At 38.0% G+C, this 72,089-nt stretch overlaps 3 protein-coding genes across 3 annotated transcripts; 1 reads left to right on the forward strand and 2 right to left on the reverse strand.

Moving 5' to 3' along the window:
• Positions 1-8,743: 8,743 nt before the first annotated feature.
• On the reverse strand, positions 8,744-11,328 carry LOC110711255. Its single transcript, XM_021889633.1, has 2 exons — positions 10,693-11,328; positions 8,744-9,354 (listed from the first exon to the last, which is right to left on the reverse strand). The coding sequence occupies exon 2, from the start codon at positions 9,349-9,351 to the stop codon at positions 8,959-8,961; it is 393 nt and encodes a 130-aa protein (XP_021745325.1). The 5' UTR covers positions 9,352-9,354; positions 10,693-11,328; the 3' UTR covers positions 8,744-8,958.
• A 1,500-nt stretch (positions 11,329-12,828) lies between these two features.
• Positions 12,829-14,122, forward strand: LOC110711254 (replication factor A protein 1-like). The gene is made up of 6 exons (XM_021889632.1): positions 12,829-12,972; positions 13,090-13,351; positions 13,439-13,535; positions 13,690-13,816; positions 13,923-14,004; positions 14,088-14,122. The coding sequence occupies exons 1-6, from the start codon at positions 12,829-12,831 to the stop codon at positions 14,120-14,122; spliced, it is 747 nt and encodes a 248-aa protein (XP_021745324.1).
• Positions 14,123-20,465: 6,343 nt separating this feature from the next.
• On the reverse strand, positions 20,466-20,960 carry LOC110711264. Its single transcript, XM_021889642.1, has one exon. It carries the CDS (start codon positions 20,958-20,960, stop codon positions 20,466-20,468), a length of 495 nt encoding a protein of 164 aa, XP_021745334.1.
• Positions 20,961-72,089: the final 51,129 nt, after the last annotated feature.

A 72,089-nucleotide genomic window follows, 5' to 3' on the forward strand; every position in this document is an offset into this window, starting at 1 on the left:
TGTAAAGGACCTGGCTGAAACTTTCGCCACCTTGAGAAAGCATCAAATGAAGCTGAATCCGAAGAAGTGTGTCTTCGGCGTGAAGTCAGGGAAATTCCTGGGTTTCATGGTCAGCAAAAGGGGGATTGATGCCAATCCCTCTAAAGTCAAAGCGGCGCTCGACCTTCCTGAGCCGAAAACGAAGCGGGATGTTCAGCGGCTCACCGGAAGAATGGCAGCCCTCTCGAGGTTCATTTCCAGAGCTTCGGATAAGGGGTTACCCTTCTTCAAAGCCCTGAAACTCCCGAAAACAAAAGAGCTTGTTTGGGAGGAAGAGCAAAAAGACGCCTTTCAACAGCTTCGGGAGCATCTGGCTCAACTCCCAACGCTGGCTAGCCCAATTGAAGGAGAAACTCTATACCTATATGTGGCCGTTAGCCCGGCCACCATCAGCGCAGTATTGCTGAGGGAAGAGAGTAAGAGTCAGCAACCGATTTATTTCGTCAGTCATACACTGACGGATGCCGAGACCCGCTATCCTCTACTCGAGAAAGTTGCTTTCGCGGTAGTAGTAGCTGCTCGGAAGCTGAGGCCCTATTTTGATTGCCATCAGATAGTGGTCTTAACTGATCAGCCATTGGAAAAAGTTCTTGGCAAGGTTGAAAAATCCGGTAGGCTAGCCAAGTGGGCTTTTGAGCTCACCGAATTCAGCATCAGCTACCGTCCGAGGGCTGCCATTAAGGCTCAAGCCCTGGCGGATTTCTTGGCCGAATGCTCATACCAAGAAGTGCTGGACAGTGAAAAGAAAGTCTGGACCGTGTTTACGGATGGGTCTTCCACCGAAAACGGTTCGGGGGCAGGAGTAGTGATAACTTCTCCCGAAGGCAAATCCTTTGAGTATGCACTAAAATTTTCTTTTAAGGCCTCGAACAATGAAGCCGAATATGAGGCAGCAATCGCCGGCCTACAATTATGCATCTCCTTGGAAGCCGATCATGTCTGCTTAAAAACAGACTCTCAGCTAGTTGCATATCAGATCAGTGGCAGCTATGAGGCCAAAGAGCCCTCCATGATAGCTTATCTTGCCAAGATCAAATCAGTCATTGCAGAGCTGAAAACTTTTGAGGTTCAGCTGATCCCAAGGGGTCAGAATACTCAGGCCGATGCACTCTCCAAACTTGCTAGTTCATCTTTTACCGAGCTGAACAGGTCTGTATATGTAGAAGTGCGTCGAGTAAGAAGTGTCGACGAAGCACCTGAAGTGTGCTGCGCCGACCCAGAGCCTAGTTGGATGGAACCCATTTTAGCTTTTAAGCTTCGGGGAGAAACTCCTGAGGACAAAGCTTTGGCCTCCAAAATGAAGAGAACCAGCTCTAGGTTCATTGTCTTCAGGGGGGAACTTCTGAAAAAGTCCTTCTCAGCCCCATTGCTGAAATGCGTGGGACCAACAGATGCAGATTATATCCTGCGGGAGATTCACCTCGGCATCTGTGGGAACCACATTGGGGGAAGAACCTTAGCCCACAAGGCATTGAGGGCTGGATATTACTGGCCCACCATGATCGCAGATGCTAAGGAGCTGGTTCGGAAATGCGAAAAATGTCAAAAATATGCTCCAGTTATCCATCAGCCAGCAAGGGATCTTCAGCCGATCCTTAATCCACTCCCGTTTGCCCAATGGGGACTGGATATACTGGGACCATTTCCAGAGGCTGTGTACCAGAAAAAATGGCTGATAGTTGGTGTCGACTACTTCAGTAAATGGATCGAGGCCGAAGCAGCCTCGAACATTACAGAGCAAACTGTCAGAAAATTTATCTGGCAGAATATCATCACTCGCTTTGGCATCCCGAGAGTATTTGTTTTCGATCATGGGAGGCAATTTGACAACTTACCGCTGAAGCGATATACAGATCAGTTCGGCATAAAACTGGCATTTTCAGCGGTATGCCACCCGCAGAGTAACGGACAAGCCGAAGCAGCAAATAAACAGATCTTAAGTGCCCTCAAGAAGAGGGTGGAAGATCAAAAGTCCAAATGGCTAGAGGAGCTCCCTGGAACCCTTTGGTCCCTTCGGACAACTGAAAAAGAGGCAACGGGCCACTCACCTTTTGAACTGGTGTATGGTGCCGAAGCCGTCCTTCCAGTGGAAATTGGCTCTGAGAGCCTTCGAGTGCACCATTTCTCGGCTGAGAATGAGCGACTGATGAGGGAATCTCTCGACTTCCTCGACGAAGTAAGAGACTCAGCTCGAGATAAAATGGCGGCCTATAAGCAGAGAGTCAGCAAATTTTATAACCGAAGGGTCCATGCAAGGCCTCTCAAAATTGGAGATCTTGTCCTTCGGAATGCTGCTGCAGTTCAGAAAGGCCGAATCCATGGGAAGCTCTCAGCTACATGGGAGGGACCTTATGAAATTTATGATGAGCTTCAGCCAGGGACATACCGACTTCGGCAGTTGGATGGAACTGAGTTGAAGAATCACTGGAATGCTGATGTACTGAAAAAATACCATGTGTAAACCCTTCGGGGCAGAACAATCTTTGTAAGTACATTTTGAACTAATGACAGGCCTTGGAGCCGCCATTTATATAAAATTTACAACTTTTTATCCTTTCAAAATTTTCTTTGTTCTATCTACTCTTTGAGGGTTTTTTATTCAGCCTCGTCTGAAGCCTTCGCCTTCGGGTAACTGGGTTTCAGATTGCTGACAAAACCTGTCTTTTTAAAGAACACCGGTCTTTCAGCTGAAGTCAAACTTCAGTAAGACTTGTTCTCCAAAGACATGAGTCCATGGACAATTCTGGGATATTGCCTTAACTGAGCCTTGTATCCCAGAGAGCCATTATCCGAAACATTGCCTTAAGTTGGCCCTGTGTTTCGGGTATCCATTTTTCAAAGATAGATAGAAAATCAAGGATAACAGCAACAGTTGAAAATTTTTAAATCAGCCTCGTCTGAAACCTTCGCCTTCGGGTAACTGGGTTTCAGATGGCTTACAAAACTCAGTCTTTTTAAAGAACACTGGTCTTTCAGCTGAAGTCAAACTTCAGTAAGACTTGTTCTCCAAAGACATGAGTCCATGGAAAATTCTGGGATATTGCCTTAACTGAGCCTTGTATCCCAGAGAGCCATTATCCGAAACATTGCCTTAAGTTGGCCCTGTGTTTCGGGTATCCATTTTTCAAAGATAGACAGAAAATCAAGGATAACAGCCTTTTTAAATCAGCCTCGTCTGAAACCTTCGCCTTCGGGTAACTGGGTTTCAGATGGCTTACAAAACTCAGTCTTTTTAAAGAACACTGGTCTTTCAGCTGAAATCAAACATCAGTAAGACCTGTTCTCCAAAGACATGAGTCCATGGACAATCCTGGGATATTGCCTTAACTGAGCCTTGTATCCCAGAGAGCCATTATCCGAAACATTGCCTTAAGTTGGCCCTGTGTTTCGGATATGCGTCTTCTTTAAGAACGCTGGTCTTTCAGCTGAAGTCAAATTTCAGTAAGACTTGTTCTAAAGAGGTTAGTCCCAAAAAGCTAATATCCCAAGCATTGCCTTCAGTTGGCCCTGTGTTTCGGATATCCAACTTTCAGACAGTCAATCTTCAGTAAGACTTGTATCCCAGAAGCATTGCCTTCAGTTGGCCCTGTGTTTCGGATATCCATTTTGAAGAAGTTCAGAAATTGCTTATTCAACTAAAGTCATACTTCAATTTCTGTGGGGGCAAGAAGCACGCAGTGCAGCTATGTTCGGCAGAGTTGAAGAAAAGAAACAGTAAAGCATTCAAAAATAAAGCAACTGAAGAAAAAAAATTGAGCTACAAGTTCAATAATTCAGTATCGGCAGCCGCCCACAAGCGGAAAATAACAGCTGCCGAAATACGTACATAAGCAAAAAAATAAAACTGTTGTACGACAAGGCAAGCTGAAGCAAAAAACAAGGCAAAAAACTCAGAAAGCGGCAAGTCTAAAGTTAAGCACATGATGAACCGCAAGATTCTGAAGACGACTGCCCGAGTTCCTATGCTTCAGCCGGGGGATCAGACTGATCAGCGTTGAGTCCCATGGTGGCCTCAGCCCCAGCAGCAGAAGAGGCGGGCTTTGCACTTTGCCGAGCCTCCCTTTCCCTCTGCTCAGCTTCCAACTCCAGTCTTTCAGCTTCCTCTTCGGCTTCCTCAGCCTTAAGAATTTCAGCTTCAGCTGGAGTTGCAAACTTCATGTGAGGGTCTTCGGGATTCTGGACCCACTCAACACATTTAGACCAGTCCAGCTTCGGCTCAGCATGAAGGCAGACTCTTCGGCATACTCGGAATCCGTTTCTGAAACCCATCTCATATTCCTCTTGGGTATAAACACGGACCTTGAGTAAAGCCTCAGCATCAGCCAGCTTCTTCTGGGTCTCCTCCAAGTCTTCCTTGGATTTCTTCAGCTCATCAGCGACTTGGGAGGAGGAGCCTTTCAGCTCATTCAGCTCTTGCTGAATTTGGGAAGCCTTTGTCTGAGCCTGGGCCACTTCAACTTTCTGGATCAGCAGTTGATCCTCAGCCTTTTGGAACTTAGCTCTTTGAGCTTCAGCAGCAGCAGCAGCCTCTGAGAGTTGGACGTCTTTGGCCAGGAGCAACTCTTCAGCAGCCATTCGGCTGGCTTCAAGAGCCTCTAGACGCTGCTGCACTTCAGCTTGTGCAGCAGTTCCTTCTTGAATTCGGCTCTCAACGGCAGCCTTGAATTTGGAGACGTCCACTCCCATATGCTCCTGGAGGAATTTTTCCCCTTCCATCAGTGGGGGAAAAACCTCCATCTCCATAGCATCGCAGAAGGTTTTCAGAGCTTCGGCAGCTTTTTTACCGTACTCCTCAACCTCCTGCTGCTTCTCTTCAGCTGCTGCTTGCTTCAGCTTAGCAAGCTTAACTTCCTCTTCAGCCACCTTCCTTTCGTGCACAGCAGCGTCTACCCTATCTTGTAGGGTATCAATCAGCTCTACAGTGAGAGTCTGATTGTGCACGAACTGAAAACAGGAAGACAAAAAAAAAAAAAAATAAGTAATAAGAAAAAAATAGAGCTGAATTTCGGAGGAAATGAAGGAAAATTACCTGCATCATCAGCAGTTGGTTAGACCTGGCTGGGTCAGGAACTGATCTACTGGATTCGCCCATCCCAGCAGTGGCCTTCAGCGACCAGATCCTTGCCCTGTCTACTTCGGACATGCCAGCAAAACTGCCGAAGTAGGCTTCAGCTCCTTCTCGGTTTTGACCCCATATGAGGTCCCAGATGTGATCTGGCATTGGAATTCGGGGGGCCGAGAAACCCATTTCTCCAGAATGCAGAGTCTGGAAAGAAGGGAAGGACGACGATGGAGCTTGATTAGCTTTGGTTGTCTCAGCATCATCCTTCTCAGAGGAGTCAAGTACTATGACCTCCTCTTCTTCAGGGGTGAGGACGAAAGCCTCAACCTCTCTGGCGATATCTGCCGCGAAGCCCTCAGCACTGGACATCACGGCATCTTTATTTTCGTGCTCAGCAGCACTCTTCTTGATTTCTTCTTGGACCCCTCCCTTAGGTTCGGGAGTTCTCTGATCCACCTCCATCTCAGGAGGTGGCGGAGGGGTCTTTTGAGGAGATTGGGGTGTTGGCTGGGGAACCCTCGGCGATCCATTGCCTTCCTCAGGTTCCCTTATTGCGACGCCGATGGTCATCGGCCTCTGCTGAAAATCATGAGGGCCGATGATGGCCATCCTTCGGCGCCTTTTCAGAAGGGGCTGCTCGTCCATATCTGAGTCTGAAGACTCTTGTATTTGGTCTTCGGGACGAACAGGAGCTTTTCCTTCTCTGTGTCTGTTACTCTCTTCAGACTGTAACAGACAGGGGGGAAGAAGAATGTGAGTAAAAAAAAAAAAAAAAAAAAAAAAAAAAAAAAAAAGAAAAAAGAAGAAAAGAAAAAAGTTGTCTGAAAGCTCACCGAGGTTTTCAGCAAAGCCTCGTCTTCTTCAGCTGCTCTAGCTGCAGCTTCGGCTTCAGCAGCTCTGGAGGACCCTTCTCCTCCTTCGCAAGCCTCAAGTACCCGTGCAACCTCTTCGGCTGTGCGGGCAGCTTCAGCTTCTTCGTTCAGCAGCTGAAACCAAGGGTCTCTCTTCTTCCACCAAGGCTTCTGCCTCTGATACAGAGCAACAGCCTCAATTTGGAAGTGGGAAGAGTCCAGATGAACTTCCCTATGCCTCGGCTCAGTGATAGACGGGGCCCGTTCAGTTACAACTCGCTCTCGGTTAACACCAAGACGAGTGTAGTTAATACCAACGTTGGTCTCGTCCCGCTCTGAAAAAAGGAAAGGGAAAAAGTTTAGCTCAGATATGTTGGCACAGCATAAAAAAGCAAAGCGAGAGAAGAAAAAGAGGTAGTTAAAAGCCTCGGCCCCAGCCGAAGAAGCTTACCATCCTTAAACTTTCGGCTGAGGCCAACAGCTGCTAGCATATTCTCTTGGAAAACGTAATGCGTATCGGGGAGCCAAGTCTCCGGGATATGCTGCATTCGACCACTCCCCCCCGGGTTCGGCAGCTTGCCGAAGATATGTTGCTGATCCAGGTTCGGATCCGCCCCGTTATCTGCGGGGGGACCTAGACTTCCCATTTCGGGATCAGGCTCAGCTAAGTACCGGGGAGCGCTGAAGACGCAAGGGTGGCCCGGATCTATGGGTGCCCTAACCCAAATCCATTGACCTCTCCAGTCCTTGTCTGAAGAGTCATTTGGCCACATGGTCAAGTATTGGGGCCGGGACTCAATCCGATACCACCCAGAACCATGGCTTCCGTGCCCACTCTGAATATTTGGCACTAGCCGATGGAGCTTTCTGAAGCAGTGCAGGTTCGGCACGTATTTGAAGAACTTGCAGACCCATAAGTATGTCATCACCCTTCGGATGCTGGTGGGGGTTAGCTGACATAGGGAAATGTTGTAATGGATCAGCAAGTCTCGGACGAAAACGTCCAAAGGGAACCTCAGCCCATACTGAAGCTGTCTCGTGTACACCCCCACATACCCCGGGGGTGGGCGATGGATTCTATCGGATGCTGAGGGCATTCGGCACCAATATCCATCAGCTTCAAAAATGCCGTAGTGCAACTCAATTTGCTCAGCAAATCGATATTGATCGGCGTTCTCTACCCACCATGAGTAGGGGCGGTTCTTTATCATGGCCGAAGCGACTTCGGCATTCTCCCACTCTGAAAACCCAGGGAGGATATCCCAAAGGACAGCGGGAATTTCATCGTCCCGTCCAGAAGCACTCGGCTCATCCGTTCTTTGAGGAGGAGCCGAGGAAAGGGGAGTCGCCCTAATCCCTTCAGCAGGGTCAGACTCCGGCCTTTGACCATTCCAGGTCCCAATCCTATTCCTAGGATCGGGAATCGGCCTTGCTCTTCTTGGAGCACGGGCTCTACCTCTAACTCCTCTTGCCATGGATTATTTCGAAGAGAAAAGTCGAAAGAAAAGGGGAAGGAGTTCGAATTCGAAGAAAAATAAACTGAAATCAAAGGAATTTACCTTAATCTGAAGCGAAAGTTGCCGATTTACGAGTTCGTAGTGGCAAGTCTCAGTTTCTAAGCTCAATGCTCGGGGGAATTTGCGAAGTTTTGATGCGGGTTCTTGGTTTCTCTCTCGAAGAATTCTGGGTTTGTGTTGGTGAATAAGTGAGGAGAATGACGCGCCTCTGTTTATATCTCCAGGTACGGGATACGAAGAGTCTGTGCTTTAATTTCTCTTAAGTACCCACTAAGTAACCATTAAACACATGTCTTGTGATTAAACCGCCCATTATCCGTCCAACTTCCGCAAATCATTAACCGTTGTTATCTCATTAATTACGGTTTAAATTCAAATTTTTGGATCAATTAAATCATTTACTTCCCTCCTTTTCTGAGTTAAATCAAACCCGACCCGTCATTCTTCCAAATCGGGTCTGGGGGGCAAGTTGTTTGGGTCCAATTTAGTCAAAATTGGGCCTGAGCACTAAATGATCCAATTAAAAGCCCAAGGTCAAGGTTCAACTCTCCAATTGCTCAAAAGTCAAAAGTCAGCCCACAAAGTAAGCCAATTGGGCTAAAGCCCAACCTCTCCAAGTATGATGAGGTATAAAAGCCCTCATATTAACACATTCAAGGGGAGATCACATACATTATCTCATACACAGATTATTCCAATTCATATGCTCATTCTTGCATTCAGAAATATTCCACAAAAGCCTCAAGCTACAAACTCTCTTGCATAGTGTCTTCCTTTTTACACATTGTACTGACTTTAGCATCGGAGGGGCCTTCCTCGGAAACACCCCCGAGGCTAGTTTACGTGTGTTCACTGTGCAGGAAACCTTCGGCCCAACACAGCTTGGATCGAATCCAGTCTTCTCCATTTCAGTGGACCTTCGGCAAGGTCCCATTGTTTTCAACCGAAACACTATCTTCCACAATTCACATGACTACATTAGCCAAAATAGTGGATGGGTCATCCACTTAACATAAAAGTTCACCTCCCGAGCTCTCCCCCTTGCCAATAAATACGAGAGCCTTATTTTTAAGTTTTTTTCACCAATAAGATTCACCTGCAAGAACTAGTCTCTCGTTTACAACTAAATATCTCATGAGGGAGTTGAGGTGTACATCTAAAAAGACTTTAATGCCATTCTTGCTGTAAAAGTTAAAACCATCAAAGTTTGCATTAAAATCTAATCGTATCATATAAACAAGAGGCAGCCAAAAAGCTTAATATAAACCATAAGCTTCAAACATTTAATTTCCTACCTCCATTACTTTTAAGTTTTAAAGACCAAAAGAGCCAATTCTAGTTTCACTTCAAAGTTAAAACTGCATAATAACATCAAATATCCAAATCAACCATTGCTAGACGATAGTATTTGGATCAGCTACATTAGAGCATCAAATTCCTAAATTGATTTATTTTCCTGACGAGGAACCTACGAGCCTAGAGAGCGCCATTAGTAAAGATACTTGTTGCCACCACCACCATAGTTGTAGTTGCCCTTGCTACCTCCAGAGTTGCTGCCACTGTCATAGTTCACCCTAGTGACCTTCTCCTGCTTGTAGTACTCAGTGTAACCTCCTTTGTCGCCAACCTTCACAGTTGAGCTAGTCTTGTACTCAGCCTTGTATCCGGTTTTCCCCCTGTTAGAGTAATCCCCACTTGAGTACGACTCCTTAGCAGTCTGGCGCAAGTAGCTGCCACTCTGCTTGTCGTAGTTGTTGCTCCTGGTGGTCATCTCATAGTTTCCAGTACTAGCTCCGCTCTGTTTTGTGCTGACAGTGGTATTGTCATTCGGTGAATATATCAACCCAATTGTCCCCACGTAGTGAGTATTCTGGTTCGACATTTCCTGCAAGAGCGTAACAGGATTATTAGAATAAGTGAAATTTAAAAATCAAAGAAAGCATCACACAAGGAAATCATTGAAGCATTAAGCATTAGCAGTTTAGCACAGATAGAGGTGGCTTCAAACTCATACTCAAGTATTCAAATTAACTTCCCTAATTACTTTTCACTCGTAAACAACCATCTGCAATCATGTAATTCAAGTTACTCGTTGTATGTACTAAATTTTTTATTGACAAGCTCTCCAATTCTGTGAAAACCAAACAGGGTACGGAATAATAAGATAAAAACCCTTGCGCCTAACATTCAACAAGAAGTCGAGTTAACGATTAAACCATGTAGCAAACAGGAAGATTTGTTAACAATGATCAAATTTGACAATTGGAGTGTATCACGCTCTATGAATCTATGATCTGAGTACGTACTATTGGTCTTATGGAACATGTTGTAGGCCAACCAAACATAATATACAAATACAATGAGTGACAAATGGAGTATAACACGCTCTACGAGTACTATGACTAACAATATCAAACAAAAATAAGATCAATTCTACACGGAGTACATACTTATTTCATCAAACATTTACCAACATTGCTTCAAAAACTCAATGTGACAATTTATTCCGGGCGAGTAACACGCAACATCAAATCGACTCATTAAATAAGAAAGCACAAAATATGAAATATTCAGATCCTTATTTTCACAGACTAATTCATACATTTCAAAAACAAACAATTACTGAGTACCAGATAAAGCAACACTAGTCACCCACAGTTACGTCAATACAACCAAATGTAAACTGAGTAATGTGACATCTATATAACAACAAAGATCATAAAAATTAACATCCAAAAATACGCTAAATAAATGGAGAATAAATAGACAAGTAGTTAATCGCAACAGCAAATCGGATAAAATCATAGTTATATTTTTCTGTTGAATAACATGCATTACATCAAAAGAATTTGAGGCAGAATCTCATAATAGCATCATTGTACAAATCCTTAACCATTGGATTCATCGATTTTAAACAGAATCCACATAATTTAATATTAAAAAAAAAAAGGTGATCACACATTCACACAAATGCATGATAAACATACTTCAAAACAGACGAAAATGATTATATAGAGAAAAAAAAGTAGAATAATATAACACTCAGAAAAACATCATAAACAAGCATCAAAACAAAAGAAAATTATCAAACAATTCGGCAATAACTTACAACAACATTTACGTAATCGTAGAAAAAAGACGCAAATTATTAATAAAACAGTATTTTACATGAATTCTTAAGCAAAATATCCTAAAAGATGAAGAGAGAGAAAATGAAGGGAACCTGAATCGGCTAAGGTTGGAGAGAGAGTAGCTATGCACAGCTAGGGTTTGTAAATGAAATGGTGGAGCGAGGTTGAAGAGAAGGAGACTGAAAGTTGCTTTATATAGACGGTTAATTGACTACAGAGTGAGTTATTCAGTGTGAACGGTCTACTTACTTAAGATAGACCGTAGTAAATGGTATGGATTTATGGCCGTCGATATTGATGTGATGAAAGGTTAACGGTTAATGTGTGGGGAGAAATATTTTTTTTTTTTTTGAAAGCATAAATATTGTGTTAGTTGAAATTGGAAAAGATTTTAGGCTTTTTGGACTTATCTAATCCGTACAGTCTACGTACTGCTGAATTGATGATGCTCTGCTGTAAACCTGTAGTATGTAGTCTGTAATCTGCAGCCTGCAGGGTGCACCAACACGCCACTCCAACCTTTGAATTTAAAAAAAAAAAACAAAAAAATCCTTTGAATTTCATGTTTTTTACTCCGTAAGTTGGAGTATAGAAAGAAACCAAAACCCCTCAGTTTAATAATAATATTCGTTTGTTAAAACCATCATCACTCATGGTATAAAAATTTATATCATTCCTCTCTCTCTACCACTTTCTCACTTCTCCACGCTATATATACCACAATATAATATACTTTCTTCAAAAATTATCCCACCCATGTGTAAAAAAAAGTTTACCATCACACTCTCTCTCTCCTATTTATCTATCTATCTATCTATCTATCTATCTATCTATCTATCTCAACGTGAGATTGACAAATGTCTCATTATGATTCGCTGTCTTTTATTAATTTTTAAAAAATTCTATACATCTTATTCTAAATAAATACATAAATTGTTTCAATAAATAAATAAATAAATACATAAATTAACAAAAAATCTCATGGAATCAATTTTTTAATATCATACTCCCTCCATTTTTAAATACTTGTTCCATTTCTATTTTTTGCACTATTCATTTGTCCTACTTTGACTAATATTTGTGATTTATACATATAATACTATAATAAAAGACAAGCGCCTCAACGTGAAATTGACAAATGTCTCATTATGATTCGCTTTCTTTTATTAATTTTTTAAAAATTCTATACATCTTATTCTAAATAAATACATAAATTGTTTCAAAAAAAAAATTAAATAAATACATAAATCAACAAAAAATCTCATGGAATCAATTTTTTAATATCATACTCCCTCCGTTTTTAAATATTTGCTCCATTTCTATTTTTTGCCCTATTCATTTGTCCTACTTTGACTAATGTTTGTGATTTATACATAAGAAAAAATATAGTCTTGTGGGTATTGTCGGAATCATCTCAATGAATAGATTATTAATTTTCAATTGTTAGAATTTATACTTATTGATAATTAAAGATATTAGTGATCAAAGATTAGCATCGATATGCGTGTCCAAGATAAATGGAGCAAGTATTTAAAAACGGAGGGAAACTATATAAAAAAAACACACACACACATAACATCTAGCATGTAAGTGACTATGGTATGATAGTACCTGTCAAAAGAAATAAAATAGTACAGAGTATACTAAGATATTTTGTAGAATATTATCTTATGTCTTAAGTTACACTAGATTTTTTTATAAATTTTTTAATTTATTTCCCAATTTTATGTATCGAAGATTTCTTATTTCTAAGGATATTATATATATAATCAATTGCAAATTACCATAAGTAAATTTCCTATATATAATATTAGAATAATATACTTTGAATATCCTCAAATTTCTTAAAGAAGATAATTCCTCAAATATTAACAAGTTTATCAAATGCATTATATACACTGTAAGCTACATATGGTAAGCTATAAAGTAGGCTTAATTTCCTACAATTAATGGAAGACAAATATACACTAAGCATAAATAACTATAACTAATTTACAATAAAAATACATTTATACTAATTATTATATTCTGTTACATATTTGGATTGAAAAACGGCAAAAATAAAATATAGTTAACATATTAAAATCAAATCATATATATTCAAATAATAAAATCGGATGCAATATTATTTGTATTATCAACTATATAAATAATAGTCATAATATTAGTCATATAAATCGTAACAATTTTTATTTCAAGGTCATATTATCGTGGTTAATATATTGTTAATGGCGTTCACTATGATATCTGACCTTACCCCTCTTAAAGAATCATGGAGAATAAAAGCTCGTATTGTGAGGCTATGGTACCAACCTGACTATTCCAATATAAAAAAAATTAACTCACTTGAGTTAATTTTAGTTGATGAGAAGGTATACTATTATAGGTTCATAAAATTTTCGTCTTTTAGATGTGTTTACTTTTTGTAATATGTTTACTCATAAATTATAGTGCGAAATTGATTTTGATATGATAATTTTTAAACACAGGGATCTAATTTACAAGCAACTATCGAAGAATCACTCATTCGACGATTTGAAGGTCTTGTGAAAAAGGGCACTTCCCGTATTATCTCTAGCTTCGGAATGATTACTAATGCTGGCAAACATTTGGCCCATGCCTATAAAGTGAACTTCTATTATAGGACTATTGTTAGGGATTGTGAAGATGCACAACTTCCTCAATACAGATTTGATTTTGTGTCATTCGACAAAATCCTTAAACAACATATCAATGAGGTGATTTTAGTAGGTACGATACATTATATCAATTTATTAACCATTTTTTATTTCGTATTTTATAAAATTATCAACTAATAATTTTTATAAATAATTATAGATGTTATTGGAGAGCTTACCGGCATGGATGATCTTATCAATATTTCAAAAACTGATACCCCAAATAACAAATTGACAATTGAGCTAGAAGACCTGCAGTAAGAAATTCATCAATTCGAATTAGCCTATATACTTGACATTATTGATTTTTGTTATTATACATATAAGGCACTAACTTATATAATGGAATTTTAAATATTAAAACTCTTTTTTATGTGTTGACTTCAATTACAATTATCTTGTATTTTGTAGCAAAAACAAGTTGACTGGTACATTGTATGGAAAATATGCTGAACAACCTTCGGACTCACCTACTAAAGATGACATCCAAGGACCCATAGTTGTAGTACTACAATTTGCTAGATTAAGAGTTTTAGAGGTGATATTTTATCATACATATTTATATATTTAAATTATGATAAGTAATTCTTCGTCTAAAATTAATAATTGTATTAATCAAATTACCATGATCATAACTTTTCTAGATGAAGTTTCTATATCAAATTCATTATGGGCGACAACATTATTCATCAATAATGTGGATATACCTGAGGTGCAAGAACAAAGGTATTAGACATTGTTTATCATTTTGTACATTATAATTATTTTCTAATTTAATTGAAACTAATACATTTTTTATATTTTTTTAGTGTTCAAGGTGAAAAAAATTCACAATCTCATGTAATAAGTCACTTGTTAAGTCAAAATTCATATTTAAATTAGCTTACATAGCCTAAGAGTCACCACCATTTGACTCTTTTCAATATTTTCTCCACACACTTAGCTCTTGTGGCCTAGCTTTAGAATCACTATCACACACTGCACACATACATGACCAAATATACTTCCCTTAGGAACCCTTTGTCATGGAATCTTAACACAATGCTGAAGCATGCCTTATCATATCAAAACCACTCGTCAGTCATAATTGTCATTGCATCACGAAGTATGAAGTGCTTAGCCTCCGTGCCTAAGTTACCCAAATACTTTCCTCATGGAGTCAACAGTTGAGATAGCCTAGGATGGATTAATCCTTGCACCTTGAGAGATAGTATCAAACGACATTTGGCTAAGCTCATTCAACATGCATCTTCAAAAACTTTCGATTCTTTTTTCACGTCTTTCTTTTTTGGGAGAAAGTCGGTACCCTCCACAAAAATGACGGAAAATTTTTGCTTTCTGCATTTTTGAGTCGCACGATCACATTACAATGCACACACGGGTCACGAGTCACACGTGTCATTTCACTTCGAGTCGAGTCAACCTCGAGTCAATCACAGAGAGTCAAGTTTATACCTCGAGTCGTATCAAAGTCAATGAGTCAAGCAACGCTAAACCTTAGGTCAACCCTAAGATAATTAAAGAGATTGGCAAAGTTCTATAGTAAAAAATAAATACAGGTGCAGTAGAATAGGGAAGACCCTACTCCAATTCTTGGCGCTAAAGATATCTCAGCAACGACAGAGCTCGAGGCCTCATACAACAATTTTGGGTTCCTTGGTACGCCAGTTAGCCCCTATAAGCAATTTGACATGATTAAGTAGTCAGTTTGATTACAATCACAATAAGTGGTCGACCTGATGAAAGATCGTCTTACTTAGCTTAAAGTGCCTAAGAATAGGCTCATCACGAAAACACCGACATACTGGTTTTAGAGGAAGCAAAGTTCAGGCGAGCTTTAGAGATCCACAAACGTTGGTCTTCGAAAATTTCTTCTTCAGAATATTATCGCAACAAACGTTCAAGTATTGAATCTCTTTTGTTCAGAGACGCGTGAACATTTCCATCAAAAGCTCTATTGTTCAGAGACGCATGGACATAACAAAAAAAGCGAAGCTCTTTGTTCAGAGACGAGTGAACATCGAAATAGCAAGATGACATTCACTAAGATTGTGGAAGTTGTCACCAAAGATTTGAGGAGATAGCACAAGATGGGCGGTCTTCGACGGCACTCGCTAAGATTGTGGAGGTTGTCACCCAAGATTTGAGGAGATAGCCAAGATGGGCAGTCTTCGATGACATTCGCTAAGATTGTGGAGGTTGTCACCCAAGATTTGAGAAGATAGCACGAGATGGGCGGTCTTCGACGGCGTTCGCTAAGATTGTGGAGGTTGTCACCAAGATATGAGAAGAGCGGTTCATGATGAGGCGGTCTTCGACGACTTTTTCTATGATTGGAAAGGTTGTCACTATGATTCAAGAAGGATAAGGATTGTTTTGAGAGAAGCAATCTTCGATGGTATTCCCTTGGATGTGGAATATTATCAAAGCGGAAGAGGATCGTTTCAGGTGAAGCAATCTTCTAATTTGGAAGCAGTTACAGGCGTAGCGGTTTTCCAGCGGGATGGCATTATCTAGCTTGCAGGAGGTCATCAAAACAATAGTAAAGCAGCAGCAAATCGGTTACTTTTAGAGACGTGTGCTCGACGGTGCAAGATACGCGTTTCTTAACTCTTTTATCTGTTTAACTAACGCTAGTTTGCAGGTATCGACATTACAAGAGTGATTTAGGATCGCAGAACGTTCTGAATCATTCTCCGTCCCTATCGCTACTTTGACTTTCGTTTTCGAAACTTGCGTTTCTCCAAACTCAGTCAAAGTGGGGGGCTTCTGTAGACACCCATTTATGTCTCCCCAAAACCAAACCCGGTGATGAGTACCTTTCGCATCGAATCATAATCGAATGAAGCGAAAGTGTGGAAAGTTTAGTGTTGCGGATAGTTTTAATTTCTTTTCTCTTCTCTCTGTTTTTGAAAACTTATTTTAAGAAAACAGCCAATCTAGTTTGGTTGGTCCACGATATGGGTCCAATAGTAGTGTAGTTGGATGGGGCTTGACAAGACCTTTCCAGCGATATATTATAAGCCCAATTCCGATGAATATTGAGGAAGTTATGGCCAATTTACTAAACTAGGCCCGGTTTGAGCTTTATATGCGGCCCAATGATCTAGGGGAGGGCCCAATAAGATTTATCATTCCTAATGCAATTAGGAATGGTTTTTGTCTTCTAGATTCTTCTAGAAGGTTCTTTTCATTCCTAATTCAATTAGCATTGATAAATTGACTTTTGTTGACTTTTCAGAGTTTTAATTAAAATCAAAGAGCATTTTCGAGGAAAATATACGATTTTATCCTCCTGAACGGCAAAACTTATCTGATTTTCGAAAACGCGTCAAAAACAAGCCTGGCGCCTGACTCCAAGCATTGGCGCCAGGAGCTAGGCTTGGCGCCTGGCGCTAGCCATTGGCGCCTGGCGCCAATAGCCAATGGCTGGCGCCGATCTCGTTTTGCGTGCGCCAGACTCTGTTTTGTTTATTTTATCTTTTTTGGCTGATTTCTCTATAAATAATGTCGTAAAACTCCGTTTTTGAGAACCAGATTTCATCAATTCTTATTTCAATTCACCGATTCTCATCTACATTCACCTACAATCAGTTTTCATTAATTCTCTCATTCTCTTCCTTAATCATTCACCATCTCTCTTTTTTTTTTTTTTTGTTTTTTTTTTTCTGAACTAGTCTTTTACATACAAAATTCCGCATTCGCAAGATCTAGAAACACCTAGCAATGTTCGAAGTTGCCTTCGCCCTAGACGTGAAAGGTTTTAATTTCTGAGGGTTTGGTCCCAAATCTCTATTTCAATTATTTAATTTAATTGTTTTGATTATTATTTTCCTTGAAGTTACTAACGTGTGTATTTTGTTATTAGAAAGAGGTACGAAGCATCAAAATAAGTGCTTTATGGTTTTTATTGATATTATGATGTAGATATCATGTTGATATTGTTATTATGATATTCCTAGTATCATGTCTAGGGTAATTTTAAATATGATTGTTACGATGCCTCCTATGTTCTTCCTAATATTTATTCATGTTAGTATCATGTTAGGGCTAAAGATTTGATTTTTAATGCTTAGTGACATGCTAGAATTTGCAATTAATCTTGTTAGTATCATGCCTAAGATCTTGCTATTTTTATTATGCTTTAACATGAACATGATTATGATTATAATGATTATAATTTATGATGATTATGAATATTATTATTATTATTATTATTTTGATGATTATTATTTTATTTATGACGATTATTATTATGATTATTATTTTTATGATTATTATTATGATGATTATAATTTTATTGTCATGATATTTATTATTATTGTGTTGCTTGATATTATTTATTTTTATTGCTTGATCACACCTTTTATGCATGTTTAAAGGGAATTTATACTTGTAATCACGCTTAATAAGATAATTAATAATCTTGTTAGGGTTAATATGATTATAATTCAAGTGATCGCCAATAATAGTTTTATTTGTGCATTAATATTCAATTAACATAGACTAAACAGGTTTAGGGTTAGACCTATTGATTGCATGTTTGTCAGAAAGCGCACATGAATACGATCAGAATAAAGTAGAGGCCTATTATTAGGGCAGGTTCAATCTCTTTTAGGTTGGATTTGTACCTTCATCCCCGAACCCTTATTTGGTTCTAGACCTTATGGAGTTGACGATCTCTTGGATCGTTAAGGGGTGTAACCTTCACCCTGTGAATGGTTTACAAGTTCCTAAAACTTGTTGGCGACTCTTTTGCTCTATCTTCTTCCCTTTTGGACGCCACCGTACTTTAGTGTATGATCACAGTGGGGTTCAAGCTAAGGGGTTAACGCTTTAAATCTATCCCCTACAAGTAGTATCCCATTCTGAGTGCTCTGTTGGCTAAGTTTCTCCCTCCTGAATAATTTCCGCACTCACCGCTGTGTAGGGACTGTAGGACCTGTTGTGCTTCCTCCTTTTCTAAGCATCGTAAGAAGGGACCTGCTACAGACTTCTTGAAGAGTACGTTGCTGATTAGGCAATACTTTGAGGCTTTTAGAGCGAGTGCTTGAGCTGCCACTTTCCTTTCCTTGTTGGTACTGTTTTGTCTAAGAGGTACTCTTTCAGTGGTTTTGTCCAGCTACTGTCTTCCTTCCTTGCAAAGTCTGATTGAACTTCGTAGACGTTCATAGTTGATTCTTTCTCTATGGCTGGAGAGAGTACGTGTACTAGGGGGATAGCTCCAAATTCTTCTGGGTTAATATTTGACCCCAAGTTTGCCAGGACGTCTGCTTCAGTGTTCAAATTTCTGGGTACCTGGTCTATCTTAAATTCCTTAAACTCCTTAATGAGCTTCCTTGTGACTTCTAGGTAAGCTATCATCCTGGTGTCCTTTGCTGCGTATTCCCCATTGATTTGATTTACCATGAGTAAGGAATTTGAGATTACCTCTAGGTGTTGTATCTTCATATCACTTGCGACAATTAACCCTGTGATTAGTGCTTCGTACTCGGCTTCATTGTTGGTGGCCTTGAAGTTGCACCTTACTACCTGTGCTATTTTGACTCCTTGCGGTGATGTCAGTACTACTCCTAGGCCTACACCGCGTATGTTTGCTGCGCCATCTGTATGGAGTGTCCACTTCTGTGTAGCCTTTGGTTCCTGTAATGCCAATACTTCTTTTTGTGCTTCTTCCTCAAGGGCTGGGCTGAAGTCTGCTACAAAGTCTTCCTGTGATTTGATTGCAGTTATGGGCTCGTATTGTATATCGTACCTGCTCAGATGTAGGGCCCATTTCTCCATCCTTCTTGACATTTCTGGCTTTCTCATGATGGCTTTGATGGGATAGTTGGTTCGTACTCGTATATAATGGCTTTCAAAGTATGGGCGTAGTTTTATTGAGGTAGTAACTAAAGCTAAAATAATTTTCTCCAAGGATGCGTACCTCGTTTCCGCACTGAGTAAGGTTTTGCTTATGTAGTAGATTGGAAATTGCTCTTTGTCTTCTTCTCTTGTGAGGACTGCACTGATCGTCCCTTCAGATACTGCGAGGTACAATTAGAGGGGCTCCCCTTCTTTAGGTTTAGAGAGAATCAACGGGTTGGCCAAGTATTCCTTTAGCTTATGAGATGCTTCATCGTGCTCTTGTTCCCATTTGAATTCCTTGTTCTTCTTCAGGACTTCATAGAAGGCTCTGTTGTTGTTTGAAGATTTCCAGATGAACCTGTTTAGTGCTTCAATTTTCCCTGTTAAGCTCTGTAAATGGTTCTTTGACTTTGGTCGTACTAGGTCCAGGATGGCTTTGACTTGGTCTGGGCTGGCTTCTATTCCTCTTTGTGTAACCATGTACCCTAGGAACTTTCCTGACTGTACTCCGAATTTGCACTTTGTGGGGTTTAGCTTCATGTTGTACTGCTTCAGGATGGCAAAGGCTTCTCTAAGGTCTCTGACGTGATCATCCGCCTTCTTGGATTTAACTACCATGTCGTCTATGTAGACCTCTATTGTGTTTCCGATTTGTTCCTCAAACATCTTGTTCACCAACTTTGATATGTCGCTCTTGCGTTCTTCAATCCAAAGGGAATTACCTTATAGCAATAGATTCCTTGACTAGTGATGAAGGCGGTTTTCTCTTGGTCATCCTTGTGCATGAGGATTTGATTATACCCACTGTATGCGTCCATGAAGGATAACAGCTCGTGCCCTGCTGTTGCGTCTACCATGGCATCAGTGTGAGGTAAAGGGAACAGATCCTTTGGACATGCCTTGTTGATATCGGTGAAGTCAATACAGATTCGCCATTTTATGTTCTTCTTTCTGACTACTACCACGTTAGCAAGCCATTCTAGGTACTTTACCTCTCTGATCTTTCCTATCTTCAACAGGTTTTGAATTTCCTCATTGATGATCTTGTTCCTTTCTGGCGCAAATTTCCTTCTCTTTTATTTTACTGGCGTGTGCATTGGGTCTACGTTCAGTCTGTGAGTGATCACATCTGGGGGGATGCCTTTCATGTCTTCGTGGGTCCAAGCAAACGCATCCTTTTCTTCTTCTAAGAAATCATAGATTTGCTAACGAAGACCTGGATTCAATTCTGATCCTATTCTGACCTTTTGATATGGATGGTTGGGGTTCAACTAGACTTCTGTGGCTTCTTGTTCTTCTGCTATGCTCAATTTCTCTTGGCCCAGCTGACCCTCTGATTGCTATGCTGAACTCTTTTTTGCAGATGTTTCTTTTAGTGCGATCTTGTAACATTCTTTGGCTTCTTTAGGATCTCCTCTGATTTCCTGAATACCCCACCTGGTAGGGAATTTAATAACTTGATGGTACGTGGAAGGGATGGCCTTCATCTCATGTATCCATGGTCTGCCTAGAATCATATTGTATGATGACAAAGTGCCGATCACCAGGAACTTGACTTGTAAGTTGATTCCTTTTGAGTAGGTGGCTAATGTCATCTCTCCACTTGTTTTCTTGGTTTCCCCACTGAATCCTACCAGCATTGTTGACTTGTTGATGATGTTCTTCTCGTCGATGGTCATATGTTTCACGGTATCAAGCATGATGATGTTTGCAGAGCTTCCGTTGTCAACTAGGATTCGCTTGATCATACAGTTTCCAACTGGGAGTGAAATTACTAGACCGTCATGATGGCCTTCTACTACATCGCTTTCTTCAAACATGATGGGAATATCCATTTTTTACTTTTCCTTTTTATCAGGCTGATCCTTATTACTTTCCTTTGCATGTCGCTTCACTGCTGAGTATGTTAAACCGCACACTTCTGACCCTCTTGATATGAAACAGATGGTTTTGACAATTGAAGGAGGAGGTGGGGGGCCTCCTTGATTTGATTCTCTTTACTTCCTGGAACTTTGGATCTATCTGACATAAGCTCTTTGAGATACCCCTTCTTCAACAGGTAAGCAACCTCCTTTCTGAGTGCGACACATTCATCGGTTGTATGGCCAATATCTGAATGGAAGTCACACCATCTTGACGGATCTTTCTTCTCTCCAGGCCTATCGCTCTTTCTAGGCCATTGTATGGTATCTCCCATCTTATTCAGGGTCCTAATTACTCCTCCAGGGTTAACATTGAAACAATATTCATGTAATTTAGGTGGGAGTTCAGGATCTTCCCTCCAGTCGGAGAATTCTCCTTCGACAACATTGACTGATCCTTCATCAAAGCGAGAACGCTGATACGGCTTGAATCGATGGTCTCTTCTGGGAAAGATGTTGCTCCTTCTTGATTGGCGATCCGGATCGGGGGTCTTTCTTGCATAGGCATCCTCTTCAAACCTGACTTGAGCCATAGCTTTGGCTTGCACATCCTCGAAGGTCGTACATGGATATTTGGTCAACTCTTTGTAGAGCTCACTATGGTCTAGCAACCCTCTTCTGAATTGCTTCGATAGTTGTAGGAGCATAACATTTGTGTATCCCAATCTTCTCCCTGTTGAACCTGTTAAGATAGTCCCTCAAGGATTCATCGTGTCTTTGCACAACACAGTACAAATCTGAAGACTGCTTCTCGATTTTTCTACTACTAGCAAACTGGATCTTGAATAGATTCACCATTCTTGCAAAAGATCGAATTGTCCCATTATCTAAATTAATGAACCAAGTTAGGGCTGGACCTGACAATGTGGCTCCAAAGCCTTTGCACATGATTGCCTCTGTGATGTCTCTAGGGATTGAGCTTGTCATCATCTTCTGCTTGTAGAGGGACACGTGTTCATCAGGATCTGTTGTTCCGTCATACATAGCCGTGTTGGGCGTGCTGAACCTCTTTGGCACTTCCACCATGGCGATCTCTTCTGAGAAGGGAGATTCTATATAGCCATCTGCTGCTTCTTTTCCATGGGTTTTGGCATTCCAGGAATCTTGGCGATCTTGGCCTCAAATGCTTCGAGGTACTCCTTAACCACCTTTTCTATTTTTCCCTCTTCGGTTCCTTCCTGCCTGTTCTTCTTGAGGGTTCCTGCATCTAAAAAATCTAGGTCCAGGGGCTTTTCCCTGCTGTTAGATCCTTTTTCCCCTTTAGGGGTGTGAAAGGTTCCGGACATGTCAAGCTGCATGGCTATACTTTTGGTACTCTTTCTGGTGTTAACGGTCTTGGATGCAACTAATTGTATTTGGCTGCGGAGGGCTTCATTTTGTTTGGTGAGACTGGTGTGTTTGGCTTCGGTTTGAACTTTTTGGGCCAACAATGTTTCGATTTGGCTTTTCTGCTGGTCTAAGGTTTGACGGAATGCGTTCATTCCTTTATTGATTTCGGCAATGGTAAAGGGTGTTGTTTGTCCAGTCATGGTGTTTGTTTTGATTTTTTTGGCGAATTGGTAGGTTAATTGATTATCAGCCCCACGGTGGGCGCCAAATTGTTTAGGCAAATAGGCAAATCTCAACTAGAACATCTAAGAATTTGCTAGGTTTTGAGGGGAAATAACAATCATTCCACCAATAATATGTAAAGCAACTAAGAACGATAATAAAGAAATAAATAACTAGTAGGCAAGCAATAAGTATTCAATAAGATCAAAGAGATAAGTTTAGAGATATAATACTGAGTAAGGACAAGCCTCCTTGTTCAGCAGGGACACAGATCCGTAGACAAAAGTAGAACAATTAGCTTATATTGAATTATGTGTGAGCGTACATGAGTGTTATAATGTCTAACTTTTCCTATTTATACCTAGGAACTCCTAGGGTTACATAGATATCCAGGATATATTCAAAATGTAGAAGATCTTCTTGATTTATTCCATTCCCTGTTTTGTAGGTGTATTTTTGGCAAGTATCCTCTTGATTGATATTCTTGATCTTGCTTTCCTTGTTTATTCCAATCAAGCTGCTTTGCTTGTCTTGCTAAATTCCTTGAACATGGAATGGTGCCCTAAGAATACTGGGTCATATATTAATACGGGCCCAACAAATATCAGATGAGTTCTTAAATTTGAATGAACGAAAGCAACTAGACGAGATTTGTTAGACTAATGAGGTAAACCATATAAGTTTTATAATTCAAAATTTTCTGATGGAAATTATATTGACATTATAATAAATTATTAAAAAATTTTAATATTTTTTTTACATAGGAATGTTTTTGTGTGACTTATGCTACTATTATTGCTATCGAATATGATAACAAGTGGTATTAAAACTCATGCAAGAATTGTAACAAAAAAGGTTGACTATGAAGGTGGTGGAAAATATTGGTGCAAAAAATGTGACTCACACGTCAAATCTGCACCACCAAGGTAATTAGTGTTATATTATTGAATTACAATTGATATTAAATTTTTATTAGGATTTATTATAAAAAAACACAACTTATGTCATGTTCCAATAACATTTTCTACAGGTATAAACTTACAATAATAGTAGAGGTTGATAGTGGAACTGCCAGTTTTGTTATGTTTGATCGGAAAGTTTATCAAATTTTGCAAATATTTGCAGTGGATTTGAAAGAGAAGTTATCAAAGGTGTATAATTTTAATCACATATAATGTTGGCTTTGTATATACTTGTAGACACCCATTTGTGTCTCCCCAAAACCAAACCCGGTGATGAGTACCTTTTACGTCGAATCATAATCGAATGAAGTGAAAGTGTGGAAAGTTTAGTGTTGCGAATAGTTTTAATTTCTTTTCTCTTCTCTCTGTTTTTTGAAAACCTATTTTAAGAAAACAGTCAATCCAGTTTGGTTGGTCCATGATATGGGTCCAATAGTAGTGTAGTTGGATGGGGCTTGAAAAGAGCTTTCCAACGATATATTATAAGCCCAATTCCGAAGAATGTTGAGGAAGTTATGGCCAAATTACTGAACTGGGCCTGGTTTGAGCCTTATATGCGGCCCAATGATCTAGAGGAGGGCCTAATATAGATTTATCATTCCTAATGCAATTAGGAATGGTTTTAGTCTTCTAGATTCTTCTAGAAAGTTCTTTTCATTCCTAATTCAATTAGCATTGATAAATTGAGGTTAGGAATTTGATTAATACTCATAATATTAAAGTAATTGCTTTATTTGAAACTAGAATAAAACCTCATAACTGTAGTAAATATATTAAGAAGTTTGGGAGGCATTGGCAATGGGAAATGAATTATACTTGTTGTGATAGGGGTATAATCTGGTTAGGCTGGCAACCTAACTTTGTGACTGTCTCTGTTTGCTCTGTTTCTACTCAAGTGGCTCATTGTGAGATCACTGATCATGATGCTGCGCATTCTTTTTTCTTTTTTGCTATTTATGGCTTGCATTCTATTGATACTAGGAAGAGTTTGTGGTCTGATTTGGGCAGCATCTCTGACTCCGTGGGCACCCATGCTTGGTTGATTTCTGGTGATTTCAATACCATGTTGAACCTTACTGATAGAATAAATGGTTCTGCTGTCTCTTTTCATGAAATTCTGGATTTCTCTGATTTTGTTGCTGTTTATGGTCTTACTGTTCTTAACAGTATTGGTCATTATTTCTCTTGACATTAGGGTGGTGGAAACCATAATACTGCTAGCAGGATTGATTGGTGTTTAGGGAATTCTGATTGGATGATGACAAAAACTGATGTTGTTGCTGAATATTTGAATCCTTCTACTTCTGATCACAGTCCAATCTTACTGTCTTGTATTGAGAATGCTACTGGAGGTGGGAGACCTTTCAAATTCTTTGACTTTTTAGCTGATCATCAGAGCTTTATGCCTTTTTATTGAGGACTGTTGGAATGCTGAAATCAAGGGTACTCTTATGTTTTCTGTCTGGTCAAGATTGAAAATGATAAAAGGAAGCTCAAAGTCTTACATAATGAGGAATTCAAGGGTATTCATGAGAAAATTGATCTTGCTAGAAATGATTTGCATGATATTCAAACCCAATTACAGTTTAACTATTCTGATGCCTCTCTTCTGCTGCAAGAAAGTGCTAAAGTTGCGGTGCTGAAAAAATGGTTGAATATTAATGAGTCTGCTTTGAGACAAAAGTCTAGAATTTAGAGGTTGCAGATTGGAGATTCTAATCATCAATTTTTTTATTCTTCTGTCAAAGAAAGAAATAGAATTAACAGAATCTCTATTCTTTATAATGATCAGAATATGAAGCTTACAAGTCATGATGATATTCAACATGAAGCTATCAGACTTTATGGTGGTCTTCTTGGGTCTGCTGCTCCCTCCCTTCCTATGATCAACCTTCCTATTATGAGATCCGGTCCATCCTAGGCTTTCTTCTAATCAAAGAGCTTTTCTCTGCAGTCCTATTACTGATGCTGAAATTGAGAATGCCTTGATGGGTATTGATGGAAAGAAAGCTCATGGCCTTGATGGTCTAAATGCTTTCTTCTTTAAGAAAACTTGGGGTGTTATGAAACATGACATTTGTTTGGCTATCAAGGATTTCTTTGCTAAGAAGCAAATCTCAAGCAAGTTAATTGTACTTCTGTTACTTTGGTTCCTAAAGTCCCTAATCCCACTAAGATTAAAGACTTTAGGCCCATTGCTTGTTTCTTAGTTATATATAAAATCATTGCAAAGATTTTAACAGCTAGGCTTTAATTGGTGATTGGTTGTATTGTAAGTGATTGCCAAACTGGTTTCATTCCTGACAGGCATATCTCTGATAATACTAGGAAGCATGTTTCTCCTAGATGTATGATCAAGGTGGATTTAAAAAAGGCTTATGATTCCATTGAGTGGAGTTTTTTGAGGAGTGTAATGCAAGAGCTTGGATTTCTTGACCTCTTCTTAGAATGGATTTTTGCTTGCCTGTCTTCTGTCTTTTACAGTATTCTTATTAATGGAAAACCTAGCCCTCCCTTCCCTGCTAAGAAAGGTTTGAGACAGGGAGATCCCCTTTCTCCCTTTCTCTTTGCCATTGGAATGGAATACTTGTCAAGGAATATGGCTCAGTTAAAGCATGATTCTAATTTCAACTTTCATCCTAAGTGTGAAAAATTGAATCTTACTCAATTATTGTTTGCAGATGACCTTTTGATGTTCTGCAGAGCTGATATCATTTATGCTAAAATGCCTTTTCAAGCTTTTAAGCAATTTTCTGCTGCTTCTGGTCTAGAAGCCAACTTGGAGAAAAGTAACATTTATATAGGTTGAACTGGTTCTAATACTCAGCAGCAAATTCTAAGTGAATTACAAATTCCTGCAGGCACCTTCCCTTTCAGATACTTAGGTGTTCCCCTGGCCACTAAAAAGCTTTCTTATGATGAGTGTAAACCTTTGATAGAAAAGGTGGTTGCTAGAGCTAAAGTTTGGACTACTAAGACTCTTGCTTATTCAGGGAGATTACAACTAGTCAAAGTTATTCTCCTGAGTTTACAGTCTTATTGGTGCCAGATTTTTATTATGCCTAAGAAGGTGATAAAGAGATTCAGAAGATTTGTAGACTGTTTCTTTGGACTGGCAGCACTATCTCCTCAAAGAAAGCTCCTGTCTCTTGGAGCACTCTTTGTCTTCTTAGAGTTGCCGGAGGCTGGAATATCAAAGATATGGTGTTGTGGAACAAAGATGCCATCTGCAAGCTTCTTTGGGCTATTTCTTGTAAGAAAGATAGGCTTGGGTGAAATGGATTGATGCATATTACACTAAGAACAGAGATATCCTTAATTTTAAGGATAATTTGCAGATTACCACCCAAAAATAGTATCAATTTCTAAATAACCACCCAATTAAAATTTTACTTTAAATTACCACCCATTAAATTAAAAAAACGCTCAGATTACCACCCATTTTGTTTTTCCGGTGGAATTTCCGTCAGTGGGCCCCACTTTTTTTTTTTTTTTTTCCTTTTTTTCTTCTATTTTTTGGCTTTCTCACTCTCTCTCCCCGATTTTTCACTCTTCTTCTTCCTACCTTCTTTCTTTCTTCTTCCCAACCACCACCACCGAAAATTTTGGTATTGTCATCATTGTCACCATTATCAGAGGTTAGAAAGTTATGGAAGGAAAACAAAGGAGGAGTTTGGAATGCTGCAAACTGCAATTAGTTTCATCTTCGTATGACAAATTTTCAACTTTGTTTTTCCAATTATCAGCATTTTCGTCAATTAGCAACTCATGGTGGGTGTAAGCATGTTAATCTCAATTCCATAATTCAAATAGTTACTGTTTTTGTAAATTAAAAATTTAAGTATCCTGTAAGATATATCAATCTACCGTTAGATATTATGGCATTCTAATCAATAGTTTGAAAAGGTGAAACCTGGGTTACTTAATGCCAATTACTGATGATTTTGTTGAGGAATTCCATAAGGTGAAACAACAATTTCTAACTCCACAAACCGCAAGAACATCTTCAATTCGATTTAGGGTTCATGCTTCAATTGAATTGGGGGTTTTCTTAAATTAGGTTCCTATTTTAAGAAAACCCCCAATTCAATTGAAGAAAACCCCAATTCAATTGAAGAAAACCTACAAACCGCAAGGTGCTAGTGCTGGTCGCGGTGACAGCGATTGTGGGTGGCTGGAGAAGTGGAGGAGTTGCGGTGGTGAGATGCTCTTGCGGTTTGTGGAGTTAGGAAGGTGAAAGTGGAGCAGGTGAGGTGGCGAAGGTGGTCAAGTGTGTGCGAAATTGCAGAAGGTTGGAGGTACAAGGGGTGCTGTTGGTGTTGTGGGAGCTCCAAATATAAGAAGAAAGAATTGGGGAAGAAGAAATGGTGGTGGTGGTGGTTGGGAAGAAGAAAGAAAGAAGGTAGGAAGAAGAAGAGTGAAAAATCGGGGAAGGAGATGAGAAAGCCAGAAAATAGAAGGAAAAAAAAGAAAAAAAATAAAAAAAAGTGGGGCCCACTGATGGAAATTCCACCGGAAAATCTAAATGGGTGGTAATCTGCACGTTTTTTAATTTAATGGGTGGTAATTTAAAATAAAATATTGTTTGGGTGGTTATATCAAAAGTGGACTTTTTTTTGGGTGGTAATTTACAAAAAATCCTAATTTTAATTGCCCTGCTAACTGCTCTTGGGCTCTCAGGAAGATCTTTGATTGCTCTCAAATTATTGTTTCTGCTGGTGGTTAGGACAGATTTGTCAAAAAGGGATCATTCTCTATCAAGGAAATGTATAAGTTCCTGCAAGGTGATTTTGTTAAAGTTCCTTGGAGTAGAGTTCTATGTCAAAAAACAAGGCTTCTCCTAGAAGCTTATTTATTTCATGGCTTGCTATTAACAATAGGCTTCCTACCAGAGACAGATTAGTTGCTTGGGGAATTGTGGATAATGATGTTTGTTGTCTCTGTAATGCTGCTTCTGAAACTGTGGAGCATCTCTTTTTTCATTGCGGTTTCTTTGCTCAGATTTGGGGTATGGTTCTTAATCATCTGCAGTTTCACAGAGCTCCTGGCTCCTTTACTGATGAACTTCCTTGGATTATGAAGAGTGCTAAGAAGATAAATGCTAGGCATAAAGTTTTCTTGATTTTTTTGCTGAATGCTTATATGCTATCTGGCTGTATAGGAATGATCAAATCTTCAATCAGAACAACAAGACTATTTCTGCTGCCCAGATTTTCAAAGAAATCAGATTCAAGGTTGCTTGCAGATTCAGTGATGCTATGAGGTCTTTTTGTTAATGTTGTGTTAGAGGTTTTTTTTGTTGTTTTTTGCCCTTTTTTGTTCTTTTGGATGTTCTGGTGCTTGTACCAGATTTTAGGTGTTTTGGTGTATTCTTTAACTGTTTCTCTTGGTAATTAATAAAATCTTTTAATTGCCAAAAAAAAGCATTGATAAATTGACTTTTGTTGACTTTTTAGAGTTTTTATCAGAATAAAAGAACGTTTTTGAGGAAAATATGATTTTATCCTCCTGTACGACAATTTCTATCTGATTTTAAGAAAACGCGTCAAAAACTTAGTCAGCGCCAAACGCCAGCAGTAGCGCCTGACGCTACGCTTGGCGCTAACCTGGTTTTGCGCGTCAGAACTCTGTTTTGGTTTTTTTTTTTTTTTTTTTTTTTTTTTTTTTTTTTATCTTTTTGGCTGATTTTCTCTATAAATAGCTTCCTAAAAACTCCGTTTTCATTCATCAACTCTCATCAAGATTCTCTTGATTACTCTTTCTCTCTCTTTTCTAAACTAGCCTTCTCTCAAATACAAAATTCCGCATTCGCAAGACTTAGATACACCTAACCAAGTTCGAAGTTGCCTTCGCCCTAGATGTGAAAGGTTTAATTTCTGAGGGTTTGGTCCCAAATCTCTCTTTCAATTATTTAATTTAATTGTTTGCTTTATTATTTTCCTTGAAGTTACTAACGTGTGTATTTTGTTATTAGAAAGAGGTACGAGGCATCCAAGTAAGTGCTTTAATTGATTTATTGATATTATGATATAGAAATCATGCTTAGATTGTTATTTTGATTCGTAGTATCATGTTAGGATGTTTTCTTTAATTTCATGTCTAGGGTAATTTTAATATTAAGTATGATTAAAAGTATGACGCCTTTTATTCTCTTCCTAATATTTATGATTGTTAGTATTATGTTAGGGCTAAATATTTGATCTTTATTGCTTAGTGACATGCTAGGGTTTGTTATTAATCTTGTTAGTATCATGCCTAGGATCTTGCTATTATTATGCTTTAACATGATTATTATTTTTAATTATGATTATAATTTTATGATTATTATTATTATGATTTATTATGTTGCTTGATATTCATTGTTATTGCTTGATCACGCCTTTTATGCATGCTTAAAGGGAATTAGTACTTGTAATCACGCTTAATAAGATAATTTGATAATCTTGTTTAGGGTTAATTTGATTATAATTCAAGTGATCGCCAATAATAGATTTATTTGTGGATTTAATTCAACCAACATAGATAAACAGGTTTAGGGTAATCCTATTGATTGCATGTTAGTCAGAAAGCGCACATGAATACAATCAGAATAAAGTAGAGGCCTATTATTAGGGCAGGTTCAATCTCTTTTAGGTTGGATTTGTACCTTCATCCTCGAACCCTATTTGGTTCAAGACCTTATGGAGTTGACGATCTCTTGGATCGTTAAGGGGTGTAACCTTCACCTCGTGAACGGTTTACATGTTCCTAAAAAAACTTGTTGGCGACTCTTTTGATCTATTTTTTTCCCTTTGGACGCCACCGTACTTTAGTGTATGATAACAGTGGGGTTCAAGCTAGGGGATTAACGCTTGAAATATTCCCTTCAGTTTTTGGCGACTCCACTAGGGAGGATTTCTATTTTAATTCCCGAAATTTATTTCGGTAATGATTTAGAATGAGTGGATGAGACTCGAAACGTTCTAAGTATTTCATGTGCGTAATTTTGATTAACATTATTGTCTTATGCATAAAAAAGATCTCATTGGAAAGACCATCCGTAATGAGTTAAAACATAGGATTTTTACACGTAGGAAATTTGAGGAATATCTTTCACAACTAGGACCGAAATAACACTGCGCGAAACTGGAAAATTTTATCGAGCACAGAAAGCTGCTGAGGCATGTAGGAATTAGCGTCAGCGATCAGAAAATTAGCGCCAGAATTTTGACTGTAGCGCTAAACGACAGTTCTGTCGCCAGGTGCTATAGCCAAAATCCGGCGCCAATCTCTGTTTGCTGGCACCAAATTCTTCTAACACCGAGCCATAAATATGCGTTCTAATTTCGACCAGTTTTTCGCATTGTTTGCTCGATCCTACTTCCTGATTGAGTTTTTCTCACTTTTCTGAAACCCATATGTGTTCTAAATATGGACATAACCCTTTGGGAATTCATGCTCCATCTACCTGATTGAACGCTCTGAGCAACAAAGGGTACATCCAAGATTGTTGAATTCACCAAACCATGGAAGCGAGTTTTTTCTAAAACTCGCAGTGTCCCATCCACTCGTGCCAACCCTTCACGGTTAGGCTTCCGCGCGGTGCATCCGGATAATTAACCATGGACCCTCTATTGACTAACCCATATCCCGAACTTTAGAGAACTAGAGCCATAATTAGGTTGCAAACTCATTGCATCATATCGTGCCTACTTGACTAATTGTGCATTATTTGTTGTGCATATACTATGTTCTCTTAACCGTTTGTTTGACTTGTGCTAAAATTAAATAAATTAATGACTAAAAGAACTTTGACTAATTAATTAATTAATTAATTAATTTGAGTAAATAAAGTCTTATATTTTAGCCAAAATTGACCTAGTACGACTTTAGGCATACCCCTGTTGATTAATAACACCGAAAACAGTTTTAGATTGAAGCTCCAGCAATGGCGCCAAAGTCTGAACTGTAGCGCCACTCTGTGGAGTGTGGCGCCTGATGACGGTTCTGTCGTCTGGTGCTACACTGCAAAGAGAGGCGCCAGTCTTGTCGTTTTGACGACAGTTCGGATTGTTGATCGAGTCATCACCTTGTGTCTAATTAACCAGTTTTCTGAGTAATTCGGTTAAATTTTACTGTCAATAATACTTTGTTAAGTCATTAATTGAGTCTAGGCACTAAGTCCCATCGTCTTACACAAGAGTCCAAGCATGTCACTTACACTCAACACACACACCAACACACATACTTTGACCATGTTTAAGAGAGTCTTGTATGCGCGTTTTTTTCCGTCATTTTTTTTAGAGGGGTAAGTCGGATATTAGTCCTCCAATTTAAATACCATAACTGGTTCCTAAAAATATATACATTATATTTGCCAAATTATGCACCTAGTTTTTTTTTTTTTTTTTTTTTTTTTTCATTTTTCCTCTTTAAAACCGTAAAGTCAAGGTCGATTTGAGTCAAGTAATTAAAACGCAAAATGGTTTAAATTACAGTGCGTGGTCAAGAAAGGAAGGGTGGTTAATCAAAGACAACCTTTTCGTACAAGTCCAACTTTTCGGCAAACCCATAGCTCGTAAGAGGACTAGGACAGTCTTGGCAACACAAGAAGAAGTCAATGAGCGCAGGAACCAACTGGTTACCGTGACTGAGGCACTGAAGCTCCTAACACTTAAGATCGTTGATCCCGTGAAACAACAATAGATGGACCTTATGCAAGAGAGTCTAAGCAAGCTATCTAGAGACTACAAGTTTCAAGGGATTAGCTTACAAGGGGTCTCGGTGGACAAAGATCTTCTTCCGCAGAAGTTCAATGCCAACGACATCCCGAAATTCAAAGCAACCGATAACCCTTATTTTAATTTAAGAGCCTTCGAAACAATAATGAGTATTAAGGGTATCGACAAGAAGGTTTTCCCCTCTCTATTCTCACTATCTCTCGAGACCGTTTGCCAGCAATGGTTCTTTTCTCTCGAGAAAGAAAAAACCTCCACCTGGAAGTCCATAGCAAACGCTTTCGTTGATAGATATAAATGCAACATTCAAGTTGAGACTGACCATAGGGAACTTGAAATCCTCAAGCAGAAGGAGAACGAAGGCTTCACCTCCTTCTTTAACAAGTGGAGAGAAACCTCAACTAAGATGATTGAGGTGCCGAGTGAAAAAGAGTCTGTAAGGTTATTCATAAAAAACCTTCAAGAAAAATACTCCAAGCATCTCAACTATCAAAATAATCTCCATACCTTCAAGGTCGTCTACGACATTGGAATCAATAGTGAAGACGACCTGGCTAAGTTGAAAGCTGCCAACAATAACTCCAACAGTGGCTGGAAAGGAAAGAAGAACGACAATCCTTCTTCTACCAAAACCACCTACTCAAACAATGTTAGCACTTTTAATCTAGGCAAAGTCCTTGCTATGAATAATCAAGGACAAAAGAAACCATTTAGGAGGAACTTTACTCCTATTGGCATGAATTATGACACCGCATTTGATCGATTAAATGCAAAAGGTCTTATAACTCCCATTGGACCATTTGGGGCCCCACCAGTCAAAAAGAGGTCGGCTAACTGGAACCCCAATGCACACTGCAAGTATCACCAAGGTAGGGGCCATCTCACCGAGAACTGTTGGAAGCTTAAAGAAGCTATCCAAGACTTAATCGATAACAACAAGCTACCATTGTCCCCTGCCAGTAAGAAACCAAGTATTAATAATGCGCCTCTCGCTCATTCCTTGGCTATCTTTGATGAGGAAAACGAGGTTGACCCCTCGTCTCTCATCAAACCTATTAAAGAAATCCATGCCATCGAAGAAGAGGAGGAGATCTTTTTTTACGCCATGGATAACCTTCCAGAACCAGAAAGTAAAGAGGACATACAATCTTTGATGGAAGGATCGTATTTAATACGGAGACTCTCAAGGCTATAAAGGAACTTCAGAAGAAATATGACGAGGTTCCACTCCCGAAAGATGAACTTAAGAGAGAATTCACACCCATGGGAATGACTTATGAGGCAAAACGTTTTCCTTTACAAGTCACCGAAAAACCCAAGAAGAGTAATAGACTCTACACTCCAATTGGGATCCCATATATACAAATGTTCGAAATGCTCTTCGAGAGTGGCGAGATCAAACCTCTCGAACCGAGACCATTCGAATCATTGAAAAGGACAGATAGATATTACTGTCAATATCATCAATCAGGGGGTCACACTATCGAAAACTGTTTTAAATTCAAGAATTTAATTCAGAAAATGATTGATGAAAAGAAGCTTGTCCAAGTTCCACAAGAAGAGGATGCAAGTATTAATGGAGTCTGGGACAGTGATGACGAAGACGTCTACTTTAAAGACATGGTAGGACCTCCACCTTCAGTGTCATACGCCATGGATGACTTTTGGGTTGAAGATGATTCATCGATAGACGTCCTCACAAGATCCGGGAGAATGCAACCTCCCGTTTCAACACAACCCATGCCAACCACACAGCAAGTTCCCATACCTATCATTGAAGATAATGATATCGTCAAGCAGCTCAAGAAGACAAAAGTTGAAATGAACGTATGGAAACTTTTGGCGACATCCCAAGAACATAGGTTGGCTGTAATGAATGCCTTGGACAAAATAGGGATAGATTCTGACACCACTCATGAGGGGTTGGCTAACTTCCTCACGAGTGATCTACCTAGTCCCATTAATTTGATCACCTTTTCTGACAAGGATTTACCCCCGGAAGGTGACAAACACTATAAGGCATTAAACTTCACAGTAGTTTTCAAGAGAATGAACGTCCCTATGACTCTTGTAGACAATGGATCAACCATTAACGTCTGGCCACTTAGAACTCCGAGGATGCTAGGTATAAGGGATGAAGATTTAACCCTGTCAACACAAGGAATAAGGGCCTACGACAACACTCGTCGTCAAGCTCTCGGTAAAATTACCATGAATGTAACGGCGGGAGCAATAGAACATGCTACTACTTTCCAAGTAGTAGACACTAAAGCTTCATTGAATCTACTGTTGGGACGCCCTTGGCTTCATGAACTAAAGGTCGTCCCTTCATCTCTCCACCAACAAGTAAAAGCCATAGTTGGGGGAATTCCTATCACCATCGATGCTTCACCTATGAGAATCAAGTGTATAGAAAATCCAATAATAAAAGTGGAGCACGATGAGGATGATGAAGATTTATGGGGCTTCAACGAAGAGGTCTCCTTAATCCAGGAGGATGAAAGGACCCCTCTCTGCCACGACCCCCATTCTAACATGATCGTAAATGCTATTATGAAGAGACAAGGACATTTTCAAGGGATGACCCTAGGAAAGATAAAGGGAATAACAAAACCGCTGGAGTCACCTGGCCTCCCTAAATTATAGGGGAGACCTACCTCTGTTCTCTTTCAAGCTACGGAATGGACATGATCCCATGAGGGTCAGTTCATCCATCCATTGAATTGGTTAACGCAAAAACCCGTGTCGGAAGATTGAACCTGTCCCCGGGCTAGCAAAAGCGATTTGAACAGCAGTTTGAAAAGACTAATGCTGCACAAAAGAATATGTTTCAAAAGAAGAATAAGCACAAAGTGAGTGCAGAAGGACCTGAAAAGAGTGTTGATCTTGCAAGAAGAAAGGTCACTTGAGTTTTGAGTTCCCATAAAAGAGGGACAAAGGGAAAAAGCCATGATGATCAGGAAAAGATAGTGTTGGTCACTACTATAGACCCCGTTTGCCCAGGAAAAATCAAAGGCACGTAGGGACGCTTGCATTCAAAAGAAAGCAATCCCAATGGATCAGTACCCTCTCACACTTAATGGTCAATTCATAAAAGAAGGATAGGACTATCCATGCCACGAATTTCCCGAACCATTTGTCGTAAACGGCATAAGGCAACCGGGATTTGAGATTTTCTTGGATTTCTATTTCACGAATGAAATCCCAACTCCTGTTCATAAGGAGAAAGCACCCCCATGCTTTGACTTTAACGTCATAGGATTATTATTTGGGCGAGAAAAGGATGAGCCAACTTACAAAGAGGATAACTCCTCGCTCAAAAAAAACAGTCCTACAAAGCGAAAGCTTCGATCCCTCGAAGCTAATCACTCCAGCGGAAGGATCACTACAAGGGTGGCGCAAGACCGTTAAGGTGACTACTCCAAGTGGAAGAAATATATCCATCACGACAGGGCAAGGACCGATGTTCGAAGAGTCGTCTAAGTCAGAGTCAGAGTTAGAGTCTCTCCCTATAGAGTCATCTAGGTCTTTAGTATTAGCACCTTCCCCTTCTATCTCTTCTCCTAGAATAGTTAGTGATCAAGTCCCTGAGGACATATCACTATTCGATGTAATGATCTAAGAATACAATAATATAACTTCTTCTCCGTACTTCTTGTGTTCTTCTCTAACCCAAGATGACGAGCATTGCTTAACTAACAATGAAAAAGATAAAGAAATTATTAAAGCAATGGAAACACTCGAAAAGAAAACACCGATAATTGAAGAAACTGAGACGGTTGATATCTCAAATGATTCAACCAATAAAAGAGAAGTTAAAATCGGACTAACACTTAATGAACAAGAAAGAACCGATTAAATTAACTTACTTAAAGAATTTATTGATGTATTTGCTTGGTCATACGAAGATATGCCAGGCATTAATAGAGAAATAGCTCAACATACTATACCACTAATTCCGGGAATGAAACCTGTAAAACAAAAGTTACGTTGAATGAAACCCGATGTAGCTCTTAAAATAAAAGAAGAAGTCCAAAAAAAAATAACTGCAGGTTTCATCAAGGTATCTAAATACCCTGAATGGGTCGCCAACGTCGTCCTAGTTCCGAAAAAAGATGGAAGGGTAAGAATGTGTGTCGACTATCGAGATCTAAATAAGGCAAGTCCAAAGGACGACTTCCCTTTACCAGACATCGATATTCTGGTTGATAACACGACAAATCACACACTTCTCTTGCTCATGGTTGGATACGCAGGTTATAATCAGATTCTCATGGCAGAAGAAGATATGGAGAAAACAACCTTCATAACACCATGGGGCACTTACTGCTACACGGTAATGCCATTCGGGTTGAAAAACGCGGGTGCCACTTACCAACGTGCAGCGACTGCCTTACTCCATGACATGATGCATAAAGAAGTCGAAGTTTATGTCGACGACATGATTGTAAAATTAAAAGACCGACAAGGCCATCAAGTAGCCTTAAGAAAAATTTTCGAAAGGCTAAGAAAATACAATATGAGGTTGAACCCATCTAAGTGTGCTTTTGGAGTCACCTCAGGCAAGCTTTTGGATTATGTCATAAGCTCTAGAGGAATAGAGATAGGCCCAACCAAGATCAAAGCAATCATGTCAATGCCACCGCCCAAAACTGAGAAGCAGATTCGAGGATTTATTGGACGGTTGCAATACATAAGTAGGTTCATATCAAAATTGACGACGATATGTGAACCGATCTTTAAAAAGCTTAAGAAGAATGTACCAGTAATATGGGATGACGAGTGTCAAAAAGCCTTTGAAAAGATCAAAGCCTATCTCGCAAATCCTCCCGTATTAGCACCAGCACTTCCTGGAATACCTCTTAGGTTGTACTTAACAGTTACCAAAGAGACAATGGGAGCTATGCTAGCACAAGAAGTAGAAGCCAAAGAAAATGCGATCTACTATCTAAGCATGAAAATGCTCGAATATGAAGCATGTTACACGCCACTTGAGAAATTGTGCCTCGCCTTGGTGTGGGCCACAACCAAGTTAAGACATTACATGTTAGTGCATACCGTCTTTGTAGTCTCCCGATTAGATCCACTCAAGTATCTATTTGAGAAATCTACACTCAATGGACGCATATCGAGATGGATAGTCAATTTAGCCCAGTTTGATGTAAGGTTTATGCCGCAAAAAGCTATCAAAGGATCTGTGGTGTCAGACTTTCTAGCGGACTTTCCAATAGAAGACTCGACGCCGATACAAGACAATGAATTTCCAGATGAAGACTTAATGGTCACTGAAGATGATACTTGGACCTTATACTTCGACGGAGCCTCAAACCAAAAGGGATGTGGCGTTGGAGTATTACTAGTATCACCTAAAGAAGAGCATGTCCCAATCTCCATAAAGCTTGACTTCGACATTACCAACAACGCTGCTGAATACGAAGCATGCGTGGTAGGCCTTGAAACAGCTTTGGCATTGGGATTAAAAAGTTAATAATATTCGGAGACTCTTCATTAATCATCAATTAAATATCCTAAAGGTGGAAAGTAAGGAGCGAAAGTCTAGCCCCTTACCAAACCTATCTGGAAACTCTTACTAATCAGTTAGAGAAGGTAGAATACACATATCTACCTAGCGAAGAAAATCAATTTGCTGATGCCTTGGCAAGACTAGCCTCGATGGTTAGGATTCCCACGGAAATCGAGCAAATGCCTCTAACTATAGAAAAAAGGCACAAGCCAGCATACATCCAGGCTATAGAAGATGATGAAGTAGTCCAAGAAGAAAAAGAAGAAGAACCGTGGTACACGAATATACTCAATTATTCACCAAAGGAGAATACCCTCCCCATGCTGACAAAAGAGAAAAACGAGCTTAAAGACTCTTGGCTTCCCAATATGTACTCATAGACAACGAGCTACATAAAAGGGTACCTAAGGGTCGAGCTCTCTTATGTGTAGGAAAAAAGGATGCACAAAGAGCAATGAGGATAGTCCACGAAGGAATTTGTGGCACTCACATAAATGAAAAAATGTTTGTCCAAAATATAATGCGAGAAGGATATTATTGGACTACAATGAATAGGGATTGCCATCAATACGTAAAAAGATGCCCTAAGTGCCAAATCTATGCCAATTTACAACATGTTCCTCCATCCTTGCTATACACCTACATGTCGCCATGGCCATTCTCTACATGGGGAATTGACATCATCGGCAAAATCACTCCCCCAGGAACAGGAGGCCAAGAATATATCCTAGTAGCAATTGATTACTTCACAAAGTGGGTCGAAGCGCAATCATACGCTAAACTCACTGAAAAACATGTAGCACTCTTTATCGAGAGAAATACTATTTGTCGATACGGAGTCCCACATGAAATGATAAGTTACAATGGAACTCACTTTCAAGCCGAGTGTGAAGAATTGTTACAAAAATATGGCATTCAACATCATCATTCTTCCCCTTATAGGCCTCAAGCAAATGGAGCAGTCGAGGCAGCTAATAAAAATCTAAAGACTATCATCGAGGAAATGACGGAAAATTATAAGGATTGGCCTGACAAACTTCACTTCGCATTGTGGGGTTACCGCACGTCAATTCGCACATCAACAGGAAATACGCCATTTTCCTTGGTTTATGGAATGGATGCCGTACAACCTGTTGAACTAGAGATTTCATCTCTACACATCGCGTTAGAGAGCAAACTCGATGAAGTTGAATGGACTAAGTTAAGATATGAAGAGTTAATTCTACTCGATGAAAAACGACTAGAAGCTCTACATCACACTCAGTGTTACCAAACTCGTATGGCTAGGCATTTTAATAAGAAGGTCAAGACAAGAAACATCAAAGTAGGAGACTTGGTGTTAAAAGAATTAAGGAAAAATGTTTTAGATCCAAGAGGAAAATTTAGACCTAATTGGTCTGGACCCTACATTGTCAAAACACTCCTGTTAGGAGGTGCAGCAAAATTAACTAATATGGATGGCAATGAGTTCTCGAACATGAAAAATCTTGACCAACTTAAGAAATACTACCCATAATTACTTGAGTAGGATACTCAAGAGAGCTACGTTTGGCCTGGTTCCTTAAGAAAGGATACGTAGGCAACCCTTTACGGGTGCAGCCACTTTATTTGTTTAAAAATCTCGCATCCCAGAATTAATTAAAAATTCGACAGAAGATCGACGAACATCGGCGTCACAGAAAAAATTATGGCGCCAGCCGATGATCGTTAGCGCCAGACGACGGCGTCCGTCGCCAGACGCCAGACTGCCGCAATCGGCGCCTGTCAAAGATCTGTGGCGCCAATTAACAGTTAAAATTCTGGGAACATTTCGGTGTTTTTCGGAAAATTTTCGACTTCCGTACTCGAAAAAATTTCTGGAAAATTAATTTTTTTCGGTTTTCATTGCTTTAATAAAATAAATTTAAAGTAAATAATTTAATTAAAAGCTGGAATTTCATTAATAAAATAAATTACATTATTGATGGAATTTAATTAAAGCTTAAATGAATTAACTTTAAATAAAAAAATAAACTAAGTCTAATAATTGGAAATTAAGCAATGCTCTTAATCTTCTTTCTCTTTTTTTTAGCCCTTTTCCAATTTTTGTCTGCTTCTTCCTCCTCATCCATAACCTTAGCTAGTAGGCATCCTTTAGAGGATCTACATTCAATCTTGGAGTAAATAGTTTCCCCCTCAGCTAGGACTCCATTCTTCTTTTCTACCCAAACTTTCTTTTCTGTGGTGTCAGCTTTCCTTTTTCCCTTATCTTTTGCAGTAGTCTTCTTCCTAGGAATTATAGGTGTTTTGAACTCAATTCTTTCACCTAAGCGTTCCTTAACAAGAACCACTTTGTCACCAAGACGACTTTTCACATCAGTTTTACTCTGATTTTTCTTCATGTCCTTCGTGGGTTTCTTCAGAAGCCACCTTTTCACATCATTGGGCAAGGAAGGAGGAACCTTTTGGGTAATTACTTCCAATAAAGGTCTAACGCTCCAATAAGAATAAAACTTGTCTACTTCCTGGAAGATAGGGAACTCGTAGGGACGACGAAGATCTCCGGAAGGAATAGTCTGAAGTAGGCCGTATTGTCTTTTTATTCTGCAGGGATAATAAAAAGTCATACGGGACAAGCTTGGAAGACGGCAGAATGGTTGCTTGTTGACACCAACCCTCTTTTCTATTTTCCACCAAGGGATGACCCACTTGATGGCAAAATTGCAAGATTCGAAGACCTTCTTCCATTCATGGCGCCCCATCTTAGAGAAGCGTTTCTTCCTCCTCACGAAGCAATTTGGAGTGTACTTCTCAATGTTGTCTGGAGGGCTAATTAACTCCAGTCTTTCCATTAGCCACATCTGTAAAAAAAAAAAAAAATTGCAACGTAAATAAATTATTATTACTTTACAAAAATATATTTTTGATTTCTGTAATTAAAAATATTATTTTTCTACCTGTAATAAAATTGGAGATCCCCGAAAATGTGTTTTTGGATTCCTCTTTAATTCATCAAGACTAAGCATAGTTTCTCCAACTATTAAAGGCATTGGATTTCTCCCTGATTTAATTTGTTCTAATACAGTGGATATAATTGATTGACCCTCATTATTTTTACCACTAGTAAGAAAAAATTGATTAAGCATACAAAACAAGAAATAAAGCCCTTAGTCTATAAACATGGAAAGATTCAGAATAAGGTCTATCAAAATAATGGCGAGCAAATTCTTTCAAATTAACTATATTACCATCTACTATTTTTGATAGATCTATGTCCTTTAAATTGAAGAAGCATTCAAAATCCTTATAATAATATTCATTTATTCTAGGGATTACTACAAGATCTATTGCAGGGAAACCTAAAATAGCACCAAATTCTTCCGGCAAAGGGATAATTTCATCATACCCTATTCTAAAGCAATGAGTATCTACATCCCAATATTCGAGAGCGGTATGAATAAAATCTGAATCAAGATCTACTCCTTTGATACCATAAATACCCCCTAAGTGAAACACATCTAATTCTTTTCTTTCTTTGGCATTAAGAGACCGACACCATTCATGGGTGTAGTTGGTGAAACTCTTGGTGACTAGAGACATGATGTTATTTTTCTAAAAGCTACGAAATATTTTATTTGCTGAAATTACGAAGAGAATCGGCTGGGCAGGGGGCTATTTATGCACAAAATCGGAGCAGTTTCAATCTGGGAAAGATTCGGAGTCAGCGCTCTTTAGCGCCAGACGCCAACTATTGGCGCCTGACGCCAGAGCCTGACGCCAAACACTAAGTGTAGCAAATGACTTTACGGTTTCCTTATCTTTTTTTTTAAAAAATTATTCAATTAATATAGCTATTATATTAATTATATTATTTTTTGGATTTTATTTAGACTAACTTTCAAGTTTTTTATAAATCCAATATTTGACTTTTCCATTTTTCATTTTTTTTCTTTTTTAGGGGAGAAAGTCGGATATCCTCCATCAATAATAAAAATGACAGAATTTTTTGCGCAAAAACATGATAGTATACCCATCACATTTCCTTGCACACACAAACATGCACATAATAATAATAATAATAAAAAAAAATGAAAAAAACATGATAAATAAGGAATAAACTCATAATAGTATGTATATACAAATGTGTCTAAAAAATGAGTCTAAGGCAAAGTTCTATACAAAGTCAGAATAAATAATAAAAAGCACAGGAATAAGCTACGGCGCCGGGGGACGTATACCCATCATCGCATAAAACTCCGCCGTACGAGGAGTAACCTCTCCACCAGCTCCAGCTCTAGCACCAGCTCCAGTCTCCGCAGGAGGAGGAAAGCTCAACACAGGACCAGTCCACCCAAGATCAACCTAAGGCTGAGGCTGCGGAGGCTGCTGCGATGATGAGCCGATCTCGTACATCCCACCACCTTTAAGAGCTGAGGTAGCCTCTCCCTGACCTACTGGCGCAACATGTGCACCCTCAGAGGAAGAACCTGAGCCCTCTACCGCCTCGGTACGAGCAGCCTCAGAACGACCACTCTGACCTCTCGAAGTAGTGCGGCGACGTCTCGAGCTAGACCTCGCCGGATCCCTCCGCACCTCAGGTCTCGTGCGGGTACGAGAAGGAAAGGGCTGACCCTGCAAAAGAAATTAAAATCAGAAATAGGCAAAATAGAAGCGGTAATGCAAAGCATAAGAAGAGAAGCTACCTCCTGAATGGCGTCGTCTCGACGGGAGGTAGCCACGTTCCTCATCCGGACAAGCTGGCTCCGGAAGGCATCTATGCATCGTGCCATCGCCGAAACCACCTCGCGTGAGAACTGTCAAAGAAATAAGTCACTAAACATGCATAACGTATATGGACAAAAGTTGCAAATAAACAAGCTTACCTGAGTCTGGTGGCGAGGAATCGACCGCTCCACGAAGCGCTCGTCCTCAGGAGCCGGAGGAATCATATCCTCAATCGGCCCATATGTCCCCTGATAATGGATAGACATACGGGGTAGCACGAACTCAGCATCATCATCCTGACAAGGCAAAACAAAATCAGTAAAGCATTACTTGGGGGCTACTTAACTTAAGGTAAAAGCTGAAAAATCGTACCGCCACATCCTCAGCAGGTACAGGAACTGGAGCTAACAACGACAGTAGCTCCTCCTCATAGCATCGCCCAGGGATCGTGTAAGATCGCCAAAGCGTACCAGCTCCCTCTGACATGCTCACCAACCTCGTGGCGTTAAACATGTGACGTGGTGGAGGAGCAGGAACGACAAAGGTATCGGAGGAATGCTGAATAGCAACCCTCTCTCCAAGGTACGCAGCCGCTCTGTAGGTCCCTAGGAAATAGTGACGCTCAGCAGAATACTGCGCGGCTAACCCAGGGACTGCCAGGTCGACCCACGGTCGGTATAGCACCTCAGGCTCCTGCAAAGAGCATCAATCAGGAAAAAATCTATCTAAGGCATCACAAAATGTAAAATAAGAAAAGAATCATACCGAGATAATCCAATCTCGGACATATGCAGTGGACATCCCCACACGGCGGCTGCCCCAGGAAGCGCTAACTAGAAGCCTGCGCGGCGACGGTCTCGCTGGCGCAGCTGAAGGGAAGTACTCGTAGAACCAGATGTACAAGAAACTAAAGTTATCAGCAAATGCTAACTAAAGTGTAGAGCTAAACTTTATAGGGAATAAGGTTTACCTCTACGACCCTTTAAAAGCCGGACAAAGCAACATTCAACCCAAAGGATCGATGTCGACACGAATCCCGCAGCGCTCGGATGAAATCAGCATAGGCCAAGCTGGCCCAGTCATAAGTCCCGATCCGGTGTAGATCGCGGACGGCCGTAAAGTAGTAAAGCAGCGCCCTACTACCCTTGTTAGGGGAGAACGTCCCTGACAGCAAGATAAGTGCAAAGATGCGCACCCGCTGCTCTCAGGTAGTCGCACCATCGTCGAAAGCCGCTGCTAGAGTCGAGCGGCGAATCCCTCTAGCGCTAAACTGAGTCGACTCTACCTCAGCTCGGGCCCGAATAGCAATCAGACCCAACATTTTCTCAACCTCAGGAGAAAAGACGTCAATCCCGCTGTCGAACGGCAGTGGCACGGAGCTAAAATCCAGTCCTGTGATGTGACTGAAGTCGGTAGGAGTGACCATCATCTCACCCTAGGGAAAGTGGAAAGTGTTGGTGGTGTCCCAAAAGAACTCCACCAGAGCACGAACTACATGGTGACCCCTGCTAGAGGCAACCATTGCCTCGGAGGTCTCGAACAGCGCAGCAAGACCGCAAGACTCCCATAGAAGTCTCGTCTGATCGTCTCTGGCGATGTACATCTTGTACAGATCGCCCAAGCCGTCACAACCGGAACTATGACTGCGCGTCCTCCCAACAATGATGCCCCGTCTCACCCTCTCAGAAATGTGATGGACGGGAGAAAAGTACAAGGTCCGCTCATCCCACTCGGGGAGTCGACCAAGCGAAGTGGACGACTCGGCATCGTCCTCTACGGGCTCATGCTCCCGTTGAACGTCTCGGGACCGTGAAACGGAACCTCGCTGTCTAGCCATGCTACATTGTGCAGAATTATCATAAATTAAGGTTCTATAGTATCTAAGGTTTGCCTAGCGGGAAGATACTATGTTCGCAAAAAAACAGAGCACGTAGTACTAAAACAGAGCACAAATTCAAATTGAGCATAACGACATTTTTCAAGCAATCAAACATTTTCTTGCAATACTATAGTAATTATTGTGACAAATTGGACAAGAATAGCTAGCAAAAACATCAAGAACAAGCCACACTGTATTCCCGACCTTAAGAGGTTCAACAATGGCAATTTATTCATTTCTTCACCAAATTGAGTCAAACAAGTCTCAAATTACTCCCAAGGCAATACATAAACATTATCAAGCAATTTCATGGCATAAAATTTGATAAACAAAGAGAATTAAGCATTCGAAATTTTGAATTTTCAAGAAATTCAAGAATAAACACATGCAAAATTCATTAAAAATGGTGTGAGTTTGAAGGAGATTACATAGATTGGGAAAATGGATGGAATAAGCTTTGATTTGCAACAAATTTGAGCGAATTCGGTTGAAAAACGAGCAAGAACGGATCAAATGAAGTTCTGGAAATTTTCGAGCAAGAAACGCAACGAGCAGAAGCGAAAATGAAGAAGAGAAGGGTATTTAAGGAAAACCCGACTCTACCGCCAAGTGTCAGACCTTGGCGTCAGTTGATAGGCTTTAGCACTTGGCGCTAGCTCCAGCGTCTGGCGCTACAGCCAGATAAGTGGCGCTGACGTTATTTCAGCGGCGCTATAATGTTCAGCCACTCAGTACGGTTGTTCTAACCCTTTGCAATATGTTTTGGGTTCCTTGGTACGCCAGTTAGCCCCTTTAAGCAATTTGACACAATTTTTTGTAATCGGCTTGATTACATAAAGTGATCAACCTGATGAAAGATCGTCTCATTTAGCTTAAAGCGCCTAAGCATTGGCTCATCGCAAAAGGCACCGACATACTGGTTCATTCGCAAAAGGCACCGACATATTGTTCATTCATTTAGAAAAAGGCACCGACATACAAGTTCAAAGCAGCAAAAGCGCCGACGTACAGGCATAGCGGAAGCAAAGTTCAAGCGAGCTTTTAAAGATCGACAAGCGGAGATCTTCGGTAATTTCCTTTGGAAAATTATCGTAACAAATGAGGATAGCTTCAAGCGAGGATATCTTCGGCAGCGTTCCCTAGATTGTAAAAAGTTGTCACAAACAACTGAAGGTGATTTCAAGCTAAGTTGTCTTCGATCGTGTTCCCTAAGATGTGGAAGATGGTCATAAAGCGGAAGAGGATTGTTTCAAGCGAAGCAATCTTCGATAGTGTTCCATGGTTTGTGGAATATTATCAAGGCGGAAATTAAAGGCAGTTACAAGCGTAGCGGTATTCAAGCGGGATGGCATTCTCTAGCTTGCAGGAGATCATCAAAACAGTAAAGCGGCAACAAATCGTTTACTTTCAGAGACGTGTGCTCGACGGTGCAAAATACGCGTTTCTTAACTCTTTTATCTGTTTAACTTACGCTAGTTTGCAGGTATCGGCGTTATAAGAGTGATTTAGGATCGCAGAACGTTCTGAATCATTCTCCGTCCCTATCGATACTTTGACTTTTGTTTTCGAAACTTACGTTTCTCCAAATTCAGTCAAAGTGGGGGCTTCTGTAGACACCCATTTGTGTCTCCCCAAAACCAAACCCGGTGATGAGTACCTTTCACGTCGAATCATAATCGAATGAAGTGAAAGTGTGGAAAGTTTAGTGTTGCGGATAGTTTTAATTTCTTTTCTCTTCTCTCTGTTTTTTTAAAACCTATTTTAAGAAAACAGTCGATCCAGTTTGGTTCATCCATGATATGGGTCCAATAGTAGTGTAGTTGGATGGGGCTTGAAAAGAGCTTTCGAACGATATATTATAAGCCAATTCCGATGAATGTTGAGGAAGTTATGGCCAAATTACTGAACTGGGCCTGGTTTGAGCCTTATATGCGGCCCAATGATCTAGAGGAGGGCCTAATATAGATTTATCATTCCTAATGCAATTAGGAATGGTTGTAGTCTTCTAGATTCTTCTAGAAGAATCTTTTTATTCCTAATTCAATTAGCATTGATAAATTGTCTTTTGTTGACTTTTTAGAGTTTTTATCAGAATAAAAGAACGTTTTTGAGGAAAATACGATTTTATCCTCCTGTACAACAATTTTTATCTGATATTAAGAAAACGCGTCAAAAACTTAGTCAGCACCAAACGCCAGCAGTAGCGCCTGACGCTACGCTTGGCGCTAGCCTTAGCGCCTGGCGCTAACGTCAGCGTTAGGCGCTAACCTGGTTTTGCGCGTCAGAACTCTGTTTTGGTTTTTTTTTTTTTTTTATCTTTTTGGCTGATTTTCTCTATAAATAGCTTCCTAAAAACCCCGTTTTCATTTATAAACTCTCATCGAGATTCTCTTGATTACTCTTTCTCTCTCTTTTCTAAACTAGCCTTCTCTCAAATACAAAATTTTGCATTCGCAAGACTTAGATACACCTAACCAAGTTCGAAGTTGCCTTCGCCCTAGACGTGAAAGGTTTAATTTCTGAGGGTTTGGTCCCAAATCTCTCTTTCAATTATTTAATTTAATTGTTTGTTTTATTATTTTCCTTGAAGTTACTAACGTGTTGTAGACACCCATTTGTGTCTCCCCAAAACCAAACCCGGTGATGAGTACCTTTCACATCGAATCATAATCGAAAGAAGCGAAAGTGTGGAAAGTCTAGAGTTGCGGATAGTTTTATTTCTTTTCTCTTCTCTCTGTTTTTGAAAACTTATTTTAAGAAAACAGCCAATCTTGTTTGGTTTGTCCATGATATGGGTCCAATAATAGTGTAGTTTGATGGGGCTTGCAAAGACCTTTCCAACAATATATTATAAGCCCGATTCCGATGATTATTGAGGAAGTTATGGCCAATTTACCAAACTGGCCCGGTTTGAGCCTTATATACAACCCAATGATCTAAAGGAGGGCCTAATATAATTTATCATTCCCAATGTAATTAGGAATGGTTTTAGTCTTCTAGATTCTTCTAGAAGGTTCTTTTCATTCCTAATTCAATTAGCATTGATAAATTGACTTTTGATGACTTTTCAGAGTTTTAATTAAAATCAAAAAAGCATTTTCGAGGAAAAGATACGATTTTATCCTCCAGTACGACAAATTTCTCTAATTTACGAAAACGCATCAACAACAGGACTAGCGCCTGACGCCAGGCATTGGCGCCTAGAGCTTGGCCTGGCGCCTGGCGCCAGGCATTGGCGCCTGGCGCTAGTGTTGGCGCCTGGCGCTAGTGTTGGCGCCTGGCGCTAGTGTTGGCGCCTGGCGCCAATTAGCCAGGGTTGGCGCCAACTCTGTTTTCTGTGCGCCAATGCTCTGTTTTCTTTAATTTATCTTTTTGGCTGATTTTCTCTATAAATAACGACGTAAAAACTCCGTTTTCATTCACCCAATTCTCATCAACAATCAATTCTTATTCATTCACTTACAATCAGTTTTCATTCGCTAATTCTCATCAAGATTTCCTTAATCAATTCATCTTTCTTTCTTTCTCTCTACAACTTGCTTTTATATTCAAAATTCCGCATTCACAAGATCTAGATACACCTAGCCATATTCGAAGTTGTCTGCGCCTTAGACGTGAAAGGTTTAATTTCTGAGGGTTTGGTCCCAAATCTCTCTTTCAATTATTTAATTTAATTGTTTTGTTTATTATTCTCCTTGAAGTTACTAGCGTGTGTATTTTGTTATTAGAAAGAGGTACAAGGCATCAAAGCAAGTACTTTAATGGTTTTAATTGATGTTATGATGTAGAAATCATGTTTATATTGTTATTATGATATTCCTCGTATCATGTCTAGGGTAATTTTAATATCAAATATGATTTGTACGATGCCTTTTATGTTCTTCCTAATATTTATGATTGTTAGTATCATGTTAGGGCTAAAGATTTGATTTTTATTGCTTAGTGACATGCTAGGGTTTGTTATTAATCTTGTTAGTATCATGCCTAGGATCTTGCTATTTTTATAATTCTTTAACATGATTTATGATTATTTTTATAATTGTTTTGATTATGATTATGATTATAATTTAATTATTGCTATAATTATTATTATTATGATTAATATGATTGTTATTTTGATGATTATTATTATTTTGATGATTATAATTTTATCGTCATGTTATTTATTATTTATTATGTTGATTGATATTAGTTTTTTATTGCTTGATCACGCCTTTTTATGCATGTTTAAAGGGAAATGGTACTTGTAATCACACTTAATAAGATAATTAATAATCTTGTTTAGGGTTAATTTGATTATAATTCAAGTGATCGCCAATAAAAGTTTTATTTGTGCATTAATATTCGACCAACATAAATAAACAGGTTTAGGGTTAATCCTATTGGTTGCATGTTAATTAAAAAGCGCACATGAATACGATCTGAATAAAGTAGAGGCCTATTATTAGGGCAGGTTCAGTCTCTTTTAGGTTGGATTTGTACCTTCATCTTGGAACCCTTATTTGGTTCTAGACCTTATGGAGTTGACGATCTCTTGGATCGTTAAGGGGTGTAACCTTCACCCTGTGAACGGTTTACAAGTTCCTAAAACTTGTTGGCGACTCTTTTGCTCTATCTTCTCCCCTTTTGGACGCCATCGTACTTTAGTGTATGATCACAGTGGGGTTCAAGCTAGGGGTTAACGCTTGAAAATTTATTCCCTATAGTTTTTTGGCGACTTCACTGGGGAGGATTTCTATTTTTAATTCCTGAATTTGTTTCGGCAATGATTTAGAATGAGTGGATGAGACTCGAAACGTTCTAAGTATTTCTTGTGCGTAATTTTGATTAACATTATTGTCATATGCATAAAAAAGATCTCATTGGAAAGACCATCCGTAATGAGTTAAAAACATAGGATTTTACACGTAGGGAATTTGAGAAATATCTTTCACAACTAAGACCGAAATAACACCGCGCGAAACTGGAAAATTTTATCGAGCACAGAAAGCTGCTGAGGCATGTGGGAAGTAGCGCCAGGGGCCAGAGCATTGGCGCCACAATTTTAACTTTAGCGCCAGCATTGGCGCCAGGCGCTACAGATAAAATGTGGCGCCAGTCTCTGATTGCTGGCGCCAATTTCCCCCAATACCGAGCCAGAAATATGCGCTCTAATTTCGACCGGTTTTTCGTATTGTTTGCTCGATCCTACTTCCTGATTGAATTTTTTCTCACTTTTCTGAAACCCATATGTGTTTTACATATGGACATAACCCTCTGGGAATTCATGCTCCATCTACCTGATTGAACGCTCTGTGCAACAAAGGGTACATCCGAGATGTTGAATTCACCAAACCATGGAAGCGAGTTTTTTTCGAAACTCGCGGTGTCCCATCCACTCGCGCCAACCCTTCACGGTTAGGCTTTCGCGCGGTGCATCCGGACAAATAACCATGGACCCTCTATTGACTAAACCATATCCCGAACTTTAGAGAACTAGAGCCATGGTTAGGTTGCAAACTCATTGCATCATATTGTGCCTACTTGACTAATTGTGCATTATTTGTTGTGCATATATTTCTCTTAACCGTTTTTTGACTTGTGTTGAGATTAAATAAATTAATGACTTAAAGAATTTTGCCTAATTAATTAATTTGAGTAATTAAAGTCTAATGTTTTAATCGGAATTGACCTAGTACGACTTTAGTCGTACCCCATTTGATTAATAACACCGAAAACAGTCTCAGATTGAAGCTCCACCATTGGCGCCAAAATCTGAGCTGTAGCGCCACACTGTGGAGTGTAGCGCCTGACAACAACTTTGTCGTCTGGCGCCAAGCTACACATTGTGACGCCTGTCCTGTCGCTTGGCCGACAGTTCGGATTATTGGTCGAGTCATCACCTAGTGTCTAATTAACAAGTTTACTAATTAATTCGTTTAATTTTCGCTGTCAATAATACCTTGTCGAGTCGTTAAATGAGTCTAGTCACATAGTATAGCCACATGGTCATGACACGAGTCTTAACATATCACCTACATTCACTAGTCTTGGCACACACTTTGAGTCTATGTCACCATGACCATGTCTTAGGTTCATGCATGAGTCGGTTTTTTCTGTCATTCGAGTTGGGGGGTACATTCTATTCCTAATTCTCCATATCCCTCCATCTACATCATTTTCCTTCACATTTTATTCCAATCTTTCTTCACTTCCTCCTTCCATTGCATGTTGAATAAAGTTTGAGTCAAATAATTAACAATAAGTATCCCCAAATTTCTTTTCCACAGTACTTGGTCGAGGAGAAAAGAGCGATTAATCAAGGACAACCTCTTTATTCAGGTCTCACTTTTTGATAAACCGATTTGTCAAAAGAGGAAGGCTAAAAGGATAATGGAAACTTAAGATGAAGTCAATGAGCTTAGGAACCAATTGGTTACCGTGACTGAGACACTGAAGCTACTTACACTCAAGATCGATGATCCCGTGAAGCAACAACAAATTAACCTCATGCAAGAGATTCTAAGCAAGCTATCTAGTGACTATAAATTTCAGGGCATGAGTTCATAAGGGGTCTCGCTGGACAAGGAACTTCTTCCACATAAGTTCAATGCCACTGACATCCCTAACTTCAAGGCAACAGATAACCCTCACTTTCATCTAAGAGCTTTTGAAACTATAATGAACATTAAGAGTATCGATAAGAGGTTTTTCCCTCTCTGTTCTCACTATCTCTTGAAACCGTTTGCCAACAATGGTACTTCTCCCTTGACAAAGAGAAAACCTCTACCTGGGAATCAATAGTAAACGCTTTCGTTGATAGGTACAAGTGCAATATCCAATTTGAAACCGACCATAGACAACTTGAGATGCTAAGACAAAAAAAGAATGAAGGCTTTACTTCTTTCTTTAATAAATGGAAGGAAACTTCCGCTAAGATGATTGAGGTCCCCACCGAAAAGGAGTCTGTGAGGATGTTTATCAAGAATCTCCAGGAAAAGTATTCGAAGCATTTAAAATATCAACACAATCTGAATACTTTCAAAGCCGTTTATGACATCGGAATTGAAATCGAAGATGACCTCGCAAAGCAAAAAGCTACTTCTAATAGTAACCACGGTGGCTGGAAAGGAAAGAAGAGCGACAATCCTTCTTCTTCCGAAAACGCCCACTCTAGTAACAATGTTAGTACCTTGGATCTCAGTGAAGTTTTAGCCATAGATAACCAAGGATCTAAGAAGCAACTAAGGAAAAACTTCACCCCCAGTGGGATGAGCTACGATACTGCCTTCGATCGACTCCATGCCAAAGGACTCATTACTCCCATTGGACCTATTCAAGATCCCGCACCTGAAAAGAGATTGCCTAGTTGGAATCCAGACGAACACTGCAAGTACCATCAAGGTAGGGGTCATACTACTGAGAGCTGTTGGAAGCTAAAGGAGGCTATCCAACATTTGATTGATAATAACAAGCTTCCCATGCCTCCAGTTAACAAGAAGAGCGAATGATGATAAAGGAAACAACACAAGACAAGAGGAGAGCTTCAACGACAAGATTTCCTGACCTCTTTTTTCTATTTCTTTATATTTTTACCCTTTCCCCAATAAGTCTAGCATAGGCACCTTTTTATTCTCCTTAGATTTATTTTGTAGGATCATTATATATTTTCTTTTAATAAAACGAGCATTTATTTCCTTGCATATGATCATTTCATTACATTGCATAAAAAAAAAATCCACGTCGAATTGAGCACAAGGTATACCAATGATTTGAGGCACCCCTTGTAGCCACATTATATCTCCTTTCACCTTTCAAATTTACAATCCTTTCTTCATAAACCACTTTGAGCCTCGTCTAACGATAGACCTTTCATTTTTTCAACCTACATCTACCTAACCATGGGATGGGATGGTGTGTAACTTGTGCAATTCTAAAAAAGAACAAAAGCTTGAGTGATTCAAAAGACTAAAATAGCAAAGATAAGCAAAAGCAAAAAAAATAAATAAAAGTGTACAAAAGGGCAAGTATTCCAATGTCTTTGATATGAAAATATCTTTGATATGAACACGTCTCAGATTGCGTCTCTTATCGAGTGCTCGGTACCGTGCCTGAGAAACATGAATGCCAAGTGAGTGATAGACCGCATGATCGGGATTGCCCACACTTATAAAAATAAAATAGATGCTAAAGCTAAATATAAAAGTGAGCTAAAAAAGAGTAGAAACTCAAGCATCAAGATATAAAGACTCAAAAGCAAGGTTGCACATCTTGGGGGCTTATCTAGGGTCTTGAGCCTTTATCTCCTTCTTCTTACCTTTAGCCTAACCACGTTACAACCCTTAAAAGTCCTTTTTGAGGTATACACACTTGTGCGAGGTTCAGCTAGAGCTACGTTCGGCCTGATTCCTAACGGATACGTAGGCAACCTCACATCGAGGTGCGACCGTAATAAACATGCATTCATATTCATATTCACATTCACACTCTCACACCATGATCATATCAAGGGATCTCCTATGCTCATCCCTATTCATATAGAGCTAGACTTGGGGGCTTGATCCCTACATCATTAGCTTACCTAGCCTAAGAGTCACCACCAGTTGACTCTTTTCAATATATCTTTCCAAACACTTAGCCCTTGTGGCCTAACTTTAGTGTCACTTTCACACACATCACAGATACATGACCAAATATACTTCCCTTAGGAACCCTTTGTCATGAAATCATAACGATGAAGCATGCCTTGTGATATCAAAATCACTTATCAATCATTACCATCATTACATCGAAGTATGAAGTGCTTAGCCTCCGTGCCTAAGTTACCCAAATACTTTCATCATTGAGTCAACAATTGAGATATCCTAGGGTGGAATAATCCTTGCACCCTGAGAGATAGTATCAAACAACATTTGACTAAGCTCATTCAACACGCATCTCAAACTTCACTTCGATATTTTTTTTCTCGCGTCTTTCTTTTTCGGGAGAAAGTCGGTACCCTCCACAAAAATGACGGAAATTTTTGTTTTTATGCATTTCGAGTCATATACATATCGAGTTTCATGAGTCAACACTACGCACACACAAATCACATCGAGTCGAGTCAACCTCGAGTCAGTCAATCACAGTGAATCAAGTTTATACCTTGAGTCGTGTCAAGTTAGTAAGTCAAGCAACGTTAAACCTTAGGTCAACCCTAAGATAATTAAAGAGATTGGCAAAGTTCTATAGTCAAAATAAATACAGGTGCAGCAGAACAGGGAAGACCCTACTCCAGCGCTTGGCGCCAGAGATATCTCAGCAACGACAGAGCTCGAAGCCTCTCAAAAGGTGATTTCGACCTCATGCAGCAATTTCGGGTTCCTTGGTACACTAGTTAGCCCATATAAGCAATTTGACATGATTAGTAGTCGGCTCAATTACAATCGTAGTAAGTGATTGACCTGACACAAAATCGTCTCACTTAGCTTAAGCACCTAAAACACTGGCTCATTACAATCGGTTTAAAAGCAAGCACTTAAAAAAAAATATTTATAAATATGGATTTTCGCGCATTCTTATTAAACGACAAAGTTTTCCAAAAATTGGATTGTCATCCCCAACTGACAATATTTCCAAAAATGGATTGTCGTGCATCTTCTTCAACGACAATTTTTCCAAGATTGGATTGTCATCTCTGGCAAAGTTTCCAAGCATGGATTGTCGTGCTCCTTCTTTGTTTGGCAAGTTTTTCCAAGTTCGGATTGTCATCGCTGGCAAGTTTTTCGAGATTGGATTGTCATACACCCATTTCCCTATGGAAAAATTTCCCAAAGGATTGTTATAGGACTCTATTCATCATAAATTTTGGCAAAGGTTCCTCAATGTGGATTGTCATTCATTTCAGCAAGTGGAAAATTTTCCCGAAGTGGATTGTCGGTCGACTCTTTTTTGCAAATGTTCCAAGACGCGGATTGTCAAGTGTGGCAATATTTTCCTACAAGGATTGTCGCATAGCGTTGGCAAATTTCCAAGGTGGATTGCTTTCAAGAGTTATATTCCAAGATGTGGATTGTCGATTGTAGCAAAGTTCTTATGAAAGATTGTTATGAAGCATTGGCAACTTTTCCAAAGATTGGATTTTGGCAAATTTTCCGAGGTACGGATTGTCGCTTCATCGTGGCAACATTTACAAGGATAGATTGTTACGTGGCATTGACAATTTTCCCTAAATTGGATTGTCATACATCATACAAGAGTTGTGTTGGAAACTATTCCCAAATAAAAGAGGATTGCCGACATACTGGTTCACAAGAAGCAAAGCGCCGACGTACTGACGTAGCAGCATTAAGGATTAAAAAGCAGTGATCTTTTCGAAGACTATCACAGCGAAAATTGGAGTCATATAAAAAAGAAGCTCTTTTTTCAGAGACGAGTGAACATCGAAACAACAAGATGGCGTTCCCTAGATTGTGGAGAGTTGTCACAAACAACCGAGGATTGTTTCAAGAGAAGGAATCTTCGATAGTATTCCCTTGGACGTGGAATATTATCAAAGCGGAGGAGGATCGTTTCAGGCAAAGCAATCTTCTACATTGGAAGCAGTTACGGGCGTAGCGGTTTTCAAGCGGGATGGCATTCTCTAGCTTGTAGGAGGTCATCAAAACAACGGTAAAGCGGCATCAATCCGTTACTTTCAGAGACGTGTGCGCGACGGTGCAAGATACGCATTTCTTAACTCTTTTATCTGTTTAACTAACGCTAGTTTGTAGGTATCGGCGTTAGAGGAATGATTTAGGATCGCAGAACGTTCTAAATCATTCCCCGTCCCTATCGATAATTTGACTTTTGTTTTCGAAACTTGCGTTTCTCCAAACTCAGTCAAAGTTGGGGCTTCTGTAGACACCCATTTGTGTCTCCCCAAAACCAAACCCGGTGATGAGTACCTTTCACATCGAATCATAATCGAATGAAATGAAAGTGTGGAAAGTCTAGTGTTGGGGATAGTTTTAATTTCTTTTCTCTTCTCTCTGTTTTTGAAAACTTATTTTAAGAAAAACATCCAATCCAATTTGGTTGGTCCATGATATGGGTCCAATAATAGTGTAGTTTGATGGGGCTTGCAAAGTCCTTTCCAACGATATAATATAAGCCCAATTCCGATGAATATTGAGGAAGTTATGGCCAATTTACCAAACTGGGCCCGGTTTGAGCCTTATATACGGCCCAATGATCTAAAGGAGGACCTAATATGATTTATCTTTCCTAATGTAATTAGTAATGATCTTAGTCTTCTAGATTCTTCTAGAAGGTTCTTTTAATTCCTAATTCAATTAGCATTGATAAATTGACTTTTGTTAACTTTTCAGAGTTTCAATTAAAATCAAAAAGCATTTTCGAGGAAAAGATACGATTTTATCCTCCAGTACGGCAAATTTATCTAATTTTCAAAAACGCGTCAAAAACAAGACTAGCGCCTGACACCAGGCATTGGCGCCTAGAGCTAGGCCTGGCGCCAATTAGCCAGGGTTGGCGCCAGCTCTATTTTATGTGCGCCAATGCTCTGTTTTGTTTAATTTATCTTTTTTGCTGATTTTCTCTATAAATAACGACGTAAAAACTCCGTTGTCATTCACCCAATTCTCATCAACAATCAATTCTTATTCATTCACCTACAATCAGTTTTCATTCGCTAATTCTCATTAAGATTTCCTTAATCAATTCATCTTTCTTTCTTTCTTTCTCTCTACAACTTGCTTTTACATACAAAATTCCGCATTCACAATATCTGGAAACACCTAGCCATATTCAAAGTTGTCTTCGCCCTAGACGTGAAAGGTTTTAATTTCTGAGGGTTTGGTCCCAAATCTCTCTTTCAATTATTTAATTTAATTGTTTTGTTTATTATTCTCCTTGAAGTTACTAACGTGTGTATTTTGTTATTAAAAAGAGGTACGAGGCATCAAAGTAAGTACTTTAATGGTTTTAATTGATGTTATGATGTAGAAATTATGTTTATATTGTTATTATGATATTCCTAGTATCATGTCTAGGGTAATTTTAATATCAAATATGATTAGTACGATGCCTTTTATTTTCTTCCTAATATTTATGATTGTTAATATCATGCTAGGGCTAAAGATTTTATTTTTATTGCTTAGTGACATGCTAGGGTTTGTTATTAATCTTGTTAGTATCATGCCTAGGATCTTGCTACTTTTATTATGCTTTAACATGATTTATAATTATTTTTATAATTGTTTTGATTATAATTATAATTTTATTATTGCTATAATTATTATTATTATGATTAATATGATTGTTATTTTGATGATTATTATTATTTTGATGATTATAATTTTATCGTCATGTTATTTATTATTTATTATGTTTCTTGATATTATTTTTTATTGCTTGATCACGCCTTTTTATGCATGTTGAAAGGGAATTGGTACTTGTAATCACGCTTAATAAGATAATTAATAATCTTGTTTAGGGTTAATTTGATTATAATTCAAGTGATCGCCAATAATAGTTTTATTTGTGCATTAATATTCGACCAACATAGATAAATAGGTTTAGGGTTAATCCTATTGATTGCATGTTAATTAAAAAGCGCACATGAATACGATCTGAAGAAAGTAGAGGCCTATTATTAGGGCAGGTTCAATCTCTTTTAGGTTGGATTTGTACCTTCATCTCGGAACCCTTATTTGGTTTTAGACCTTATGGAGTTGACGATCTCTTGGATCGTTAAGGGGTGTAACCTTCACCCTGTGAACGGTTTACTAGTTCCTAAAACTTGTTGGCGACTCTTTTGCTCTATCTTCTTCCCTTTTGGACGCAACCATACTTTAGTGTATGATCACGGTGGGGTTCAAGCTAGGGGTTAACACTTGGTTTTATCCCCTACACGTGTGTATTTTGTTATCAGAAAGAGGTACGAGGCATCCAAGTAAGTGCTTTAATTGATTTATTGATATTATGATATAGAAATCATGCTTAGATTGTTATTTTGATTCCTAGTATCATGTTAGGTTGTTTTCCTTAATTTCATGTCTAGGGTAATTTTAATATTAAGTATGATTAAAAGTATGATGCCTTTTATTCTCTTCCTAATATTTATGATTGTTAGTATTATGTTAGGGATAAATATTTAATCTTTATTGCTTAGTGACATGCTAGTGTTTGTTATTAATCTTGTTAGTATCATGCCTAGGATCTTGCTATTATTATGCTTTAACATGATTATTATTTTTAATTATGATTATAATTTTATGATTATTATTATTATGATTTATTATGTTGCTTGATATTCATTGTTATTGCTTGATCACGCCTTTTATGCATGTTTAAAGGGAATTGGCACTTGTAATCACGCTTAATAAGATAATTTAATAATCTTGTTTAGGGTTAATTTGATTATAATTCAAGTGATCGCCAATAATAGATTTATTTGTGCATTTAATTCAACCAACATAGATAAATAGGTTTAGGGTAATCCTATTGATTGCATGTTAGTCAAAAAGCGCACATGAATACAATCATAATAAAGTAGAGGCCTATTATTAGGGCAGGTTCAATATCTTTTAAGTTGGATTTGTACCTTCATTCCCGAACCCTATTTTGTTCAAGACCTTATGGAGTTGACGATCTCTTGGATCGTTAAGGGGTGTAACCTTCACCTCGTGAACGGTTTACAAGTTCCTAAAAAAACTTGTTGGCGACTCTTTTGCTCTATCTTCGTTCCCTTTGGACGCCACCGTCATTTAGTGTATGATCACAGTGGGGTTCAAGCTAGGGGATCAACGCTTGAAATATTCCCTATAATACTCATTATGATAGTTTTGACCAATGATAGTAATTATCAACTATTCTAAATTGTTTGCTTCGATTAGTTCTTTAATAATTGTGAAATATATATATATATATATATATATATATATATATATATATATATATATATATATATATATATACTTGTAGGATGCAAAAGATGATTCAATTCCGGAAGAACTTGACATGCTTATCGATAGGAAATTTTTGTTCCGATTTCATATCTCTAAATACAATCTTAGTCATAGTTGGGATAAGTATACTGTCCTAAGAATAAGTGATGATGAACAATTGATCAAATCATTCTTGGATGTCAATGGTGGTTTGTAGGTAATTAATAATTCATGTTATTAAATTCAATAAATATTTATCCTTAATAAAGCTTTAAGCTATTATTTAATTTATCATGTTTCAGGAAAAGGATGTGGAGATTGAGTTTATTGATGAATCAAGTAAATCTTCGGTCGAGAAAGATAAGGTCATATATAGAAAATATACCACAATTCTATACTTTATTTTTTTTATAATATGTACTGATATATATACTCCGTATTTGTGTTTTGTAGGAATTGGCCACCGTTGTATGTGATAATGAAAACCCTAATGTATCCTTTATCACTCCAACAAAAATACCTCTTGATGATGCAACAAATGTAGGGATTGATGATGAAACAAGTTCAGCACAACGCTCTACTAACAAAAAGAAGGTCGTGGTTAAGATGGAAAAGGAAGACAATACCAACAATGGATGATTTTCAGCTACTTTAATTTTAATGTTTTATATAATAAAAAAAGTTTAGGACCTCTTAATAATGTTAGAATTTTGAATACAAAATAAATTGTCTACATTATGAGTTTTTCAATGACTATATGGAGTGTTTCTTTGAACGGTTTGTGTTATTTTTTTCTTCATATAAGACAATTATTTATTACATGATTACTTATATAATTAGGGAGCAAGAAGTTTTAACCAAAACCCTTCTACACCGACATATCATTCACACTATACAGTTGATGATAGTTTTGTTTCATATTTTTATTACTCATAAATTGGATTAATATCATATATTATTAGTTAATCTTATTTAATATTATAAGCCGTGCATCACACGGGCATTGTACTAGTTTGTATTACTAATACACTTAATTTAATTATAATTATATTTTATTTTATTATTGAAAATAACTAATTAATGTTTATAAAGTTAATTAAATAAAATAAGCAATTTATGTAGTAAAAAGTGAATTCGAAAAAATATATAAAACTATATCAATATGGGTGTCTATGTGTAGGTCTTGAAAAATTATGAACAATGGTAATTTTTACATAATTTTTTCTTAAAATGCAATTGAAAAAAAAGATACATGATAACTAGGCCACATAGCGTGATCTGGTTGGTTCATGTTTTACGAGGACCAAAGCAATTGTTTACCATGGGATGGTATATAGATATATACCATAAAATGGTATAGTTTTATACCACCAATGTAGTAAAAAATTGCATGTTTTTGATGAGTATTTACACAGTGGTATAAAATTATATCACGAGTGTTGATGCTCTGAGTAAACAAATTTCATTTATTAAATGATAAAATTGTAAATAAATCAATAATTAGTGCTTTTTTTTTTAAAAAGTAAATAATTAGTGCTTTTAAGAAGCAAGAAAATCTTGTAAAAAAACAGAAGCAAGAAAACAACATTTTAAAACCCAAAATGAGTAAAATAAGTTATTTATACAAATACACAGCTTAAACCAGTTCATATTTCCATTTAAAAAAAAAAGGGAAATTCTCAATGGTACTCTCAAGGTTTCTTTTTTTCTCTATGGTAAACACTAAAAAAAAAATTATCAATGGTAATCTTCAATTAGTAAAACTAATTCAGTGGTAACATTTATGACATTAATTCAGAATTATTAGCCTAACCCTAGTTAATTAAAGGAATAATGACTAAAATAACCTTATCCATCCCTTCTCCTGGCGCCGGCGCGGCGAGCGTCTCCTTCCTCAATTCCCTCTCCTTCCCTTGATTCCCAGCCTAACCACTATCTCCTTCCCCCAATTCCCTCTTCTTCCCTCGATTTCCAACTCACCTAAATCAAACTACACCACCAACAGATTCCATCGTCGATCTCGACCTAGGGTTCGTGAAAACAGTGACAAAACCTCTGACGAAAATCTAGAACAAATCCCATCAACCACTAAAAGAAATCCCGACATGGCAACCCACGATTTTTGGTTGAAATTTATAGGGTTTTGGGGGGCGAAATTTTTAGCTTTTGATTTGATTTTTTAGTAGTTATTTGCCCGATTCAGGGTATTTTAGGGGGTTTTCATCGATTGTTGCTCGAAAATGGGGTTGGCCTCGAATTTTCTCAAATTTGGGGGTTTTGGCTTAGTATTTATGGGGTTTCGGTGAAATGCAGGTTGGGTTGAGGAGGTGGAAGGAGGGTTTTTAAAATGGCGCCGATGAAGACGGGGGATTGGGTGGTTTAGGGGTTGCACGACAAGGGGGAGAGTGTTCAACCCGGCGTCGGGGAGGGGATTTGGGTGGTCGCAGCTGGCGGCGGCCGTCGGGATAAGGGGTTGGGGTTGGGCGGGCAGGGGGTGGTGGGGAAGAAGTAGGTGTTTTTTTTTTTTTCAATAATGGTATTTTAGGCATTTTTCTTGTAAAACATTAACCATGGTTAATATTTCCTCAAAATGCTTAGCTTATTTTACCATTGAATAGTTTTACTAATTAAAGATTACCATTGATAATTTGTTTTTTTAGTGTTTACCATTAAGAAAAATAGAAAACTCAAGAGTACCATTGAGAATTTCCCAAAAAAAAATTAGTCCATATTTAGTATTTTCATTTTTGGAAATTTGTTAAAAATAATACAAACTTTGAGCAATCCGCCAAAAACAAGTCAACCTTTTAATTATTTTTGAATAATACAAACTTTGAGGGTTTTTCGCTTTAAACAAGTTTAAACCGATTAGTTACCTCATGAATAGGTTATATGGAACACGTGACATTATATTATTTTTTTAAAACTATTAAACAACTTTATAAGATAAATAAAAAAATAACCAGCTAAACAAGTTGAAGGTAAAATAACTTGCTTAAAGTAGATATCCCTTAAAGTTTGTATTATTTAAAAATAATTAAAAGTTTGACTTGTTTTTAGCGGATCGCTTAAAGTTTGTATTATTTTTGACAATTTTTCCTTTTTTTTTGTACTACCTCCATTAACTTTAGATGCACCTTTGGGGTATTATTTGTGAGATATAAAATATTTCAAAGTTGCAACTAAAAGTTAACTGAGGTAGTAAGCATTTTGGTCTATTTATATTATTATAAATTTAATTTTCACAATAAAAAAACAATACCCTAAACTGAAAAATAATCTCAAAACTTTCTATCTCTTAAACTCAAAACTTCTCTTTTCTCTCCTCAAAAGAGTTCCCACTGGAAACTTAGCTAAGACCTTGTCGGAATTTCGACGCTACGGCCGGAACTCCAGTGAGTAATCCCTTTAGTTTTTAAAAACCAATTGTTTTTCTTCTTTTTTTTTTCCTAAAAAATCAAAAATTTATAAATAATATTGGAATTTTCTACAATTTTATCTAAAAATATTCAGATAAGGGATTCCGAAGTATTCGATCCACAAATTTCAAATATCCAAATATCGAATATTTGAAACTTTCGGATTGGATATTGGATATCAAATATCCTAATTTATTTTTGAATATGGATATTCGATCCATGCTCGCCTCTACCTCACATTAATATTCTTCCTATAAAATAGCTCCTTCATTTTAGGAAAGTTGAAATTGTAGGAGTTTATAGGTACTACACAGCGGAAGAAACATGAATCATATTCATACAGTACCTAATCCCAAGAACTAATGCACAACACATAAAGAACATATAATCGTAACTTTGAAGCGTGATTCCATGTGCGATTGAGCAAGAACAATGGGAGATAAAGAACCTCAAGCGTGATTCCTCTACTTGGTCCACGGGCACAGATTAAGACCTCCACTAATGCTAGTTAGTTGCAATTGAACTCTTCAATTGACCTTATACGGAGAAGAGCGAGCAACGAACCACCATGAACCACCACGAACCACCACACGCACCACCAAGGGTGGCTGGTCGTACGGACGAGGGGAGGAGAGAGATAGCCGTGAGTTAGAGAGAGGAATTAGGGTTTTAGGATTGGTTGCCTTGATGTCAAAATACACTGTGTGTGACTATGACTGCTTGCTAGCAATCCTAGGCATGGATCTTATTTATAGATCTCATCTTTAAATAAGAGCCCATGTCAAAAGCCCAAAACCTAATTCCACTCTAACTATGCTATCCCAATCCATTTCATGATTAGTTAATTGCTCATGTGGCCTATTAATGGCCTCTTACCTGCTTAACCCAATACCCTTGTCGTGTGACCTCATAGGATCCATTCTAGTACGCTTTGGACTATTTGATTAGCCCAAAGATCATTGATCATAGTCTAGCAACAGACAATGACGACCCAAAAGAATGAACTTATTATCTCCATAACAGTGATACTTGATATATCTAGTAATTGCACTTATCGAAGACACAATTCCTTCAGAAATTACCAAATTAACTTCCCTATTTTAACCAAATTCATTTGTATAATCTTCATTTCTCCTCTATAAAATCAATTATTTTTATCATTACCTTTATTTTTTTTAATTTTTCATCTTCCATAAATATTCTTTGTAATCAATTTTCGAAGAGATTAAAACCTATTAATTTTCCTATAAATTTTACTCCATCAACTTCACATATTAATTTCCTTAATCACTTTTTTCTATTCGAATCTATTATTTTTTCACCATTTTTATATATTTTATCTAGGAACTCCAAAGATGAACTATTGCAGCAGCCATTATCCTAATGTCATTGATAGGTTCTTTAATTTAAAACTTTTCCATAAATTAAAAGTGTAAGGAGGGTGTTCCCATCGTAGGGGATCTTCTCCTTTGATTCCCGTTGGCCCTTTAGAATCATAGGACTTTATACTTGTTAGGGTGTATTAGGATTTGAATTCCTGACTGTTTGGGAGACCTTGAATTAGAATTGATCTTGTCATCACGCTTTTATATAAGAAACAAGTAGGGAGTCGCCAATGAGTTTTAGGAAAACTCATAAACCTCGTTCATGCCTTTCTCCCATGTGGAGTTCATGGGACAATTAGCACAAATCGTAAGTTTACCCATGCCCAAATTGGTCTACATAAACCATAAATGAGTTCGGGAGCGAGGGTACTAAAATAAAGTTTTTTTTAGGGAGGAATCACTATTCTAGCCCTAGTGCGGCCTCTACTAGCTCTTCTTTTTTACAATTTCATCACCAAACAATATATGCAACGCGATACCTACAAATAAGTTATTTGATTTTATTTACATGCATTAATCATGTAGGAATTACATTGCAAAATACGTTATTCTTATTTAATCAATATTCGTGAAAGAACAATAAATAAATAATATTCGCCTTGTCTTAAGTGATAAAACAATTAATTTTTAAATTCTAGTCTTGATTAACGAAAGAGTACTATGTGAATTAATTAATTAATTTTTTTTAAAGTGATCAAACAACACTAATTAATCAATTAAAGTTATTTAAACAATAAAAGAAAAGTGATTTATCTAAGTGCTTAGGAAACCAACCGTTCTTCTTTTATGTTAAATCTCCGTTTAATGTGTTTATGGACTTTCTTTCTTCTTCGTACCTCCAAGGACTTCAATGGATACAATTAGGGTTGGAAAGTATTTGGGAAGAGAGAAGAAAAAGTAGTATGATAGTAAGAGAAGTTGAGAGATTAGGGTTTTGAGAATACTAGGGTTTTCATTATGAATTTGTCGGGCCTTGTAATGCTGAACGAAGACCCCTATTTATAGGTAAAGGATATAGGTTTAGGGTTTTAGAGCCGCTCCATCAGGTGGCGCGTGCAACTCTTTGATTCACGATGGGTTCCGCGCACATCTCAATGAGTCGCGCGCACCAGGCGCGCGCAACTGATTGAGTTGCGTTAGTTTGCGGTTTGCCTTATACGAAAACAAGTTTTTAAAACTTCCATAAATTTTGATTGTGTAGTCAGATTAAGACGTGTGAGATATAATTGGAAATCTCTGAATGTGTACTTTCCAATGCCATTCGAATTAGGTTAAAATATGTTATGGATCAAAAGTTATGGCCGTTGTAGTGCAAGGGTGTCGGTTTTAGGGTCCGGTTTAGTGTTTTGATCATAACATTTTTGTTTTGGCTCGGAATTGGGCTTATAATATACCTTTGGAAAGTTCTTTGAAAGGGCTATCCATCTGTATAGGCCTTTTATGGGAATTGGATGGTTGGTTTATCTGTTTGGCTTGGTTTTCAACAATGTAGGTTCCATTGGATCCAATCATTGCATTTGCCGCATTTGGGTCCCTTATTAATCAAGTTTAAACATGTATGAACATGATTTAGGCCTAATTAGTAATAGGAAAAGTCTATAATATAAATTGGTCTCAAATATGGGTTTTAACTTACTTTATAATGCATTTTGTAGTCCATAAATGCTTCAACTTTGATCTAACATGAAGAACATATTTTTGTAACATCATCGCACTTCCTTTCGGGACAAGAGGACAAAAGTAAGTGTCTACAGTTATCCCCCACTTTGATCGAGTCTAGAATAGACGATGAGCATAGTAGTCAAGAAAATAAATTCTAGACTCATTCTGCAAAGTTCTCAAAGAATAGAGAATCTTTTAGAAATTATAAGGATGTCGAAACGATTCATGATTCGCTAAGTGTTTGAAACAAGTAGCTATTAAGGCTAGAAAAATTTATCTCTAGTCTCAACACGCTAAAGAATCTAGATTTATCCTTTGCATTTGTAGAACACTTTTACAAGTAAAGGTGTTTTGGGTGATGTCAAGTCATGAGAAGAGATCAGTTTAAAAAAGGAGTAAAGGGGATGATTTCCTCTCAATCATGTCATCGTTGGTCTAAAGTCCCTCGATATGTCATTGAAACTTTAGCCTGACTTTAACAAAGTAAAAAGATGAAAAAGGTGTTTTCGGCATTCGAGCCTAAATGTTTTGGCATTCGAGCCTAAATGTTTCGGCATTTGATCCTAAATGTTTCGGCATTTGAGCCTAAATGTTTCGGCATTCGAGCCTAAATGTTTCGGCATTCAAGCCTAATAGCATGTTTGTTTGTGGGGATTATTGGTGGGATAAGGATTTATAATCGTTCATGTCCCATTATCCCTTGTTTGTTTGAGGAGATACAAGTTATCCCATATAAAAGGGATGGGGACTAAATTGGGCTTTATCCCTCTATTTCTATAGCGCGGGGGGGGGGGGGAGTATAAGGTTTTGGGATAAAAATTAAAAGGTAAAAGACAAATTTTCCCTTAATGAAAGGGAAGGAAGAAGAGTGAGGGAAAAATTAGTAAGAATAGTTAAGTAAATTTGCTAGTTATCCCAATTTAATTCCCAACTCATTCAAACAGTGGATATAATAATTTTATCCTAATCCCACCTAATAATTCTCTATCCTTATGCTACCTTCTTATCCTCATCATCCCTATCCTTGTTGCCAAACGCCCCATAAATGTTTTTGAATTCGAGCCTAAATGTTTCGGCATTCAAGCCTAAATGTTTCGGTATTCAAACCGAATGTCCAGAAGATAGAAATACATGACTCAGGACTGGAGGCACATATCCAAATCCAGTGAGAGAGAAGAAAGTCATCAACTTTCTCAGCAGTTTTGTCCACAAGATGAGTACACGTGTCTCATGACTGGGGGCACGTGACTACATAGGTGCGACATCGTCTCGTCGCTCTTTATATAAGGGGTGGACGGACACCCTAATTGTCCGGTAAGCTAGTAAGCTTACTAATTACCGTATTTGCTTCCAATCAAGAAGTGTCTATTGCTGATGGTTCGGCGCGCCTGTCGACTCGTGAGCTAACGCCTAAAGTAATCCTCTACCTTTTAGTTCCGAGAGGTAGATCTCGCAAAGCTTGGGCTGAAGTGAAATTTTACGCAACCCCTACGCCATACAATTTTACGATGTACGATACACCTTGCATTTTTACGCTGCATTATGACGCCTTCCTTTTTGCTTTGGACGTGAAAAAAGAAGCAAATTCAGACACTTATAACGTCCGTACAGTAAAATGACAAACCTGTCTATGGGAGCTCTTACGTAAAGCACCACTACGGAACGTCTTAATACACATTTACGAAAAACGTTCAAAATGTATGATTAGGGAAGGTACAAAGCACGACGTGCATGCAAAATGATGCAAAAAACAATCAAAGAAGAAAAGAAACTACTGGATGCAAAGAAATTTTAAAAGATTTTGATAATTCGCCCGTTATTACGTCTAACAACGTACAAAATCGTTGAGAAAAATTCAAAACGGATCGAAATATGATTACTGGTCTTTTAAGTGATCAATGTCTGCGTGCAACTCAGTAGGCGCTGGCCAAGCGCGCGCAAGAAACTGGGTTGCGCTGGGATGCCACGCGCAACTTAATGAGTTGCGCGCAACATTTGAATTAGTAAAATATTTGGAGAAGCGCGATCTACAGCTCACTTTCTTCTTCTCATCTTTCTCCAATTTTGATCTCTTTCCATTTTTTGTTGTCGTTTGAAGCTAAGGAAAGTAAATCTTTTTCCTTTTATTCTTTCAGACTTTGATCTTGGTCAATAAAATGGAGAAATTGAATGAAGATCCTAACAAAATTTAGGGTTTTCGATTCGATTTGTTGTCATGAATTTTTTTGTGTATGTTGTGACATGTTTAAGCAGTATATTGCACAAATTTCATATGAAGTGATAAAGTATTGGTCATGTATGAGCATGTCAAGCATATATGTATTTTTTTTGTTCATTCTAATTTTGACTTTGTGCTTGATCTTTATTTCTCTCTTTTTTTTTGCTCACATAGACTATACTTGTTAATTTTAATGTAAATTGAAGATTTAGAACAACAATTATGCATGAAATTTTGAACTTTTATTATAGCATGAATTTGTTCTTGCGACTCATTTTTTTTTTCATGCGTAAGTTGCAAAATTGGCTTTATCAATGATAAAAATAACCGATGGTTATTATTATTCACTTTATAAAACTGTGATTTCAAGATTTGCACAAAACTAGTTAGTTTAGGAAATTCTTGAAGAGATCATCGAACTGGTGTAGCTTGGTTATATTTCGAGTTCGTAAGCCCCCATTTTACATTTTCGAATGTTGTAGCCCCCAGTGTTGGCCCCTGTTGGGTGACTTCGATGATTTGCTTGTTGTCAATAATTAGACCCTTTCATGTTGCTTAAAATGGGTCTATAAATCCCGTGTTTTGTCTTATTATGATAACAACTAGGATCTTGGAAACAATTAAACTAGTGTGTTTAAACCGTTTTTTTGACCATTCATAGTTTTAACAAAGAAATTTGCTAAGTCTTGTAATATTGGTCATTCATTAAAACAAGTAAGGGGAAAAATGAAATGTTGTTCAAATTTTTCGTCTATTCTTGCTACTTTTGAATTCTTTATTTTGAGTTCAAATTTTGTCTCTGTTTTGAAGCTCGAGAAAATAGATGTTATCCTCCTTGCGAAATTCCAATGTGTGCAACAATGGAGACTAATTTAGAATGAAGACTCCTTAATTTCGAATTTAGGAGTATTTTGTTTACATTATAACTCATGAAAATGTTTGTCTTATGTTAATAATGTGTCTTGATACAATTTTCATGATGAATGATTGAGTACTAAACTTTCTTATGAGCAAGTATCATGATTTTGATGCTCTACACTAGTCATACTCTCTAATCTCTAGTGTAAATTGAAGTATTAAAACAATAATTATGTACTAAGATTAGTTCTTGAAGTTGAACTTGAAAATGGCTCGAATATGTAACTTGTTTCATGGCCAAGTTTAGTTGCAAACTTAGTTTTCAAAGGAACAAAATGATTATTAAATCATTGTGATGCATTTGAAAATTATAAGGCTTGAGATATACAACTATTTAGACGAATCTCAAAAGTAGCTCGAATGGAATGAATATCTTATTTTGTTTCTTTGTGGATATTTGAGCACCCATGTGTAGGGTTATGCGCATTCTTGCTATTTCTCAAGTCTTGGAGCCCCCAATTTGGGGTAATTATAATGACTTGCTATTGTTTAGGCCATTCATATAATCATGATATTGTGAAGGACCTATGTATATGTCCTATTTTTGTTTTGAGATATTTAGGACAATGACATGGCTTTCACATTTTTGTTAAAGTCATGTTCGAGAAAGCAAGTTAGTTCTTTGCTTTTTTATAAACCAAAACAATTGTGTTTAAGGTTTAGTATATCATACCTAATGTCAAAACGTTTGTAAATATCATTGTGGTTATTTTATTCTCAAAGTTGATTTAGAACATCAAATATTTTTTTTGTTCTTATCAATCATTGATTTTGGTCTTGTTGGTGGTTTGTTTACCATCCCTAAGCCAATGAGAACAAATTCGAGCCAAGAAGTCGAATCTTAGTTCATTCCTTTTGAAAATATAAATGAACATACACGTATTATCCAAACGGTTGTTGAGAATCTGAAAATTTATTTATTTGAGGAAATGAAACAAATATTCAAAAATGAAAATTTGAATACTATTTTTTTATTAGAGACATGTTATTTCGAACTAGAATTCAAAATTTGGAAAGGGTCCAATAATTTAATTGAAAGTTTATTTTGAAAAGCAACTTTTTATAGTTGGCAAAATACATAATATTATTTTCAAAATTGAACCCAAAATGGAAAGAAAAGTTTAGCTCATAATTGAGTGTGACTTTTTTGTCCAAGATTGATAAAGGTAAGTTGTAACTTGCAACTTATTTCAACAAAGATATGAAAATTAAATGTGGGCAAACTTTCGTATATCTAATTTTGTTTAAGTTTTTCTGTTTGTCATCATTGTCATATTTTTCTAATTGAAAGTGAAATTCTTTCAATTAAATAAGCACCGTAGTTTGAAAATGAATGTTTATCAAACCTAGGTTTGGTGAAATGTTAGAATAATTTATAAAAATCATTCGAATCACTTTCCAAAATATGGTCTCATGAAAGTTAAGGTGAGACCTATATTTGAAGCCCCCAAGTGTATACTTAGGTGTCTTCTGGAATTCATGTATACATATGCTAGGGGATGTTTCTCATGTTTATTGTTTTTTCAATTTGTGGAATATTGCATATGTTTATCATAAATTGTTTGATCAAGTAACTAACATAATTAATTATCTTGGTCAAATAATAGGAAGTGGTATTCTTCCCTTTGTCATTTAAAGTTATTAAGATGGTTCGTAATAAGCTTTTCATGACATTGATTTCGCAGCATAAATAGCGTGTTCAAATATGTAAATAAAAGAAGTGGGGATGTCCTGTCTTTTTTAAGCCCCCAATTTGAGGCAAAGAGCGAAAAAATTATACTATTTTCGAGCATTTTAGTTCTCAAATGGGAGGGATCATCCTGACTTACCCCCTAAAAAATAAATGAATAAAAAAGACGGATTTGTATAAAAAGGAAGGGGAATCCAACTTTCCCATAGAAGAATAAATAAAGAAAATTAGACATGTTTTCGAAAAGCAAGGATTATTGACTTAATATTTGAATTATCGTGATGACTTGGCAGTGAGGTATACGTGTGATAACGATAACAATCATTTTTTCATGTAGCGATCATGTTCAATCAATGTTCCTCGCTTAGAGAAGATGGAGATATCCCACGTAGGCGGACATATTAGTTGCTCATGATAAGTGAGAAGACCAATGCTCATGAGTTGTAAAATACATCTAAAGTTGACGCCAAGGCTGTCGATATATCAAATCAATTTATTGTATTAACTCTTTTTCTTTCTAGGCAATGTAAATAGAACCTGAATTACCTTGGTAATAAATATCCCTATTATTAAAAGAAAATAAGATGATTGTTTTTTTTTAAAGTGATAATCATCTCATTTTTCTTTGGCAAAAGATATGGAAAACATCGAATTTAGTTTGATTCGATTGGTTTACTAACATGATGTAATCAAGACAATGGCTATCAAATCATCAAAATCATTTGAATTTTTTTTATATGATCTTGTAATTATAACTCAACACTTCATGCATTTTATATATGGGCATGACAACTCAATAGTAGGTCCATATGTGCAAAGGCTAAAGATTGGCCATATTTTCATGGAATGATGATTTTGGTATATAGTTATGGTCTACCTTAAGGAGGGCCTTTCCAAGGTTGTAACGTGGCTAGGCTTGGGGTTACGAAGAATGGAAAGGCTCAAGTATAATTGATGAATCACATTTATATAGAGTTTATAGGCACAGTTATGCTAGTTTTGTAGTTGCCTTTTGAGTCTTTTATCGCTTTTTAGGTCGCAATTTCACAAGTTATCCTTTTTGTGCTCTATTACACTTTGTTTGTGTTTTTTTAATGTTTCAGGTAGTTTCTATAACTATTTGGACGCTTTCAAAGTGGTTTTGGGAGAATCGGACAATGAAAGGATGAAAAGTCGATGAATCGAGGTTGTTCAATGAAGAATATATGTTTGTGGAATCTTATTTTGAGATTTATATGAATGAGGGATGAGTATAGAATCCACAAGGGTCTCTATTCATCTTTCAGAAATGAATTTGAGCTAGAAACAAAGGAAAACGATGGTCTAGCTACAGAGTGTTAAAACAGACCTTTGCTCACTCTTTTGATCATAACTTGAGTTCTACAGATCGGAATGAAGCGATTCAATTGTATTAGAAACTAAACTTGAAGAGCTTTCCATTGTAGGTTACAAGCCCCTATACGCTTCTTAGATCTCGAGATAAAAGCCTATGAAGTCGACCTTGCGAAGCTGCCAAACCATCGCCCAGCCATCGGGCGATGGACGTGCTGTGCGATCGGCCGTGAGCTGGTGGTTGGGACGATGGAAAACCAGCGCCCGCTGGTCGAACTCCCCTTTGTGCAGCTCGTCCGACCATTGGCCACCCATCGCTCGATGGGTGGGGTGTGCGTGCAAGCTACTAGGAATCCTACATCGATTATAACTCTTTTAATCGACCAATTATATCACGACTTATGTAATTTTTATTTTATTTATTTATCTTTAGATTAGTTTTAGGATAATATTAATACTTCAAGGGATTATTATTTTTCCTTATGCCTTTTTATACTTTTTAATTTTTACGTTCGTTTTCTTAGCCCTACTTTTCTCATGGACAGCTCCATGGATTCTCTATGGATTGTTCTTGAGTTTATTAATTTTACTCATTGAGGTAATTTTATTTCTTTATTTTAATTATGCTTTCTTTATTAGATTTAGCTTTAATTATTTATTTCATGCTTAAGTAGTTTAATTTCTAGGGTTTGGGAATCCATGTTTATACTTTAATTATTGATTGATATTATTTATGATTTGATTATTGATATCTGTAATTGATAGTGTTTTTCTTATTAGTCTTGCAACCTGATCAATTGTTTGATTCATTATTGTTAATAAAAGTTTGAATCGAAAGATCTTACTTTTTAGAAGCTTACCTACAATTAGCAATTTTTATTATGTTAGTGACCGATCTACATATGTTGAATTGAGAGCGTTAAGACCCGATCGTATGCTTAGCAATTACTCTAGATAATTGATTGATTGAATTGTTATTGATATTTGATAGATTTAGAACTATAAGCATGGTGCACCATAACCCTAGGTCTTTTTATTAATTGTTTTATTTCTATTTTAATTTAAACTAATTTCTTATCCCAATTTCTTGACATAGTTTAGTTTCTCCAATTTATTAGAAGTTACATTGAATAGCCATCTCTCTGTGGATTCGACCCTACTTACCCTACTACAT

The sequence above is a fragment of the Chenopodium quinoa genome, unplaced genomic scaffold (assembly GCF_001683475.1).
Source record: "Chenopodium quinoa cultivar QQ74 unplaced genomic scaffold, ASM168347v1, whole genome shotgun sequence".
In the NCBI taxonomy this organism is placed as follows: domain Eukaryota; kingdom Viridiplantae; phylum Streptophyta; class Magnoliopsida; order Caryophyllales; family Amaranthaceae; genus Chenopodium; species Chenopodium quinoa.

Coding starts and splice junctions, on each gene's coding strand:
- LOC110711264 (XM_021889642.1), bottom strand. CDS start 20,960: ATGGATATTCCCATCATGTTTGAAGAAAGCGATGTAGTAGAAGGCCAT.
- LOC110711254 (XM_021889632.1), top strand. CDS start 12,829: ATGGCGTTCACTATGATATCTGACCTTACCCCTCTTAAAGAATCATGG. Junction 13,536..13,689: donor ATTGAGCTAGAAGACCTGCA/GTAAGAAATTCA, acceptor TGTATTTTGTAG/CAAAAACAAGTTGACTGGTA. Junction 14,005..14,087: donor CCTGAGGTGCAAGAACAAAG/GTATTAGACATT, acceptor ATATTTTTTTAG/TGTTCAAGGTGAAAAAAATT.
- LOC110711255 (XM_021889633.1), bottom strand. CDS start 9,351: ATGTCGAACCAGAATACTCACTACGTGGGGACAATTGGGTTGATATAT.